This window comes from Gobio gobio, assembly GCF_949357685.1.
Source record: "Gobio gobio genome assembly, chromosome: 15".
NCBI lineage: Eukaryota > Metazoa > Chordata > Actinopteri > Cypriniformes > Gobionidae > Gobio > Gobio gobio.
Window position 1 is genome coordinate 31,142,210 of NC_137108.1, and position 72,089 is coordinate 31,214,298.

Genomic DNA, 72,089 nt, shown 5'->3' on the forward strand with positions numbered 1-72,089 from the left:
TGTGTGTGTGTGTGTGTGTGTGTGTGTGTGTGTGGTGCAGCTGCAAGTCTGTTGTGGCTTGTTGCCATCATGCAAATTGGCATCTGATAAAACAGCATTGACTGAATTTGCTCAAGGGATGTAGAGGAAAGGAGTAAATAGGAGAGAATTAGTTCTTGTTGCAAAACCCACAGTCACACAGCATTTCTCGACCCCCCACCCTACCCCCCAATACCCAAACGAATAAACCAAAATCTTCCTTGAACTTGAAATAGCTACTTCTTTCTTTATCTTTTTTATGTATTTTATGTGTGAATCATCCCAGTGATTAGAGTTGACCTGTGACTGAGAAGTGTATACCGGCACCATATCAATGATAACTGTTTTTGACCATTTTATATATATCTCATATATCACGCATCTCATATATGTATATATAAACTATAATATAATTTTATTTATACTAATATAAATTTTTTATATACAATATACAATACAATATATATTTTTTCTGTGGCAATTTCAAAAGGATTTTTTATCCATACAAACTATTTTTAGTGTTTTAATTTTCTTTTTCTTTTTTTTAACAAAGTAAAATAGATTTTTAATATTGGCTATTTATGTAAGAAAATTTGAATTTCAATATTGGTGCATAGTTTCATTTATTTGCTAAAGGGATGTTTCCATTTTGAGTGCGTAAAAGGTATTTAAAAAAATCTAAATATAAAAGCAAGTAAATTATCCACTGTAAACAACTGTAATGCTCTCAAATCATTTAAGTAAAATTTCTCAATCATATGTCAAGATTTACTAATTTTCCTTGTCATGACCATGTCTATAAGTGGCCTAAGACGTCCACACACACTTCATTTAAGCTTTAGGTGACCCACTCCGTCAGCAGAGCTAGATAGAGCCCCTCCACTGTCACGTCTTCATTCAACACCACCAACTCAATTAAGACTCTATGATGGCTTCACTCCACTTGACCCAAACTGACCTCTGACCTCAAGGTTCACGCCTCCCACAATGTCAAGCATGCGTGTGGATGTGCTTGGCCAAGGGAGGGATTGTGAGGGGGTCGGTAAAGGGCTTTTGTCCCCTCTGTGTCCAGCCACCCTCTCTCCCTAAGGATGCTGTCAGTGCTTTTATTGTGTTCCTTTGAATGTAATGGGCCCTGAGGGAGGGCTTGCAATAGCAAAAATCCCTTAATCACCAAACAAATATGAGTTTAAAGTCAGTTATGTGGGATTTAAGATATCCAGCTATTTCGGACTTATTTATATGCGAGTTATATTTCTGCTCTTCATGATGAAAATCACCATTGACCACCTCCTAAGTTTTGGTATTTCTTTTCTCACGGTTTTGTTGATCATTTTGTTCTTGTTCTGCTCTCCACTTAATGAACCTCTTGAACTTTGCTGCCCTTGGCGGAAGCAGGTGTGAGCTCCACTGTGCTCTTTCCATTCAGATCCAAACACCTTCACAAGCCTATAAGCGAAAAACATGGGAACCTCACATAAGAAAAACATAAGCACCAATTTCTGCTGACAGGAAACTTCCTGACCTCAACGGGCTTTGTTAAAGCCCATAGTGTGAGATTTTATTGTTCTGTAAACCATGCAATCAAAAAAAGTGAACAAATCTAAATGAACTAGTTTAAGGAGTGCATCTCATAACTGTAAAAAAATAAATTAATCTCAATTAGACAAAATTTCTGTTATCTTTGAAGAAATGTCAGATAAATATATGCAAGGTAGCTTCATTGAATTTGTAATCCACTAGCTCTCTCTATTTTTCTCGTTGTGCTGTTTGTGTGAGCACTGATCAGAGGGAGGCCTGTGGTTGAAAGGGACCATGGCCCCTGAACACAGCCTGCCTGTAATCCTGTTAATGTGAGCTAAAGACAGGCACTCTCCCCATACAGACGGGCTTTCAGAGCACAAACACAGGACTTTCCCCTCGGCACACAGTCCCACTGACCCACTTACAGGAGGAAATGGATAGATAAACTCTCAAATGTATTGGTTTCTGATTCAGATGTTTTGCTTAAAGATATCTATTACCACAAAAAACAACCCATTTGTTATAGGTATTTTTTTAAAGGTTCTTTAGATTTTGTGTAACCATAATCCAATGTTCTCAGAACGTTGAATATGAACCTATATAACGTTAGTTAGACCTACCTTAGGTTTAATTTAAAAAGAAAAGAAAATGTTTCCCTGATTAAAAAAGTGCTATTATCCAACTGCAGACTACAAGCACTAAAATTAATCAAAGACTATCACGTGGACTTCAACCTCCAGTAGTTTCATTTTGAATCCTTTGAAGCTCAAACACACACACACACACACACACACACACACACACACACACACACACACACACACACACACACACACACACACACACACACACACACACACACACACACAAACAAATCAAGTATGTAAATAGCATATTACATGCAGTTAGTATTCTTCATTTTGGTGACTATAAAGCGCAATTAAGCACTTCAGCGTTAGCGCCTATTCACATCCCAGCTGCCCACCTGTCTGAGGCCTGGGAAAAGACCTTGGCGCTGGTTCACGCCGCGGCGCCGTCTCTGTAAAAGACGCTCTGCGCGAATGAAAAGGGGCGGGGCGTAGAGCTGCTCCTCGCACAGCCCGCGAGCTCCAGTCTCTCGTAATAACGTGCTATCAAAATAAGACCCCCACTTTCTCTTCTCCGTTTGATCCTAGAAAGTGAAACTGTGCTAATTACGCGACGGAGACCATCTGGACTCTTCGTTAACCCTTTCCGCAGTGATTGTAGGCTAGGCGCCATTAAGTATTCTCGATTTAAACGGCGCTTTCACTAGGAATTAGCGTGATTTGACGTCGTTGTTTATCTTTGGGCTGAATGCAAAATTAATGCCCGCGTGACTTTGGCAAAATTACTTACGTTCTGAAGAAACATTATCGTCTCCCACACCTAAGGGATAAAAAAATATTTACAACATGACTTTTCAACTAAATAAATCTTTGAACAATTTATTTAAATGTCATTCCATACATAATTTGTTGTTCAAACAGGTTATGATGGGTAGAAATAATCCATGTAAAGAAAAAAGTATTTGTCCTGTAACCCCCCCCCCCCCCCCCCTTAAAACAGATAAACATATAACTATATACATTTACATCAATCCAATTGTTTCCCTTTAAATTTGAGCAATTTTCTCATTAAAACATGTTCATTGATGTCCCATATTCACAGTATATCTAATTCTGTGAAACAAATTATCCAGAAAACAAAGGTTATCTGAAATAAAATCTGCTCATAGGAAAAGTTAAAATAACTTTATTACTAATTTATTGCTAAATACAAATTTTATGTTGTAGACATGAAATATTCCAGCAGTTTATGATTCATATATTTCACATACATTTTTAGGGAAATAAAAATTACATCAAATGAATACAAAACATTTTCCATACATCCCTTTGCAGATTGTCCTTGTTTTTGAAAATATATTAAAAAATAAAGAGAGAGCATGAACTGCATTGTACAGTCAGTCAGCTTTCTTAAATAACAAATAGTTCTAAGAACTAATCATGCGCAATATCAGCTTGTCGTCTGTCTCGGTGCTGTGGAGCCATTCGCAGCTCTGCAACACCACCTAGTGGTGTTATAAGGAATCACAGGTATGTTGACTCGGGTATGTACATTCTCATTGTTCCTCAGGTAAACCGGGCTAATCATTTTATATAACAACATTTTATGATAACAATAATGGCACAAAGTTTGTTGTTTAATTTTAAGTCAGTAAAATAAATTGCACCTGCAGAGAACATCACAGGTGGCAGCTGAACAAATGCAAATGGGTGAAAGCAGGTCATTTAGCCTTGGAGTTTTTCCGCTTCGTTTGATGTAGCCACTTCGTTAAGCTCATTGTGACCTTCCTCCTCCCCCGGCACCTGAAACAGACACATTTCATTACAGCACAAAACAAGTTTTGTTTAAGATACTGTCTCTGCATATTAGACATCCATTGTTACACTCAATAGTTTTTATGTGTTCCCAATAATGACAATCCATTACTGCACACAAGGCAGTAATGCCTAATAATTACAGTCAGTCAAGGAAACTTTGAAACACACATCCACAATATAGTATAAAATGTAAAAAGATATAAAAATGATATCAGAAATTCTTCACCTCCCAGTAGAGTCCATCCTCAAAGCAGTGAGTATCCGGAGGAGCACCGTAGATTGGCAGCTTCAAAATGAACCCTGAAGAGTGAACACACATATTGCTATTACTCAACAAGTCACAATATACTGCACACACATCTATGCACAGGGAAGTATGAACAATATACAGCTAAAATTCTGGTTGATTCATTTTCATACATCTAACTGTGATTTAACAATTTAACTGTCTATTTTAATTTCACTTACGGTGTCTACACCAGACGCGAGTGGTGCGACGCAATACAAGCAAATAGAACCCTTCATAATCAGTGATGCTGTCTACACTGGATACTCAAAGCGCACGCGATACTTTTGACTTGAAGAACAAATAGGGGCGTAAGACAGCTGTCGACCTCAAGAAGTGATTTATTTATACATTGAAGTTGGATTCATACAATAAAAATGTTTTTTTTTTTTTTTACAGCTCTGTAAACAAATACTGTGCAGATCAAATTACATTTATTTATTTGAAAGACCCCCGTGGTGAAAATCAAGTTTTTAATGTTGTGTGGTGTTTTTTAAAATATTTTTTAAGACAAAGCATGTGCAAATTCATCAGTCATCATTGCTGAGTAATTTCTCCTTAAAACTCTCAAAAACATGGTTTGAAATCGGCCGTTTCCTATCGTCACAAACGTGTAACCAATACCGTCAACGTGTAGGGCGGGGCTTTTCTCCACTGACTTTATATGATGTTGAAAATATTTATATGGTTTTGTGTAACATTAGCAACACATTATCAGCTGTTTGATAATGTAGTCAAGCAAAAGGTTAATCATATCAATTACCGTTATGTGTCTGATGATACATATGCATTACCGTTCTGATACATTGACTTGTAGACCCTGTATCATTTACGCTTCCTCTTTTTTTTTTTCTTTTGTCAGTTTCTGGTTCAAACATATATGGCTGAATTAAACCAATATTTCATTCCAACCATTTATTTTCACAGGAAAACTTTTAAATGTAATTTTGATTATCAAAGAATATAAATATTGACTGCAGGGGGAAAATATTTTCTATTTCCGTTTATATTCCATGTTTTTAGTATATTTTTTGGGGGGTCTCAGTTCGACCCCGAGTGTGATAATGACAGTCAAGAAGAACATCCTGATCGACCTGAACCACGTTCGCAAGCACAACTTGTGCAAGACGTTTCACAGTGGTCATTTTTATTTTATTTTATACCTCTCCTACATTTCAGATGTGATGTTATAAATGTGTAATTTCTCTACTATTTTTCATCACTGCAAAAGTGTATGTCCATATAACAATGACTGCAAACTGCACGGTTAAGGAAGAAACCAGCAGGCAGACAAGCATGCACTCACCACACTTTACAACTGCACACCCACCTGTAACTAGACCACCAAACAGAGCCATTCCCAGTGTGACAGCCAGGGAGATAGCCTGAAACCCTCCCTTAGATTCAGGGGTCCATTTTCCAGTTTCAACATCAGCGAAAACTCTTTGCAATCTGTGTAAGTTTGGATACAGAGGCAAATAAGTGTCTGTTCTCACAAAGAATGAATTCTGCAATATTGTCGGCCATGACACACATGTATGAAACATAACGCAAAATATTTACCTTATTAAGTAAAATTTAAAATAATATTTCACGTATAAAGAATACAACAATAATGTGATAAAGATAATGTTAATTATCATTAATTGTCATTAAGACAATCACAAATCATTATTTATGCAAATAATTACATTTCACCTACTGACTTACCCATCTCCATATACATCCTTGGATGCCAGAGCAGCGGTGACAGCCCCCACCACAGCTCCCAGAATTCCTGGCATTCCATGCAGGTTATGAATGCCACAAGTGTCCTGAATCTTAAGTTTTGACTCCAAAACCGGCTAAAAGAGCATAATAGAGCAACCGATGGGATAATGTGGTCTGGTGTGGTGTTCACAATTGTGTGTCAGGTAACTGTGTGCTACAAACCGTGAGGTATTTGTATCCCAGGACTGAAATAGTTCCAGCTAGGAATCCCACAATCATAGATCCAAATGCAGTCAGCATCATCTCTCCAGCTGTTCCCACAGCAACACCACCAGCCAGTGCGGCATTCTGAATGTGCACCTGGGAAAGACAGAGGCTTGTGTGAGAGTTTGTAATCTTGCAGTATGTAATGCAGCGTTACTCAAAGTGTGGGGCGCGCCCCACTGGTGGGGAATAGAGACGCGACAGGTGGGGCGCGACAAACGGGAGGAAATGTGGTCATTTTTGAGCCCATCTTTATTACCCTTTTGAGCGGTCCCACATGTGGGATTTTTATTTCGGTGCACCTGAGATGAGATGTGCTGCGCTGGTGGAAACAACATGAGACCATGACACCGCGACTGTCAAGATGACTCGCTCAGTGTTTAGAGTGGCGTGGGGCTGGCGCTATGCAATGCATCGCCACAAATGAGTAAAGCAAGCCAACACGCAAACGGCCGCAAGTGAAACAGAAAATAGGCTAAGTCTTAGATGCTCAAAAACACAATCATCTTCATTAAAACGAATGAGACTAAATGCTCTTCCCAATGTTCAGGTCGCTCTCTCATATTGCGGTCTTTGATCTTGAAATGAGCTGATATAATGCAGCTCATCTGTTGCTTTCGTTGACGTGAACTCCGTTAAATGTGCATATAGCTCAGACCGGGAATTGAAGATCGGATTTATAATAATTTTGTAGATAGGTGTAAGGATAGGACAAACAGCGTGTGTGTGTGTGTTTTTTTTTTTTTTTTCTCGATCAGCCCGTTTTGTTTGTGAGCGCCGTTGCGAGCAGCCTGCCTCAGCTTGTAAAAAAAATGCCTTTTTTAGGCTAAACATTTAAATTAACATTGTGATGCTTGAAATGTTTTATATCTATGGATTTTATTATAAGCAAGAGACAAGTCCAGTTTTGATTTGAGAGGCTAAATTAATCAAACATGTGGTTAACTAACTGTCGGCTGCTGGCCGCTTGGTCGTTACTTAAAATAAAAAAAAGATTTAACAAACAAATAAATGCTTCAAACATTTTTCTAAATTAACTTAATAAAGAAACGAAACGAAATATAACTACTTTGACATTAAAAACAAAACTGAACTATTTTAATGGCTGCAACAATGTGTAGGCCTAATAGGGAGGATAAAAATTAGAAGGAAAAAAAACACGGGCTTCAGTCGGACTCAGGCTGAAAATTTTGATAAGCTGTCGGACACGGGCCGGGCTAGGGCCTCAGTGCTTGATAATAAAAGCACTCGCTCAGTGCTTGATAATAATAATAATAAAAAAACCTACTTTAGCTTTTCTTCTAAAGCAAAATGTAGCCTATTTCCGATTATCACTAAAGCTTTGAAGCAATCCGTGTTGTAAAATGCGCTAAATAAATGAAGGTGGCTTAACATATCATGCATAATGTTTATTTTAGGTTTCAAACATTTAAATACACATAAGTAGGCCTACTAGTAAAACAATACATTTAGAGTTTGTAAAATAGGCCTACACACTGGTGTCACTAGACACAGCAATAACAATCCATTCAAAAATAATTTGCCGACGTTTTATTCATATCAGATACACGTATAGGTAACTAAAAAGTTTACTATATTCTTCTCCCAGTTCACCGGTCACTTACTTGCATGTATTTCGGGAGAAACTGATAAATTCACGCGAATCCGACTGACAGGACTCTCTGAACTGCGACGCAAACAAACATAGGCGCCCATCTCACGTTATAGATCAAAATCAAGATAATTTATGAAGGTTTTTAAATGGCAAAACACACTCACTTGCACATATTTGAGAATTCGATTATTAGATTTTATGACATGGTAAGCAAGTTTGTCAAGTTCGTCTGATATATCGTCTGATATATATATATATATATATATATATATATATATATATATATATATATATATATATATATATATATATATATATATATATATATATAACACATATAACACAACGCATATAGATTTCCCTTACATTAGTTATTTGTAGTTATTCATGATCCCTCAGCCTCTCTAAAATAATGTGATAAAACAAACAAGTTTATTTTTAAACTGCATTATGGTCAAAACAGAACAGAGGAACATAAAAATATATTAAAGTTCTGATAAATAAAATGTATTAAAACTATGAAACACCAACACTCATAATGTGGTTGAGCGGTGTTTCATCCATTTTTATAATTTTGTCAAATATTAATTTATCGGCCATCATAAATACTGATACTGATAGTTTGGAAAAAATTTGTTGGGGTGATTGGGGACAGGTGGGGCTCGGAACCCTTCACTACCTCCAGAGTGGGGAATGGCAGAAAAAGTTTGAGAAACACTGATGTAATGTAATATCAAAGATGACCATGATGCTCACCATGTCCAATTTGCCTTCATTGTTGACGAGGGCGGAGAAAGCGAATGTAGCCAGTGTGCAGGCGGCCAGAGAGTAATAAGTGTTCATGGCGGTTCTGTGCTGGGGGTCCCCGTAGTTTGTAATGGCTGAGTTGAAGCTGGGCCAGAACATCCACAGATAGATGGTACCTGAGCAGAGCCTAAGCTTTAGTGGCTCAAAGAGCCCTGAATGACCACATGCCAGAATTTTGTAGGCATGTAAACTATTCAAGTGACTCACCAATCATGGCAAAGAGGTCAGAGTGGTAGACAGACGAGTTTCTATGTTGGCTCTTGTTCAGGTTTGGTCTGTACAGGACACGGGTCACCATTAAGCCGAAGTATGCACCAAATGTATGAATGGTCATTGATCCTCCGGCGTCATTGGCCTATAGATACCATTGACATTTAAATTGATAATACATAAATTGTAAGAATATAGATATGTATATAGTTTTTGAACTCCTTATGCTTATGAACACTAGGTCTTTCTGTGGATATTTAATTTAAATGTAAAGAATGTCTAAGGTAGAGCTACTAATGATGAACTGGATTTATCCAAAAGCTTAATACTAGTTGCAAATAGAGATTATGACCATACCATTGATTTGTTTTTATTATTTGTTTTTTATTTTGTGTAATCTTTCAGTTCTCAAAATACTGTACTGTAAATCTGTGATGCCTAAATGCATTTGAAGCATTTAAAACTATTTACTTTATAATATATTTTTAAAATCTTATTTAAACAAATCTGAATAGAATTTTAATATTGGCATTTATAAGTTATCAGCCATAAAATGAAAATAATTATCAGCTTATTGTTATCAGCCAAAATTTTAATATCGCTGCATCCCTATAAAACATGTGTCCAGTGTTTGGAAAATGAACGTTATTCATGTGAAAATTCAAATGTAATAACATTTTAAAAAATTGGAAAATTACATTTTAGTGTGCTTTTGTAGAACAGACAGATTGTGTTTCTATACTCACCCCAAGGATAGAGAGCAGGATGAATTCATTGATGGCGAACAATGTCACCTCGAAAATGGCCATAACAAGTAGCTGCACGGGACTGGTCTTCCCCAAAACAGCGCCAAAAGAGATCAGAACAGCACCAGTGCAGAAGTCTGCATTTATCATGCTGCAAAGAAACATATTCACTGTTAGTAATTATAAATATAAATGTGCATGTACTTGTGTTAGGAGCTGAAAAGTTTTGTCAGCTGCTAAACTGCCACATCCACTTGGTGGCGCTGTATTCAGCTGTAATCCAATATGCAGACATGAGGCCACAGCAGCAAATGTGCAATCAAAACATGAAGGATAAAAAACCTGGAAGCTTACAGTTAAAGTTACAGTCCTCCCCCACATACATTTACAGATGGCAAATGTTGAAAATATGCTAAGTGTGTACTTTTCTGACCTTGAGAGTATTTTTAATGTTTTTGTGTATGTGATAATAAATAATGTATGTTTTTAAGTGTTGTGTAAACTCCAGGAAGACTAGCGGTGCTCTTGGGCATAGCTAATGGGGATCCCCCCCAAAAAAAATAAATTAGCTGTTATTTTTCTGTGAATCACCCCTTTACTGAAATTACATGATTAGACTGCAAATCTCTCATCTTTACTGTCAAACCAAATATGTTTATGAGCTGCTGCCGCTGACCTCCAAATATCACACAACTAAAACACAACTAACTGTATGTAACAAACGAACGCATTAAGGCTTTACCTTTCCACACCAACGTGGATCTTGCCATGGTGCATGCCGTGGAAAACGCCCTGCATAATTGTGGCCCACTGTAGGGAAAAGGCTGCGATGAGGAAGTTAAATCCAACGCTACTGAATCCATATCGTTGCAGAAATGTCATCAGGAATCCGAAGCCCACAAAGATCATCACATGAACGTCCTGAAAACCTAAAACACGCAGTCAGTTAGCTGTTTTTCCATTCTTCTCCCTCACATTTTCATAGTTTTACATTTTTAATAGCATTTTCATAGACTGTAATGAATCATTGACATGTTTTTGGGTACTTGGAAGCACCATTCAGGGCCAATTTTACACTATGGGTATGCTGAACTTAACATTAACCCATGTATTCTTCACTGTGTAGAGCCATTCATTCACCCATTTCCCATTTCCCTTCTTTTGACACAATTACACTGTTGCCAAGCAACTGGCCATTGACCTGGGCACCAATGAGGATGGCACGGCCCCTGTAGGCAAACTGTCCCACATATCTCTCACACTCACTCCTTTTTGGCAGCCCATAAATAAGTCTGAGCTCTATGTGTAAGCTGAATTTGCTGCAGGACAAATAAGTCTTTAAATGGATAGTTCACCCAAAAATGATACTTATGTCTTTCCAAACCTGTATGACTTATTTATTTTGTAAAATACAAAGAAGGCATTTTGAAAAATGTCTCAGTGTTTTTTGTCCATACAATAAAAGTGAAAAATAAGATTTTGAAGAAATTCAATTGGGAAAAAAACAACCACTTTGGACCCCATTGACTTTCACTGTGTGAAGATCTTCAAAATCTTATGTTGTGTTCCACAGAGAAAAGAAAGTCATACAGGTTTGGAATCCAAGAAATGTGAAGCAATTTATTGACATTCTCACAAAGCAAACAAATTAAACCATGATCTACAGAGACCTCTCAAATGATTAGAATACATTATAATTGATTGTCTTTAAACACACAATATAAACATGTGATCCCCACTCTTGAATGCAGTTGTTTCTCATGTGACACCTGTTGTTTAGTTATGTGCCTTGCAGTTGAGCAGTGACAAACAGAACCACTCCCATGGCCCCTCTTTTCAACTGACTCAATATATAAAGATGAAGGTTAGTGACCAGTGTCTTTCACAACACAATACAACAAAATCACTGTTCTTTACTCTGGGATTTGTCCCTTTCTTTCTTTATCCTTCCCAATTTATGTAGCATTATGTTAAGCTGATAAGTAAGTCTGTAGGTATGTCATGATTTTTGCAACTCATTGTATATAATTCACATGTAGGTGTCTCCAGGGCTTGTAGAGCAGACACAACATGCAATACAATAAATGTAATTAAGTGGTTCACACAAGTCTGGCGCTGAGGGCAAGTTTAGTGCAAATCGCTCAGATTAAAGGACGAGACTTGGGTTTAGTAAAGCGAGGTGGATGGGAAATAGTCCGACTACAGTTGAAATTTGAGGACAGTTGCACAAAGGCAAGCACAAAACAAATAAAAAAAAATCAATCTTTTGAAGAGATCAAATTCTTAAAGGTAAACATGCTTCACTTAAACCAGTCTGACTGCTCAAACACACCGTTTAGGCCAATGTTTGCCTGCAGTTCACCCAATCAAACACATTCCTGAGGTATCAAGTTAAAAGGCACTGCATCTGTGTTTCTGCTAGCGAGATTTACTGATCTGCATTATATTTTTAATTATTACCTAATTGCATGATCATATCAGATCCACAAATATCTTCTCAACAATGAATTCTGAATATAAAAATCCAGCCCTATTTACTAGTATTCTATATGTCACTTACTGGGATAACGATAGTAGAACTCATTCTCATAATGATTTGTAGACGTTCTGTTTCGATTCCACAGCTTGGCATCAGTGTCATCGTTATACTCCACCAGTGCTCCAAAGAGGATGATGAGGATGACCTCCAAGATGATGCATAACACAGGCAGCCGTAGCCTCATGTTAGTTGAAGAATCAGCCATGGTGCTTCCCTTTTGCCAGTATCCTTTGCTCACTCTCTATCCCCTTCCCTCTTTCTGGAACAGGGCACAGGCTCTGATGGGTCTGGAGGCAGAGTGCAAGAGAACATCAGCTGACACAAGTCTTTTTATTGTTAGTTTGGCCACTTGATGAGCTTGTTAACGCCCACCTGCTCTCTCAAGGATGCTGATTTGTAGCAGTCCTGGGCTCCTCCCTCACCTTTTTTGCTCAAGAGGTGCGCAAGGAGTATGTTTTGGTGGGCCAATTAGAATATTCAAGTCAAATGTCAACAATGCTATCACAACGGAGCGATTTTTAACTGGCATACAGAAAGGTCAAAGAGATGGTCAAAGATTTGTGTGGAAGGATGAATTTTTTTTTTAAATCTGGGTTTTTGTCTGGATATGAGAAGCATGAGGCGAGAAGTGTAAATGGGTCCAGTGTTTTGAGGCCGATAATGATCACAGTTCTGTTAATATTGCTGATGTGGGCTGTAAATAGAAATCTTAAGGTGAGACAGGGCGTGTCTTAGTCATATTTAAACATGGTCGTGTATGTTTTATCCACATTAAAATCAGTTAAACCTAACTATTACAAATACATACTTTTTTCCAAATGTTTTCTTTTTTTCCAGCATTCCACAATACAAACATATATTGACACGGACGAACTCAGAACCTTAAGGATTGATTCTGATAGATGAACAAATTATGACACTGATGCCAATTCCACAATTAGATTCGATTTCAATTGACAAGCTTGCAATTCGATTTGATTCCGATTCGATTTAATGTTGATTATTTTGGATATATATCAGGTACAATACATGGCATGACATTTTCTCAAGGAAAACAAATCTCTTAACTAAAAACTCTGGGAGTCAGTTGTAGCCTACTACAATATTGAAGGTAAAAATGAAATTATTTGTATACAAACACTTAAATTACACTTAAAAAAATATATAAACATTTAAATAGTGGCTGTCATAAAAACTTGCCAGATTTATTCATCCATGCATTAAATATTGAAGAACATTAAAAATTATAATGAATATGTGATATGGGGCAAAATGATATGTTTGGCAAAATGCTCCTCTCTAGTGTTAATTTTTCTAGCTCACTAACGAGTTAATGGACACTGGATATGTTTTTTCTGAGGTAAATGTGACATTACATGACATTGTTTACAAGCTGTTTTACTGACATCTTTCCGTGGTTGAAACACTGATTGAGCGATTACATGTGACGTGATACGGATTTCGGTAAGTTGTACTGTCTCTTTTAACACTTTCAGATGCTCATTCATGTTTATTTTGCGCTGCAACTGGTTTTAATATGGAAGAGAAGATCCGTTCTTGTGCCGCTTCTCTCGAGCTGAGCTGCGCCAGAGCGATCTCACGCCACAGCGCCAAAACGGTATTCATGTTTTTGAATTTCGTAATAAAATGGACATAATTTGAAATCTAAGACTTTGTGTCATAACAATAGTAACAAAGCACAAATATTATTTCGATTTAATGGATAGGAGGCGCGCTACAATGTTCTGTTCATTCATCTGAAAACAGGATGAATAATCGATTCTTGGGATTTAAGAATTGATATCGGTTCGTAAAAATGAGAATCGATTAAAGGTCCCATGACATTAATTTTTTTTAACATTAATATGAGTTCCCCTAGCCTGTCTATGGTCCCCCAGTGGCTAAAAATGGTGATAGGTGTAAACCAAGCCCTGGGTATCCTGCGCTGCCTTTGAGAAAATGAAAGCTCAGATGGACCAATCTGGAATCTTCCCTGTATGTCGTCATACGGGGGAAAGGTTACCTACCCTTTCTCCGCTTTGCCCGCACCAGAGAATTTGGAGAAAATGGATTCAGTTTATTTTTTACATTTAATTCAGTCGCAATGTCAGCATAGGCTTTACAAACAGACTTTTACGATATGGATTCGACAGCACCGCCACAAACAGTGAGTAACAGTGTTCATTAATGCCTGATCTATGATCAGTGATTTCTGATGTGTAGCTTATTATTCAAGTTCACACAGACCTTTCTTTCTAAATCGTTTAATACTGTTTATGCATCAGTGAATCAAGCCAGTGACTAAACGATCAACTTCACATTGTTTCTCTTAGTAGCATGAAACAAATCAGTTATTTAAAGTGTGATTAAACTTTAAATTAAAGTCTAAAGATTAAAGTCGCGAGTGTATCTGCACACTTGTCCAAACTGCCGTTATAATGAATGACGCTGTTATGCTGCACAACAAAGCTCTTACTGTATTCATATTGATGTCGTGTTTGCTGTTAGTTGTGGTGAAAGCACTTTGTGAGAGAAATAGCGCTGCAATGACGAGATCACTGCATTCACGCGATAAACAGACTGTCTGTGTACTCAATGCTCATCACTGCAGCTTTTCATGTGATGGGAAAAGATCTAAAAAATAATGTTATAATCAACACTTTCAGGATTCGTTCATCTCGACAGCTGTAATTAGGGCTGTGTATCACCAACAATGTCACGATACGATACGCATCACGATACTAAAGTCACGATACGATACGTATCACGATACTAAAGTCACGATACGATACGCATCATGAGACTAAAGTCACGATACGATACGTATCACCAACAATGTCACGATACATTATGCATCACGATACTAAAGTCACGATACGATACACATCACGATACTAAAGTCACGATACGATACGCATCACGATACTAAAGTCACGATACTAAAGTCACGATACGATACGTATCACGATACTAAAGTCACGATACGATAGGCATCACGATAGTAAAGTCACGATACGATACGCATCACGATACTAAAGTCATGATACGATACGCATCACGATACTAAAGTCATGATACGATACGTATCACGATACTAAAGTCACGATACGATAGGCATCACGATACTAAAGTCACGATACGATACATTTGGAATTTCTTTTGAGCAGAGTTTAGTAACAGTTAATATCTGTTTATTGAATAACCAGTGTTATAACAGTTGTGAAAAGTGATTTTTTTTTTTTACCATTTTGTTTTTGTTATTCAAAAACAATGAGTTAAATTAATTAAATAAGTAAATAAATCGTCACAAAAAAAAGCTTGGAATGGCTCAATGCAATATTGATTATTTTGGATACATATCAGGTACACACATCTCTCAACTACTGCTGTATACTATGGGAGTCAGTTGTAGCCTACTATAATAGCCTACTGAAGGTCAAAAAAGAAATGATTTGTACAATACTTAAATTACACTCAATTATGTTTTTTTTTAAATAATAAAGTTATAATATTAGCTTTAGAAATTACATAATCATATTTCTACTCCATTTCGTTTTTCAAATTTAAATTTAAATGGTGGCTGTCAAAAACTTGCCAGATTAATTCAAACATGCATGAAATCAGGGGTTAAAGTGGGCCGGCCCGGAGCGTTCCGGAACTGCATTCCGCCGTCTCACGCACAGCGCTGACAAACTCTATTGGCTCTATTGAAGTGATAACGAGCGCCAGGCATCCACTTTATTCATTTGAATTTGATACAAGCGCAACATCATGTGTACAGTAAAGGCGCTGTGGTGAAACTAGCTGAACCAGACCTCTAGCTCCGACCATGTGAACGGAAGTGTTGAGGTAAACTATAGGCTGCCTACACGACTGTATCATGGCCATAGTCAGCTATGAGGTCGCCGTGGTCTAGACCTCGGTATTTTTCAGAGGTGTATATAAAAAATGTTGTAAAATAATTTCATCAGATTAGACATAAGATAATGAATGTGTGTGTACATATTGTGAATTAATTTATTAAAAGCATTTACCTAGCGTTCGTAGCCTTCAGTGAATTAACTTAGAAAATGCTTAATAAAATATAGGCTAAATATCAGTTAACCCTATGTTTACTTTTTCCACCGACACAAACGAAAATGAAAAGACTATCAGCCAGAGCTCAGCTTTTGGAGGGGAAGAGACAGGGCAAAAGAAAAAGTGAAAGAAAAACTTTCGATTCTGCATTTTGACATTGACTCTGCAATAGTTCTCTCCAGGTTGTGAATTATTTCTGTTGTAGTTGTGTCTTCAGCCATTTTGGTGTGTTACATTTGAATCAGTTTTGGACTTCCCATTTTTATGTTTGAATTTACATTGTGAAAAACAAGGTTGTGTTCCATATTGTGGTACTCATTTTTTACTCACGCAATTTTAACATAGTATCGTCATCATATCAGTGTAGATGTAGATGGACCACAATAAAACCATTAAAATATCAAGTAAATAAGTCTTGTGATACTTATCCCAAAAAGTATTGCTATACCACGATACTCAATATGTTGCATAACGGTGAGTCATTTTTCCCTGTTGTTTAAAAATATTATATTAAAAAACATAAAAAATTATAATGAATATGTAATGTGGTGCATATATTTAACAAAATGCTCCTCTCTATAGTAAATTTTTCTAGTACTCAAATGCAAAGCCAATCACAACAGTGGGCGTTTAAACTGAAGTCTCACAGCAGACACGCCCCTTCAAACAGAGCATTCAAGCCAGAGGGCTAAAATCAGGATTCTAAATTATGACATTTTATGATGATAAAATCATACTAACAATAAAAGTACACCTCAGGAAACATTATAAAAATAATAAAAAAATCCACGTCATGGGACCTTTAAAATCGAGAAATCTATTTTTTACCCAGCCCTAATATAAAATATTAATTAAAAAAAAATCACACACTACGGGTCAAAAGTTTGGGTCGATTTTTTTATGTTTCACCCAGGCTGCATTTATTTGGTCAGTAAAAACAGTAATGATGTGAAGAACTATTACAATTTAAAATGTTTCTATTTTAATATATTCTAAAATGTAATTTATTCCTGTGAGGGCAAAGCTGAATTTTCAGCAGCCATTACTCCAGTCTTCAGTGTCACATGATCCTTCAGAAATCAATCTGATATGCAGATTTGGTTCTTATTATTACAATGTTAAAAACCCGTTCTGCTTAACATCTTAATATCTTGCTGACCCCAGACTTTTGAGAGATTGTTTCTATATGTATTAAACATTAATAATGCGAATACTAGTAAAAAAAAAAAAAAAGGCCACACTTAAGATTAAGGTCCAAATCTACTAACCATATTAACGACTTCTGTCTCAATAAACTCCTCTAATTATTGCTTATTATTAGTTAGCTAGTTAATAGGTAGTTGTTAAGTTTAGATATTGGGTAGGATTAAGGGATGTAGAATATGGTCATGCAGAATAAGGCATTATAGGCAATAAACAGCCAATATCCTAGTAATATGCATGCTATTAAGCAACTAGTTAGTTAATAGTGAAAATTGGACCCTAAACTAAAGTGTTACCAAAAATATTTACATTTTCTCAATTCTCTCACCATTAGAAGGTGTAGTAAAAAAGAATATATTGGATCCTGTATACACATACACATGTGTATGTGTGGACAGGAGAAACACTCGAAAATGTCACAAATTAGTGACATTGTTGAATCCATCAAGCTTCCATTGGCTGGTTTCAACTGTCTCTAGATTCACAGGAACCCTGTGATGTTTATACAACACCGTTGATAAAGGCCTACAAAGAAAAGCTACTAATCCTGCTCTCTGACTGACAAGGGCAATTTAAAGAAAAAACACAAAAAATGAGGGTTTAATTATTAAAGTTTTTTTTTAATGAGGATGAGAGGTAATTCTACATACTTTGGAAATAAAATAAACAAACAGAAAACTTGAGTGTTACCTTCTTGTGAAAATTAGTTACAGTACAGAGCAAGAACCAATACCATAACCTTGGGGAAAAACTACAGGTGAGGCAGGTTTGAATCAAATTTTATATTAAAAGACATGACTAAATATTGAATACTTGAGCTTTGTAGGCAATGATTTATTCAGAAGTTTAAAGTTCCGCATGAACTGGAAATTGCAAGTATATTGCTTTAGTCTTGTGACATATTTAAAACGGAAAATTAAATGAGGGAAAAAAGAGGCCGGGGCTTGATTTTAGCGCACATCATCGACATCTCTAGCTCTGAGAAGTTTGAAACTGACGTCATCAGGGAAGGAATTCCAGAAGTGAAGCAATTTTTCTGATTTTGATTAAAGATGAAAGCGACCAAAAAAATGTTTGTGGATTAACCTGGACAGATGAATTGTTTACCACAAGGCTACGCAAATAGGTTAAATTGTGATATTATGCAAACTTAAACAGGCTGACAAAATGTTAAAACAACTTAACGAAAAATGTAGGCACATCTTTCAGGACTTACCATAAAGCACACCCCTTCAAGTGTCAAATTGACTATTCTGGTCAACAACAATGCTTGACCTTTGATCTCTTTTGCTTCATGAGGTTTACAAACATCTGTGCATGTATGTGCAAGTCCTTTTTCAAATCTCAATTCTTTCTTTCAGACTGATGCCTTGTGAGAAATGCTGGTATCTCAACTACTGATGATGCAAGCTCAGAAATAGTGGGTTGGATCGAAAGTATGAAAAGGTGAAGGATAAATGTGTAGGACATAATATTGGGATAAGTGCACACTCTCCTATCTGAAGTACTTTTGAAAGAAAGTCAGTGAGAAAAATATAATAAGACAATGGCAATCAAAAGGAGCAGATTGGCTCTCATCAACAGCAGTTTTAACAAAACAACTGCTCTCCGTGTGAACCAGCACAAAGTACACCAGAGGGAAATTCACAGCGCAGGAACAATCAAGTCAAACCTGCACTCCCACTCAAATCTATCACTGCTTTGGGTGCAAACGACAAAATGGAATTCTTGAGGGTTCCAAACGGTGAACTTAAGTGATAAAAGCCTGTAGCTAAATCTGTACGAGATAACGCCACTTCCAAGAGATTCTCTTGCCATCAACAAAGCTACTGCCCAATGGGGTCGGTTGAAATTCCTTTACATGCAGCTACAGGTTCTGGCACACACATTCATCATCTGATATTGAACAGGGTTGGGGGGGGGGGGGGGGGGGTTCACTGCTTACTATATAAGCAGTGAACCACTAACTGTTTTTCATGGCACGGCATGCCATCATATGTACATACTGTACACTTTTATATTACTGACATGAAGGAATGCCAAGTGTTTTCTTTCTGACTGGGAACTTTAAGAAAACATAATTTTACATTGTTTATCCAATGATGGAAGAGCTGCAGTTACCAATCAGAATAAAAAAAGAAAGCAAACATTATAAATGATTGTGTTGTGTCATTGCAGGACAATTGTGAAGAACGATTTGATTACAAACAAACTACAAAATACTGTTAATAGTCAAATTATTTTGACGCATCTACTGACAGGAAGATCTATAATAAATTTTTTATATTTTTATATCTGAACTCATTACTCCTAGTGTAATAACTGGGAGTAAGTGACCTCATAAAAGTATTTAGAAACATCAACAATTGTCATATATTGACAGTAAACAAACAAGAGGCCTGTGTCCCTCTTTGTGTCAGAGAGCAGCGTGAGGGCGAGGACAGGACTGTTACCCGGGCAAGACAAGTCATTACAACTTTTCTCTTTTAACTCAGTCTTTAACAGATTAAATGAAATGCGGTCTATAATATATGAGATCAAGTTACACATACAAATACAAAATAGTGTTTACATTATATACTGTACATTATACCTCTATTCACACAATATACTAAATGCTACAGTAAATGATGTCAATTACTACCTTACTACCTAATTTTTTCAGATAGCTATCCGGTTCCTCATGTTAACACTGCCAGCCAAGCATTTAACATTCAAACAATCAACATTTAAACTTTGTGATTCTGGTCAGCCATGAAAATATTAAACAGAAAACAAAACAAGGAGAGTTCAGCCAGAGCTTGACATTAAGCCTGTTCACATGCTTGTCCTTCGGACAAGTAAATCTGTCATTCACTTGTCCGAGTAAAAAAATTGCTTGTCCGGATTTTTTTTGTAAATATAATCTATTCTGAAGCAATATTCTCACCAGTGTTCAATCAGCTATTTAAATATGCATATTTGTGATATTTGTACCTTTTTATAAAGGGCATTTTTCCATAATCTTATTAAATATAGGCTAGATTATTTTAAATATTTTTGAATATACAAATAAGAAATGTTGGAAAGATGAAACCAAACCACCAGTAGGTGGCAGCATGTGACCGTTTTAATGAGTGAGTCATTGAGTCGATTCGCTCAAACGGCTGATTCATTCAAGAATTAGGCGGTCGTTTACGAATAGGTAATTGAATCTTTGATTCAACCAATTCATTCAAACGCTGAATCATTCAGTAACACGCTGTTGCTGTGAGATGCGTTACGGTTCTGCTGCGATATTTGTTTGGAACTATATTCGCTGCTGAAATAGAACAAAAACAGTCCATATTACATCTAAAATGTAAGTGACTTAATGTTAATTAATTGTTTATGGAACTGGCGTATCAGTGTCATTTTCAGTCGTGATGGTATTAAGGAAAACAACACTCTTGTTAGTGTGATGTTGCTTAACTGTATCATATGTTATAAATATAAAAACTACACAATTTGAACCGTGTATGTTAACTGAGTTTCTTTGTATGAGTGGCGCTCATTTGTTTTCGTCCTCGAGAGGCTGCGCGAGCCTCAACAGTACAACCTTGTTAACATAGTTTTTTACGTTTTTATATTATTATCCATATCCACTATCGATCGCCACTTACACTAACTGAATGCAGAATCATTCTTGCACTTTGGTGATTCCCTAGTTATTTTTTGTTTTTGACGTTGTACTCAGGATACTTATCCGTCGGGCAAGTAAAATTCTTTTTCACTTGCCCCTTCAAAAAATCCACTTGTCCCGGACAAGCGGACAAGCGTTAATGTCGAGCCCTGGTTCAGCAATCTGCATAAGGATTTTCATGTTTTACATTTTTGCTGCAAATTTTTATGGACATTAGAGTTTCAGACTGGCATTATTTAGATGTTAATTTAGATTTACAATAGCTATGTTTCCATCCAAAGTTGCGAATATAATTTATGTGCAAAAATGCAATATCGCATAAAACTTTTGCGAATAAAGCACCGTTTCCATCCAGTGAGTCGAAGAGAACATAATCGTCACTTCCTGATAAACTGCTGCTAAAAAAACAGTAAGAAACATAGGAGAAGCCACCATATATACCGGTAATCATTTTCGTATATAATAAATTATTTGCGTCTCAGAGAAACTCGTGCGTCTCAATAAACGTGTTGTCATGCTTTCAGAGGCAGATGTGCTGTTTGGGAACGCAGTCGTGTAAGACAGTTCTAGGAGGGAAATATACCGAGCATCTTTGACAACAGACTTCTGAATGACCAAAACAGCATTTTAGATGCTTTGCAAACAAGATTTTTCCGCTGGTTAGTACAGTTATGCTGTTACATCGCGAAAGTCACATGATTTTCTTTATGCGCATCAAGGAATTTATTCGGTAAATGCGTTTTCATCGTAGTTTATGCGCATGTTTTCGTATCGAATAGAACATTTATCCGACTCAAATGAGCGCATACGTTTTTTATGCACATTTTTAGAATGTATGCGCATCTTGGCGTTTCCATTCAGCATTTTTTGATGCGATATCCCAAAATGCGCATAAAAATAGGTGGATGGAAACATATCTACTGTTTTATAATTCCCTGTTCACACCAAGGATGATAACTATAATAACTATAAAGGTTTAATACCCTAATCATTGTAATTGTATGAGAATAGCAAGGTGCACACCATAAATATTACAATAACGACACAAAAATAATTCCAGCTGATGAATGATAAAAACATTGACATTCAATCAGAATACACCTGACTTTAAAGTCGGCATGCAAGGAAGCTGCTATAGTGTTTTGTTCCCTATTGTGACATATATCCAAGTCCGTTTCTCAATATGCGTGTACTTGTGAAATGTCAACAGTCGCTGCCCAAGTACTGTTCCAATTCAAAGTTCACATCTAGCCAAGTACAGTTCAAATCCCTGGATGTGTCCTTGATCTGGCGCCCCTTTTATCGAGAATGCATCGAGAGGGGACTTGTGTGGACTTCAGACAGACTGGTATCCCAGAATGCATCTCGCACCAACCAGCCAGCATCAATAGTATCAACAGTTGATGAGAAACCCTGCGTAATTTAAAAATACTACTGTTGTTAATGTGTCCCAAAATGTTTTTCAGGTGAGAATGTAGTTGTTTAAAGCTCAAATCTGTGGTTTATTTATAAAGAGAGCGCCTATTTAAACATTTTGTCTGGCGTTTTCGGAGTTGTGAGATCCAGTCGATCGGCTCAGCGCTCATGTACCCTGCAGAGAGCAGCCTTTCCTCGGCTAGTCCTTCTGACCTTTGCCGCTGGCTCTGATGTCTCTGTAGTGGTTAAACATGAGATATAATTTGTCTTGTGTAGATCTAACGGGTGATCTTTGGTCTTATTAATCTATAATTTGTTCCCTGTCGAAACGTTTTGCCTGAGGGCAAAGTGAAGTTTCATGGCTTTATTTTTTAGGCTATTGTAGCCTACTAGCACTGACTTTGTTTGACTGAATTGTTTGCTTTATTTATTGTATAGCTTCTTATACCTTTTAAACTTTTATAATGGCTATTATTGATCACACATAAACTGACATTTAACAAAAAGAGACAGGGTTGTGTTTTATGTCATATTTTAATTGTATTATTGCTGTGATCTCATGCGAGTGACAGGTTGTCCCGCTCTTATGCCAGTCATCTGAGAAGAGTTGTTGCAAGACTAGGGAAGGGGAAGTAATTTTTTTAATTAAAGATTACGAGGGCACTTAAATTTAAAAATAATAATAATGATGTGCATGAATAAATCATCATTTATAATAAATACTGCAATATTCCACTAACCAATAAGAATTGTCTATTTGAATTTCATGGTGATTAAAGAGCTTGAGCATTTTAAGCTGCAGATGACATAACAGCTGGTAAAAAACATGTATGTCAAACCAATTTTCTCTTTGGAGAAAATTAATAGAAAAAATTATTCCGGAATCGGCAGCTGAAAAAGTGAGCAATCACTGTTGTGAAAGAGCCTCCTGAGATTTGAATTGCGTCTGAAAGCTCCCATCCCATGCGCCTCTAGAGGAAGACCACTATCTGTCCCACAGGACACACAACCAACACCCCAACCTATAGCGCTACAGCAATTAGCAATGAAAGAAAATAGAATAATTCATAGCAAACCTCAAGTTAATTATACAAATGTGTACAAAATATGCTTAAAATAAATATAAAAACGAACTAATTAACAATAATATACTAATTACATTGGGTTAACGTAATAGTGAGATTTTCAACTTTTAACTCGGCCTTCATAAACCAGAATGCTAAACCATCTATGAAATGTACGATACACGGTTTATGTATAATTTACACACGGTTATAAATTGGTATTTATTATATATCAGTGGTTTTACACATTACTTGCCTGAGCGGAAAGGTGGAAGACGTTAGCTTTCTCCAGGAAGGTTCGTGGGTGTCAGTGGGGGAGGGGCGCGCGCGATTAGCGCTTTACCCGCGAAAGAGTAATCTAATGATCTGAGGGAAGTAAAGATAGCCTGTACTAGAAAGCCACATTATGCCGTTTTAAAAGCTACTCAGAAACAAACAAAATAGTATGAGTAAAATGAGTATCTTTATCATTTTTTTTCCCAAATATCTAAGCAATTTCTAAAGTAAAAAAAATCATGTTTTTCACCAGCATATAATTATTTGTTTTTATTTCTCATTCTCTGATGGCCACTTCTTGCTTAGAAGTGCTTAAAGGTGCAGTGAGTCTTTTTTTTTCCTTCTCCATGAATTCCCAATTCTTGTTTTTTTTTTTTAAATGGAACATTGAAGTATTTATTATAAATATTAATTACTATTATTATTATTATTATTATTATTATTAATAAATCATCAGCCCGTAGCTTTGTTCAAAATCGTGTACTGTCTGTACTACATTTGAATTTTAACTCACACTGTTAAAAAGGTATGTTGTATGAATGCATGTATGAATGTACCACAACTTACCACATCCTCCATGTTGTAATTATCTTGTGACCAATCACCGTCAGTTGCGTCCCTTCACCTTCACATTTATAAATCCTCTCCTGTGGCCTCATGGAATAGTAAAGTGTCCATCTAATGCACACTTCAGAATCTCGCTGGAAGTAGTATGTCATCTAGGACTTTTTTTTCTTTTCTGGAATACTATGTATTGGGACTACTCTGTTGGCGTAGTGTTTTTCGCATACAATATGGGAGGTATTCGATTTTGGATGCAGTGCTTGTAATCTTTAATCAAGTGGTGACATATTTTTCGGTGCAAGGGCGATAGAGCGGGACAACCTGCACTCAGGTTGGTTTAATGGCTGAAATAAGGTCAATAAAGTTTAAAGTTTTATTCAATGACATATAATACATCAGTTTTTTAAAGCTTTTACTTGTCTTGGAAAAGATGGTTGCTAACAAGTGGCAAATGGGACAGAGGTTGTCTGGGACACTAAACATCATCACGCTGAACAAGTAAACTCAACGACTAGCATCGACTATAGCATCTCTAGCAAATGACAACAATCCAACAAACCAATTCCTGAAGGAAAAAATCAAGTCCATCAAGACCATTTTTTCTTATTAGAGGAGCCATTTTACTTGGATATGTCATAAGAAAAGACTATCGTAATTCCCATTTCATGCCGACTATTAAAGAAAATGTTTAAAATCATGTGCATTCACATGAGGTGAATAGCTGAATTAATTTCAATATCCTAATAAAAGTTTTATTTTACTAGCGAGTCACCTCATAGCAAGAAAAAAATTAATCTAGTCTGATATGCATTTCTACAATGACATTGTAACTGAAAAGGTTTGCATGATCTGTGATCAGTTGTGTGTCCCATGCAAGATACTGAACATCCATGTCATTCCAAACCACTGTGAAACGTAAAAACATGATGATCACAAGTTCTTAAAATCTTGATGAGCACACACACCTCTTTACTGACTGTACCATCATTTTACTCACAAATGTAAGTAAATCATTTCAGTTCTTTTCTCCAAATGGGACTTTTCCACTCTCGCAATGAGAAATATTCAAACATTGCATAAGACCCCCTTCCCCTTCCCTGGCCCAAAAATACAAATTCTTGCCAAAACCGCCACAAGCATGCCATGTATGCAGTATGCTGTGAAGTGTGTGTGTGTCATTTGATCTTTTCACTTCATCTTTGTGAGATATAGATGGGGGGTGTTATCTAAGGAACATATAGGTATAGAAACCGCTTCATGAGACGCCAGCCAAGATCCCACAAGATAAGAACATGACAAGACCTGCCTGTTATAACAGATACATAGCTTCTAGTTTAAATAAACAGGATATATACAGCAAAAAATGGAGAAAGAGAGATCACTTATTATAGTACTTTAAATTATAGAGAATCTAAGACTTTTTCCTCTGTTCTCTTTTTCACAGTTGCTCAATCCTGGTCATGTGCATTCTGCAGGCCATCTGAAGGAAAATCACTCCAGGGAGCTATAAGTGAGCGTTTAAGTGAATGCATGAGTGAGATTCCATTCATGTGTGAGCGAGAGAGAAAGAGATGTCTATCTAGATGTGACTGTCACATGAAAATGCACGCCCAAAAATGTATCCGCAAAAATGTCAGCCATCAGCAATTTTACAGACAGAGGTTTGACATCAGGGACAGAGAAGATAAAAAAAAAGAATACACCATAATAACTATAATTGCAACACTGGAATCATAATTCAAATGTACGAAATTACGCTACTTACTTTCATTTGTTTGCAGAATCATTAGATGTATATGTGAGCCAAAGCAAAGCAGGTGCCGTTTTAATGCTGCAGAGAACCTTCAAACCGTGATATACAGTATATAGTCACAGTGCTGCATACACCCATAAAAACTTCCAAAAGGTAGTTTTTGCAGCAGTGCCATGAAGAACCAGTTTTGGGAAAAACCTTTTTCCACTATAAAGCTTCTTTTTTTATGTTCCATGGATGTTTCTCATGGAACCAGATGTCAATAAACAACCTTCATTTTAAAGAGTCTATTAAAACTTTCATGAAATGTCTACAAAACAAAGAAAATAAATAAAATAAAATAATAAATTGATGAAAATAAATCATCAAAATAAACTAAAAAAATTACTAGTCAAACTACTCAAAACCATGCAACCAATTTCTAAACAGATAATGAATGATCATAACTTGTATGAATACTTTTTTCATGAAATGTTTTTTTTTTTTTAACTTAAAGGGTAACTTCAGTGATTTAGCATTAAGCTTTGTATCAGTAGAAACCCGGTAGTACAGTATATTCAAATTATGGTACTTTCCCCCCTCATATACCCCTGAGACGAGATAATTATGCATTTTATTTCTGGAAAAAACTCGTAGGGCAGCGAAGCAAGTGCATTCTGGGAGTTGATGTCTTTCATCCACATGAGACAAAAACACATTTTCTGTCTTTTCTCAGTCTAGAAGGCACCAAATTCAAAAATAATTTCACATTTCTACTACATAAATGACAGTTTAAATACACATTCATCTTCCCAGCACTAAAGTGTGCCCCTTTAAAACCACAAAATGTGATTTTTCACCAATAGATGTTGCTTATTCAAAACAAAGGCGTAGCTTGATGACGCCTTGATTTCACGGAGCTTTTAATATGCCGCAGACGACCGCTTTCGCTTCTTCCGGTCATGCGTATGTAGGGTAACGCAGCACTGTTTATCATATTAGATACATTATTTGAGTGTGTTGAAAGTTATGTTATAATGCTACTCTGTGCGTTCACTTGGTAGCTACTATGATACATTTGTTGCACACTGCAGTAAGCTAGATCAATATCAGGCATGGTAAAACATGGTACTCGCTGTAAATCAAGAAAACGAGATTTAAACAATAAGACTACTAACTTTGTTGAGCTATGTAACAATGATTCATTTTCTGTCGATTAATGTATCCAAACAGTTGCTCACCTGTCTAATAAAACACATTATCTATTAAAGCGTCTTTGGTGTTTCCAAGGTTTCTACAAAATAAAACTGGAAATTGAGGTTAACGTGGGTATGATGTCATTGATAGGCGACGCACAGACATGGTTCATGTCCCGCTTCAAATTGCTTATTTTTCTGGATTTAAACATTCTTGGTAAGTACACAAGTCAACAAAATATATAACGCTGTTCTAGTGGTTTTTGGATATTTTAATACAAAAATCTTACATATTGTGCCTTTAATTCCAATTTAAATGTTTTAATTGAATTATTACTACAAACAGTGGGTTCAGAGCTAAATCAGTGATGCAGAACGTTTCGTGCTGTAAAACCGGAGCACACTTTGCATGTGAGTGAATCACACAGTCATTCCCCAGAACTTTATCTGATCAGAAGTTAGTGCCAATCTACTATAAGAATCTCAAGCTAGCGGCAGACAATGAACATATGACCAAACAGAGAATGAAATGGCTATTCATAGAGGAATGTGCGAAGATGTAGCCAGTCCTATCATTCAGCCCATCAGCGGGGACAGCAGACTCTATTGCAAAGAATAGAATTCCTACTGATAAAAGGCGTGTAAAACTGCCCAGAGATGTTCCTGTCAGGAGTTGTCAACGGCTGTAGCTCAAACAAAGTGCTCCACAATCGTGTTTCAACCATTCAAGTTTACACAACTACATGTACACAAAACACACACACATACTCTTTGAAAAAGGAACAAAACTTTTTCGCTCATACAACATAAGGTGATACATGATGGAAATCCAGTTCTCTTGAATTTTCACATTGATTTGGACACCTAAAATGCTCTTCTATCACCTTAATGATAATCAGTGTTTGACTTTAGTCTGACTCCAGATAAAGTGAGCCTGTCTGAAACTGCACTGTGTCACATGTACACAGTCACGCTTCAGGTTAAAGCTTGATTAACCTGCTACTGTCCATACACAGAGAGAGAGAAGTGTTTGGTTATGACAGACCCACATACTGATCTGCCAGGGTATTGATGATAATGGTATGAAACCGCTAAACACCAAAAATGACACACCTAGTCTACATTCTGCTGGTTACACTCATATATAAAATTGATTGGACATGAGCTGTCTAAACATATCATCTTTAATTTGTCTAAACTCCAATAATGTCATTATTATGAAACACAAAAAGCACCCACATTAGAAATTCACATTATATACTATATCACACTACTGTTCAAAAATTGAAGGGGCAGTAAAAATTGTTTTAATATCTACTATATATGCTAATTAAAGCTGCATTTATTTTAATACAAAATACGGTAAAAACCGTATCAGTGTGGAATATTATTACAGTATAAATGAAATGTTTTCCATTTTAATATATTTTACAAATGTAATGTTAAAATGTAATTTATTTCTGTGATGGAAAAGCTTAATAATCAGATGCCATTACTCTTCGGTGTTGCATGATCTTTCAGAAATCATTGTAATATGCTGATTTGGTGATGATAAACATTAAAAAAAGTTGTGCAAACTGACAGGATTCTTTGCTTGAAAGTTCAAAAGAACAGCATTAACTTAAAAATAGAATGTGATTGTAACTATTTAAAAGTCTTATGTCACTTTTGATCAGTTTAATGCATCCTTGCTCAATAAAAGCATTAATCTGTTTACAAAAAAAATCTTACCAACCCCAAACTTTTGAACAGTAGCGTACATGGAAACAATTATTTTGAGGAATCAGATTTCCACAAACACACGGTCATTTAATGCTGCTAGAACTTGTTTGATGGTTCAAAAGATAAAGGAGCCAAAGCAAAACAATGTATGAAGATGGCAGTGGGGGTGCTGAGTCACAAAACATCAAGCCTGGGCTTGACATCAGAGTTAGGCAAGACGGTTATCCTCTGGGGCGAGTCTATCATTTGTCAAACACTGTCTCTTGTAACTGAGAGCACATGCATCATTGGAACTACACAACCTTGACTAAAACCCTACTTTCCCATGGGCTGGGTTAACATGAGGTTAAAGAGTAAACCTGGGTGTGCATGGGTGTGTAAAGTGCATCCGGAAAGTATTCACAGCACTTCACTTTTTCCACATTTTGTTACAGCCTTATTCCAAAATTGATTAAATTCATTATTTTCCTCAAAATTCTATTAAAAAATACCCCATAATGACAACGTAAAAACATTTTTTGTTTGAAATCTTTGCAAATGTATAAAAAAAACACACAAAAAAACACGTATATAAGTATTCACAGCCTTTGCTCAAATACTTTGTTGAAGCACCTTTGGCCCCAATTACAACCTCAAGTCTTTTTGAGCATGATGGGCACACCTATTCAAGCTTGGCACACCAATCGGGTTCAAGTCTGGTCTCTGGCTGGCCACTCAAGGACATTCAAAGAGTTGTCCCGTAGCCACTCCTTTGATATCTTGGCTGTGTGCTTAGGGTCGTTGTCCTATTGGAAGATTAACCTTCGCCTCAGTCTGAGGTCCAGAGCGCTCTGGAGCAGGTTTTCATCAAGAATGTCTATGTACACTCTGTGCATTCATCTTTCCCTCAATCCTGACTAGTCTCCCAATACCTGCCGCTGAAAAACATCCCCACAGCATGATGCTGCCACCACCATGCTTCACTGTAGGGATGGTATTGGCCAGGTGATGAGCGGTGCCTGGTTTCCTCCAGACATGACACTTGCCATTCAGGCCAAATAGTTCAATCTTTGTTTCATCAGACCATACACTCTAAAAAAAAGGTTCTATATGGCACCAAAAATGGTTCTTGGCTCGTAATCATAGGGGAACCTTTTTTTAGTGCTATATAGCAACAATTTTGGTGCTTCAGTGGGTCTTCAGCGGTTCTTCACTGGTTCTTTGACTAAGGTACTATAGCACCTCTGAAGAACCGCTGAAGAACCACTGAAGCACCAAAATTGGTGCTATATAGCACTAAAAATGGTTCCCCTATGATTATGAGCCAAGAACCATTTTTGGTGCCATTTAGAACCTTTTTTTTTTTTTTAGAGTGTAGACTTTTTTTCCCTCATGGTCTGAGAGTCCTTTAGGTGCCATTTGGCAAACCACAAGCGGGCTGTCATGTGCCTTTTACTGAGGGGTGGCTTCTGTCTGGCCACTCTACCATACAGGCCTGATTGGTGGAGTGCTGCAGGGATGGTTGTTCTTCTGGAAGGTTCTCCTCTCTCCACAGAGAAACGCTGGAGCTCTGTCCCCCCTGAACCCCTTGGTCCCTGACTAAGGCGGGCGGCCAGCTCTAGGAAGAGTCCTGGTGGTTCCAAACTTCTTCTATTAACAGATGATGGAAGCCACTGTGTTCATTGGGACCTTCAATGCTGCAGAAAGGTTTCTGTACCCATACAGTCCTGTCTCAGAAGTCTACAGACAATTCCTTGGACGTCAAGGCTTGATATGTGCTCTGACATGCACGGTTAACTGTGGAACCTTATATAGACAGGTGTGTGCCTTTCCAAATCATATCCAATCAACTGAATTTACCTTAGGTGGACTCCAATCAAGTTGTAGAAACATCTCAAGGATGAACAGTGGAAACAGGATGTACGTGAGCTCAATTTTGAGTGTCATAGCAAAGGCTGTGAATATAATGTTCATGTGATTTTAACACATTTGCAAAGATTTCAAACAAACTTCTTTCACGTTGTCATTATGGGGTATTGTTTGTAGAATTTTGAGGAAAATAATTAATTTAACCCATTTTGGAATAATGCCATTACATAACAAAATGTGAAAAAAGTGAAGCGCTGTACTTTCCAGATGCACTGCATGTGCTTGTACGGTTTGGGGGTGGGAGAGGGTCGTAGTTGATCAACTATTTATTAAGGTCTATATTTGCCTGCATGCATGCTGGAATTCCTAAAAAAAAATCAATTAGTCAATAAATAACAATAAAACATTTAAGTTGTCTTTTCTTCCATACTGGTATGTGTTTATTTGAGTAAAATGGCAAAATGTAGGGATGTATTTGATTTTGTCCATAAGGGATTGATTGGATTGTTGTGGTTTGCCATAGCTGTGATTTGAGTAACAGGTTGCCCTGGCCTTGTGCCAGTAAACACATCATCAGAGAAGAGAAGAGATTCAGCTGCAAGAGAGACAGGAAGTTATTTTATGTAAGATTACGAGGGCACATTATTATTTTTATTTTTTTTGAAAATGTGTGCATGAATAAATTCCATTAAACACTGTTTGATTTCATGGTGGCTTTAAGAGTGTTTGAAATTAGAATTTACATAGAAGACTGGGAGTGAGTGAACGAGATGAAAATAATCAGAGTAAGACAAAGGTCACCTAGACATGCCTTTGGGAACACAAACAGTGGAGGATGACAAAAAGAGCCATTGATGGGGCAGCACAATGCAAAGTACACTGACAAATGCTTGAATTCCATTATAGCGCTTCTCTCAACTGCTTGTTTCCTTTTCGTGTTTGCATGCTCACTGCTGCCTGTGGGTCAGTGCTGGGGGAGTTTAGTGACAAAGCTGTCATTGTGCTCCCAGGTTAGAGAGAGAGAGACAGAGAGAAAGAAAGCACAAACTATGGCCCATTTCACTTCCTCTTTCTGTTCTGGCCAAACTGCTCAGCTTAGTTTATATGGCTAAAACTGATTGGTCATACCAATGCAAACAATTATGACAGCACAACCTAATACTCTATTCAGATTAAAATAACTATGTAGTGTCTAGTCAGTAACAGGGTTATTATAATGAACTAAAAATAAAAAATATACAAAAACTATACTCAAGTTATTAAAATAACTAAAACTGTGAAAAAAGCGGTCTGATCAAACAAACGAGCTACTGTAGCTCAAATTGCTCAAGAAGTTAATGCTGGTTCTGATAGAAAGGTGTCAGAATACACAGTGCATTGCAGTTTGTTGCGTATGGGACTGCATAGCCGCAGACCAGTCAGGGTGCCCATGCTGACCCTTGTCCAACACCGAAAGCACCAACAGTGGGTACGTGAGCATAAAAACTGGACCACGGAGCAATGGAAGAAGGTGGCCTGGTCTGATGAATCACATTTTCTTTTACATCACGTGGATGGCCGGGTGGGTCTGCGTCACTTACCTGGGGAACACATGGCACCAGGATGCACTATGGGAAGAAGGCAAGCCGGCGGAGTCAGTGGGATGCTTTGGGCAATGTTCTGCTGGGAAACCAATTGGGTCCTGCCATCCATGTGGCTGTTACTTTGACACTACCACCTACCTAAGCATTGTTGCAAACCATGTCTCCCCTTTCATGGAAACGGTATTCCCTGGTGGCTGTGGCCTCTTTCAGCAGGATAATGCGTCCTGCCACAAAGCAAAAATGGTTCAGGAATGGTTTGAGGAGCACGAGTTCGAGGTGTTGACTTGGCCTCCAAATTCCCTCAATCCAATTGAGCATCTGTGGGATGTGCTGAACAAACAAGTCAGATCCATGGAGGCCCCACCTCACAACTTACAGGACTTAAAGGATCTGCTGCTAACATCTTGGTGCTAGATACCACAGCACACTTTCAGGGGTCTAGTGGAGTCCATACCTCAACCGGTCAGGGCTGGATGTACATGTATATAAATGATGCACATAATATAAAACAATCTAAATAAAATAAAATATTAAAACTTTAGCCATTTATAAAAATAAAAAAAAAACCTTTCCAAAAAATATTTTACCAAAAAAATGATTTGTTGACAAAAAAAGTATTGTTCAGTTTCTGGTTATCAAACATTAGTGGATCATGTTCATTCTTGATGTAATAAAGTACACCTGTGGTTATCCTGACACACAATGGCTATTTTCTATCTAATGCAATGAAACTTAGACATTTTTGAGTCTAAATGTCACACCCATTGACTGTTTCCTGGGAGACATCGTTAAATGAGCATCTTAATTCTTCGGCATCCTCAACAAAAACAAACATTGTGTGGGTTGGAAACGTATATTTTTTCACCTCAACACCTTTTATGACTACCACAAAAATGTGCAGTTCCCTCCATCATCTGAGGTTTTCTGGTTTCAGGCATTCCTGGTCTGTCTTTCAGAGAAGAGTCGCTGAAAGGAACAATGAGCGCCCTTGTGATACTCATTAACATCTGGAGCAGAGGAGAGAAAAAGCCTGCGTACACATCCAACACTTGTCAGATGACCCTGATCTGTGTGTTTCTCCACTGCAGAGCATCTGTGACTCCATAAGAAAAGAAGATTAATGTCATGGACTTTCCTGGGTGTCCTTTTTAAATTGAGGAAGAAGCCTAAAGACTAAGGTGAGACTTTTCTTTTCCGCTTTCTCTCATTCAAATATCAATAAAACTATAACCATCATTATGTTGTTTAGGGGAAATGGTGGAATCCACAATGAACTCTATCGCTCTGCTAGTGATTTCACCCTGTTTGTTCTTTTGTACCTCGGCAAAATACCACCATCATAATCAAGGTATTGCAGTTGATATTAGAGAAGTTGTGATTACAATATAAACATGATTTCAAAGTCATTTCAAAAATGTTTCTGTACACATTTTTAACATACTATGAAATTACACAATGTTTTCACAATGTTTTTTTCTAGACAAGGGTAAAGAGCTAAAATACCTTTTGGAACCTCTGGTATATGCTGAGGTCACTGCTCGTCGTGGACACACAGGCATTTTGCCCTGTGTGATGAGGTTAAAACCACTGCATTATAGAGTAAAGTGGACTAAAATCGACCCTCCTAGTCAAGGAGTGGAAAACGTAGTGCTTATAACAAATGGACATGCAGATAGGCAGTATGGCTCACTGGGGCCTCGAGCGTCTCTCCTGCGTGCACATGACCTGGATGTTTCCCTCCGTTTGACCGATCTGGAGCTGGAAGATGACGGCAGCTACCGCTGTGAACTGATCAACGGAATTGAGGATGAAAGTGTTATTATTACTCTGAGGATTGAAGGTAAGACAGAGCGACAATCAGTATTAATCTTGACTTTTATAACAACAGTAAATAATAATAATAATAATTATAATAACAACAAAAGTAATAAAAAGAAAAAACAACAGCAAGACTACAACTACTATTTATGATTAATAGTAGTAGTAGGAGTAGTAGCCTTGTTGTTGTTATTCCTAACTATTGTTATTATTATTATTAGGATAATAATAAATCCCAAAACAATATATTGTTTTAGATAACTTAAGATTCTTGAATCCTAAATATTTTTTTTTTTTACATAATATAATTAATATATTTTATTATATTCATTATGATATCATTATTAATTTACCATGTATTTCAGGGGTTGTATTTCCTTATCAGAGTCACCATGGTCGGTATAGATTTACTTTCTTTGAAGCTAAAGAGGCTTGTGCTGAACAGGATGCAACACTTGCCACCTACAAGCAGCTTTACCGGGGTAATAATAATAATAATACTGTTTGGTTGCCAACATTCTTCAAAATATATTAATTTGTGTTAAACAGAAGAAAGATACACATACCACACATACCAATTCTCACTATTATCTAGTTGCTTATTAGCATGCTTATTATTAGGATATTGGCTGTTTATTAGTACTTATAAAGCACACAATGCCTTATTCGGCATGACTGTATTCTACATCCCTTAATCCTACCCAATACCTAAACTTAACAACTAACTTACTATTAATAAGCAGTAATTAGGAGTTTATTGAGGCAAAATTCATAGTTAGTTAGTTAATAGTGAGAATTGGACCCTAAACTAAAGTGTATTTTCATTTCTGGGTGAACTATCCCTTTAAGTTGACTGCTGGTATGTGTTTGGTGCTTATACCTGTATCCATGTATGATCCTACTTTTCAGCCTGGACTGAAGGGTTGGATTGGTGCAATGCTGGATGGCTGAGCGATGGAACTGTAAATTACCCAGTCCTGCACCCACGGCCGGCTTGTGGAGGGGATCTTCTATCAGGCATCCGAAGTTATGGGCCTCGTCACAAAACACGAGACCACTATGATGCTTTCTGCTTCACCTCTACCACTAAGGGTCAGTGAATGGGGAGTCTGCTGTGATTGGAATTAGAATGGGATTCAGAAGATGTCAAAACAAATTCACATATTTGACATATTATGAAAACTATTATGTTAGGACAGAGGTTTTCCCACGTACCGTAAATTAAAATCTTTATACACTACACAAGTTATTATGCAAGGATGTAATTAATTGATCAAACGTGACCGTAAACACATTTATGTTAACTAAATGCTTTTGTTTTCAACTAACTGTTTGGTTTCATCAAAGAATCCTGAAAAGAATGCATCATGGTTTCCATACAAAAAAATTAAGCAACACAACAAGATGTCTTTAAAATTATTACTGACCCCAAACCTTTGAACAGTAGTTTAAAACCCCAAAAGTTTTAACATCCGTGTGTCTTTGTGATGCTTTCCTATATACAGGTAAATTGAATCAGCTTGAAGACAGGGCGATTTCTAGGAGAGATCTTCCCCACTAAACTATCCGTTTAAAACAAAAGGCTATTAAAAACAGTTGACATTTGTTCCCCAAATAGACAAGAAAAGAGACACACCCGGTCAGATATGTTGTTTTTGGATTTTGGACAGACAAACAGTCTGCCATATTCTGTAAAAAGAAATTTTAACTTTCACTATGCCCACATGAAATTGTTGAATATGGCACTGGAGAGTTGAATGTCAATTACAGATATACAGGAATTGCACCAAGAAAACCAGGACAAAAATGCAATAGAAAAATGCAATAATGTTTAAAAAGATATCTCACTTTTTTTTTGCTTTCCCAGGCTCTGTTTTCTTCATTCCAGGGCAGTTGAATTTTGTTGAGGCTGAACATGCCTGCAGACGGGAGGGTGGCAGTCTAGCGAGGACTGGTCAGATGTACTCATCTTGGAAGTTTCAGCAGCTGGACCGCTGTGATGGAGGCTGGCTGCAGGATGGTAGTGTACGATTCCCCATCATCAACCCGAGGGAGCGTTGTGGAGGGATTGCAGAACCAGGGGTTCGGAGCTTTGGGTATCCCAGTGAAATTTTGCATCTTTATGGGGCTTATTGCTACAGGTAACTGCTGTCTGGTAAATTTCAACAGGTTGTCTGCACTTGAATGGCACACTAGCCTAAAGGTGAAGTCCCTAAAGAGGTTCAGAATGTATCCTTCATTTGTACAGAATGAAGCAGTGTAGAGCTGCAGGAAAGGAAATTTATGAGCTATACACTTAGCATTCTGGGTTACAGCTAGCACTGGTTTATTAACAGTTCATTTAATAAGCTTGTTTTAAAGCAGAACATATTAGATCCTTCTGGGGAAACGGCTCTTTCAAATTAAGAGTGGAATGGCTGAAAGTCTTTACAGAAAGCTATCCTGCTTGAATAGCTGCTAGCTTGAAATGCTAACTCTTTAGCTCTGACTAAAGCTGTGCTATGCAGTATATATCAACTGCAACAGGCATTAAATATATGTGACCCTGGACCACAAAACCAGTCATAAAGGTCAATTTTTGAAATTGAAATTGAGATGTAGGGGAGAGCGGGCACAACCTAACACATGGTTAGTTGTGACGCACATGGTTTAAAAATGTCCACACATGCTAGGATGACGAAACTTGGTGTATATACAAAAAGTTGTGCCAAAATTCAAAAGTCTTTGGAAGAAATCGCTGAACATTTGTTTAACCATAGCAAAAGTAAACTTCTTACTTAGAAAACTATTTAAAATTAGACAAATCTGATATTATTTTAATCTTATATCTGTTATTTAACAGTTGAGATAGTTCTTTAATGCTGATCTAACCATCAGAAGACACAAGTTTGTTAAATCCCAGTTGCTTCAGTTGGGGCATGTTGTCACACTGCGTTACAATGAGCCCCTATTAGAACAATTCGATTATATTCTATACTTTTATGAATTATATTGAGAAACCATGAGAAAAAAGTGAATAAAGACTGAGAGTCAATGTTCAGAAATTATTCAATATTATTATGTTTTGAACTATGCTGTATAGCTGTGTTTTGCGGTGTGTTTGATGTCGAACTCAAAAATTTCTTTATTTTTAATTATTTTAAAATGCCATTATTTTATATGAAAAAGTTAATAATTGTATTTTATTGACAAAATATTTTAGTTTGTCTTGGATATTTTTTTGATTATATCAGATAACGTTTTAAACTGTCATATGGTCATGTTACATCGTGCCCCTCACATGTTATAATGTACTCCACCTATGGGGCATATTGTCACATTTCACTTCCATTCTTCCGGGGCAAATCAAGAAACAAGTATACACTGTATTGAAACAAAAACCACATAATTGTACTTTACACAAACTGAGAAAGTCAAAAAGTGTTAGTTTATGCCCGCTCTCTTTTTTATACCTATATTTACAGTAGGAAATTTACAAAATATCTTCATGGAACATGATCTTTACTCAATATCATAAAAGATAAAAGAAAAATCTATAATTTTGACCCATACAATGTATTGTTGGCTATTGCCACAAATATACCCATGTGACTTATGACTGGTTTTGTGGTCCAGGGTCACATATAGCACCTAAATGTACCTCATGTTTGGATATTTATTTATTTTAACAGTGAATGAACAAAATAGTAAGAGTGCAAGATCCTAATATAATTACCAACAAAAATGTGAAATCTGTGTTTACTAGATTAGCTTTTTTTTGGTAACAGCCCTAATGTGTCATTTATAAATCACATACACATGCACAGTAATCTCAACTCTCAAATAGTTTGATTAATTCTAAATCAATAAGCAAGAAAATTCATAAACATTATTTATTGTAATAACTTTTTATTGTGATTGCTCTGATAGCTTGTAATGTAATTCATTCAGTTTCTAGAGTGAAGAAATATGCCCTGGTTTCAGGCCATCAAAAACTAAAATGTTAGTGATGCATCTCTGAAACAAATACCGATAGTAGTACTGAAAATGGCCATCCTCCAGAGTACAATACAGACCTGAAAAACTGAGCACCAAGTCGCAGAATGACCAAACGTCTTCCCATAATTTGACTCAACATGGGTCTTGAAATCACAAACATTTGTGGATTGAATATCTACCCTGCTTTATAAAGCTTTGCTGACCCAATGACTTTTTTATGCATTTAATTTACTTAATATTCTAAAACCAACAACACGAATAAGAAAATTCCTGTTTATTAAGGAATTCCTGTTTATTAAGTTGGGTCACTATTAGTTGAGTCTTGGTTGGCAGACAATTCTAAGCGAGGAAAAACACAGGACACTGTGAATGCTTAAGAATGGATAAGTAATGCTACAGGGCAACAACATAAAACAAAGTGATTCAGACCAGCTGATGTTAGACAGCATTTGTTCATACGTTTATCTTATAATTTATAAAAAAAGAAAAGAAATGGTTGCCTGGTCCAACAATAACAAGCTTTGTTTGGATGTTGCTTTTTATCAAGTGTGCTTTTATCTTAGAATTACAAAATGTAATTCAGTGTCATGGTCTACACAGAGAAAAATGGAGAAGAAAAAAGCGGAGAAAAAAAACAAAAACAAACGTTAATGACTCTTAAGTCCTATTTAAGTATCCGGTTATATGTTTGCCGTACTTAAACTGTTATCCGAATTAACCATTTAAAAAGAAAAGTTAAGTGGGAAAGATTTCTTTATATAACATCGAACTTTGTAGAGTTGATTGGTGGATGCCTTAAAGGAGGATAAAAGAAGGGATGAAAGAATAAGGAGAATTAAAGAAATAATGAAATGCTATGCTTGTTTCAAAAGTTCCATTTTATATCCATATATTCAGGTGTTGTTGTTTTTGTTGTTGTTGTGTCTTCTATGATAATTTCCTTGTTCTGACCTGTGGGCCATGTTACCAGTTCTCCATTTGAGTACGCTGGTCCCACTGCGAGCAAAATATATTAAATAAACACGGCACGAAAAGCTGCTTGGATTCAATGGCTCAATCATTTAGTTTTTCAACATCAGTGATGCTTAAGCACTTAGGCATGTAGAATATAATACAATACAATAAATATATTAAAAAAATTCACCTGGTGTACAAGTGATCTTAGGTTCCTCCCACTGTCCGTTGCTCTGACATGTGATGACAGGATTCTGTCTCTGGACGAAGCCTGGCTCACAGTAGTAGCGCACCTGTGAATTCGCCCTGTACTTTAGTTGACGACGTCCAAACATCTTAGCGTGCAGCACGAAAGGGGGTTGACCACAGAACGCTGCTAAAGAGAAACAAACAATGATGAACTTTTGCCCTTTCTGGTCAAGCGCCCTTGCAGAAGGTGATGTACTCACCAATGCCCTTCTTGCAAGTGTAGGAAAGCTGGTAGTTGCAAGGGATATCACTCCAACGGCCATCATCGTACCAAACCATGACAACACAATCCTCCCCTGACAGGAAGTAGCTGTCTGGTTGTCCACGATACCAGTTCTCATACAGCTGACAGAGAGAGGAAAAACAGGGGGGTGGGGGAAAAATAAATAAAATTAAATATTGGAACTTGCATATGTGGCCTGGAAAACCCTGCTCTAGGGTATTTAATATGCAACTCGTAAGATACACTTAATGTTTAGTCATGTTTTTTTTGTTTTTTTTACAGAAAGCCAAAGTAGTCTCACCAGAGGGTTGCCATCGGACCAACGGAAATCTCCCTCGATGGTCTTATCATTGAGACCTGTCCACTGATACTCCCTGTATTTATCTAAGGGAACAGAAGAGCAAAGAAATGCCAAATAACCAGCATACGTCAGTAAGACACAACATAGACTCCATTTTCAGTTTAACACCCGGATGCATTATATATGGCAGAAATGTACGGGCTCCTTTAACACAACCCTCATTCACTGACATGAATAAGGTGACACGCTCAAAGCGTTGAAAACCTTCAACGTTTTGATGATTGTATAGAAAAGCAGAACAAAATGCTGGGCCCCTCAATGTTGTGTCAACAAACTTGGTCCTTTATGAATTCCTTTATGTACTGTAAGCTAAACGCGCTTCAGTAGCTTGACACACCTCTTTTTGACTCTTCATTTAAGCAATATCACTCGAGCAAGAATGTTGCTTTCCTGATTCAGTCGTACATTCGAGGAAAACATTATATAACAGTTCAATAAACAAGAAGTTAGTATTGAGTAGGCTAACTAACATGTTAGAGACAACATTTGCTTTGTCCATTTTTGCTCTTCACCAATGAAAATAGCTCCAAACGAAGCCAAAGCAGAGCACGTGTTATTCAGTGCAAGTCTCAGAATAAACACACTGTAATGTTTAGTCCCCTGAATTAAAAAAAATCAGTGACTCACTCATTATAGAGACTTTGTACGATCTATTGCTGAATGAATCCGTTTTTTTTTAATTGGTAGAATGAATGAGGATTCAATCACTTTTGCGCTATATACTGGCAGAAAGAGTTACTGAAAAATCAACACAGGACCGACAGCCTCTACAACCTGAAAAGGACACCTGGTTAAACACATTCCTTCATGGTTCAAATCAGGTTCCATCAAGTTAAAATTTTGAACATCATATGATAAGAAGTCAAACTGATAGGATCAACAGGAAGGGGCCACCTCTACCAACAGCTGTTCAGACGTACCATTGATAAACTCCTGTTCCTCAGGTGACATAACAGAGACCAGGTGACCTCCGCACATGCGACAGTGTTGCTCTGCTACCTCCCATTTCTGCCGTTTGGTGAAATGTTTGTAACAAAACCCTTGGAACTTTTCCCAGCCAGGTTCACAGTGCTCTAGATCTTTGATGGGAGAGTGAGGACAACATTAAGTGCATTAATGGGATAGTTCACCCAAAAATTTTAATTCTGTTATTAATTACTCACCCTCATGTCGTGCAAAACCCGCAAGACCTTCGTTCATCTTCGGTACAAAAATGTAGATATTTTTGATGAAATCTGAGCTTTCTGACCCCTCCATACACAGCTATTCAATTAACACTTTCAAGGCCCAGAAAGGTAGGAAAGACATTGATAAAATAGTCCATGTGACTTGTTGCATGCAAAAACAATTTTTTTTTGTTTATTCAACAATTTATTCACGTCCATTTCAGTCTCCTAACGCTGTTGACGTAGTAAATGTAAATACAGTCCAGTCCGAGTTATGTCAGAGCTACGCCATAATGTTGGCTGATGCGGTTCACGTGAGCACCACAACGCATGTGTGTGATGCTGACGCAGGAGCTGGCTAACATAAACTGCGTAGAAGACTGACACAGACGAGAAGAAATTGTTAAATATCAAGTTGATGTATGTTACAAGCTGGGCCTTAAAAGTGTTAAATACATTGCTGTCTATGGAGGGGTCAAATAGCTCTCGGATTTCATCAAAGATATCCTAATTTGTGTTCCGAAGATGAACGAAGGTCTTACGAGTTTGGAACAACATGCGTGAAGTGATTAATGAGAGAAATGTCTAATCCAAAGCAGTTGTTAAAAACAGATATATTGAATTTTTTATTATAATATATTTGTTTTAATATTTATTGACTTTATTCTTGTCAAAATATCACAAAAGAAAAAAAAAGTTAGCTCTGGTATAAACAATTACTCCACTTTTTACAATGTAAAAGTATAACGAGGCATGAAGGTAACTCACCTGTTTCACAAAAATCTCCTCCATAGGTGGGTAGACAGAGACACCTACGACCTGCTCCACTGTCCACACAAGTCCCTCCATTTTTACAAGGGTTCTCCAAACATGCATCTATAAGGCCATTCACATGTTTTTATAGCCGACTAATAATATATTGTGCATAAGTGAAGGATGTAAAATCAAGTATGATTATAACCACAAGGTGGTGCTACTATGGCAGTAAAAGACATACTGAGAGTATGGCACACATCTTGGGAGACCATAACTCAAAGAATATGCTTAAAATGGATTCCTCATTGGTTCTTTTAATCTCCATCTATCTAAAAAATGCAAAAGCAACACCGGATCCATTGCCTTTTCTTTCTTATCGTTCTGTTATCAGTTTCTAGTCATCATGGCCCCACAAAAAAAACTCCTTCATGCACCACTGAAACAATTTGTTGTGATGGGGGTTACACACTTCTGATAAATTCCCTCTATCTGTCTGCACTGTAGTCTTTGATAGATGTGCTAATCAGTTGTTACAGATTAGTGCATGTCAGTTATCAAGTTTCCAGGTATTTTAAAGAGACCTACTTTATCTGGCAATGTTTGGAGGAGAAACAGCGCCCCCTTTGGAGATGTTCAAGTGGTGCTATAACTCCCAAATAATTTATTTGCCAAAATAGTTATTGAAATCGTTAATTGAAATAAAGCTGAAATAAAATAAAATATAAATATCAGATGAAAAAAAATCAATGCAAATTAGAAATGTTGTACTATTACTAAAACTGAAAATGATAAAAAAAAAAAAAAAAGTACTTGCATTTTTTATTTATAAAAATGGCAAAAGCACATAACAAAATGACAAACACTTAAACTAAATAATAATAAAAGTGAATTCAAAATATAAATAAATACTATAATAATATATAAATAACATTAAAGTAACATTCACATAAAAGATTAGTTCATTTTAAAATGAAAATTACTCCATGATTTACTCACCCTCAAGCCATCATAGGTGTAGGCAATATGACTTTCTTTTTTCTGATTCACAATTGGAGTTATATTAATAAATATCCTGACGCTTCTAAGCATTATAATGGTAGCCACGAGTTTGAAGCTCAAAAAAATCCATCCATCCATCATAACATACTCCACACGACTCTGAGGGATTAATAAAGGCCTTCTGAAGCAAATCGATGGGTTTTTGTAAGAAATGAATCCATATTTAAAACTTTATAAAGTAAAATATCTAGCTTCCACCAGACCGTCTTCCGTATTGAAATTACAAAGAAAGTGTAACACATCTTGCAGTTCAAAACGCTTATGCTACGTCCGGCACTATACGTCACGTCAGTCACGATTTTTTCCTAAGAAGTTGAATACATAAGGCGGTCTGGCAGAAGCTAGATAGTTTACTTTATAAAGTTTTATATATGGATATTTTTCTTACACAAATGCATCGCTTCGCTTCAGAAGGCCTTTATTAACCCCCCGGAGCCGTGTGGAGTACGTTTATACATCAGGATATTTATTAATATAACTCCAATTGTGTTCATAAGAAAGAAGAAAGTCATATACACAGAATGTCTTGAGGGAGAGTAATTCATATAGAACAATTTTCATTTTAAGGTGAACTAATCCTTTAAGGGGCTTAGTTAAATGTTTTATTTATTATTAAATAACACTAAAATACTTTTAGGCATGTTTTTTTCTCTTCAAATGCCCACATTAGGAAAGTTTTTTTGTTTCCCCCCCCATGTTAAATTAACTGAGAACTATAGAAGATATTCTTTCCCACATACAGTAGTACAAGTAGGTGTGTTTACCTGAAATGTAGCCTGTCTTAACTAACACGCTCTGTGTAGATCTGGCAGATAGAGTGGCAGACTCAGGTGTGGTTTTGACATGATTCTCATCTTCCGTATTGTCTGTGTTTGCTTTAGTCATGAGTTCATCATCATCATTGTCAGCTGTTGTAGTGGATGGTTTTTGGGTTTGCTCCATCAGCTCATCAATGGGTGCATTGGTGGAGTCATATTCATTTATGGCTTTGATGTCATCTGTGGTAAGTGCAGCTTCCCCACTGAATTCAACATCTGTTCTGAACTCTCCTGGGTTTGTGGAAGAGGCCACAGACTGCCAGATAGGACTTTGGGTCCCAAGAGGAAGAAATGTAACCTTCAGACTTGTCGTGGGTCCCACAGTGCTGTCCCGATTATCTTCATTATCACTATTGGTTTCATTATGCTCCAGCATATCTGTAAGGTTAGAAGGAGTGATGGTGGCTACTTTTGAGTATGGATGCATAGTAACTGAAGAGAAGTTTCCTGGAGCTTCTCCTTCTCCGGAGGTCTCATCCTCATCACTACCTTCAATGCTGAAAGTTGAATTAGTAGAATTATTAAGCTCAGTGGATGTGGTGATTAGGTGATGAAGTGCTCCTCCGAGCCCTTCCTGCTCCACCTTCTCCAGTTCTTCTTCCACAATCCCAAGGCCAGATGGAGTAGTGCTTTCAGGGAGGACTCTTTCCATTTCCTGTGGAAAACTGATTTCTACTTGAGCAGGCCCATGTGTGGTTGATGTGCCCAACAGATGAGGCATAGGGGTGGTCAATAGTGTGACTGGCAGGTCATCATCATGATCGCCAGAACCTTCAGATGATTCGGTTTCCTTCAGTGTTGTGCTCACGGTCGAATAATCACTGACGTCATCAACTGCACCAAGAGACACAGGAACAGTCTCAGCTGAGGTCTCCTCAGCATTGGGATGGTTTTCATGTATGGGTATAAAAGCTGACAGTGAACAAAATCAAAGAATTTTAAATGTAATTTATAACCATGATCAGGACATGGAAATCAATCTATCAATCTATATAGCAGGACTGGACACCCCTGCCTATAAACTTTCAGAGTTCAAGGCTTTTCCCAAAAACTTTCCATATGAAAAATCTTTTTAACTTTTTAAAATTAAACAATTTAAAGGCAATCTCAATTCAGTTCTGAATGGCAAAAATATTATTTGCTGATACACTGTATGAATATAGTTTCTTTTTACTTACTTGGGCTAATGTTGTTCAGATGTGTAAATGAGAAGCTCTCTGTCATAGTCTCAGTTGTCGATGGTCCATATGTCTCTGATATATGTGGGGTGACCAGATGTTCTGCTTTTTCTGTGGATAACAAGGTCAAATCCTCACCGGAACCCTCCAACCAACCTTCAGTGCTGGATGTTCTTACTGAGGTGGACTGGGTTGTGTGTGTAAAACGACCTTGTTCTTCATCTGACTCTGGAGCTTCTGTGACATTTCCTGCATTTTTCTCCACTGTAGCACCTTCAGGAAGGTATGTTGAGGGACTCGACTGGACTGGGGTATTGTACGTTGTGGTGTCATTGCTTGAGTCATATTCCAGTGTAGTGCCCTCAGTAGTCGTAGAGATCTCACTAGTCACGTTATCTTCATCCTCATTCTCTAGGCTGGTGTCAGGCATGGGTTGGAAATGTTTGGACCCACCTATCTCCTTCGGTTGAGAGGATGGTGCCCCTGTTGTCACAGGCTGAGCCTCTGTGGGTGGGATGAATTCGATGGGCTCACCTGTCTCTAAGTTGGTATCTGGCATTGGTTGATAGTGTCTATGATTGCTGCTCTTAACACCATCAATTGCTGAAGCTTTTATATGTGGTTCTTCTTCATACATGAAAGTATTGTGCTTTGGATCGATGAAAATCTCTGGAACAGACTCAACTTTTTGCAAGGTGACCTCAGTGGACTCAAGATATCTGTCTGTGCTGGCTGGGGTGGTAAGGTCTCCTCTGGTGCTAGCAGTGACATTTTCCTGAGAGCTTGAGGTGTGGTTGTGTTCCTCAGGTTCTGAAGTAGTCTGTGTGCTGTAGATGGAGAAGGACTCAACAGCCCCCAGAGCTTCATTTTCGGACCATTGAGTGACCTGATCCATGCTGTACTCCTCTTGGGGATCTGCTAAAGTCACAATTTGCTGCTCTGTGTCCTCTGGCTCTGTTGCCATATAATTTATAGGTGGGACTGTCTGAGAGTTGCTGTTAGCTGCAGAGGAAGAGTACAATAGATACATTTATCCAAGCGTTGTGATTGTATGGGATTGATAGTTTAGGTAAGTGGTTTTCCAACTTTTTGATGCCAAGAACCCCTAAACATAAATAATATTATTGGCAGATATATATATATATATATATATATATATATATATATATATATATATATATATATATATATATATATATATATATATATATATATATATATATATATATATATATATATATATAAAAATAAAATCTATAATACAATATTTTATCTTTAATTAAATAATCTTTAAAAATTTTAAATAGTTCGCTTTTACATGGTTATTGTACTAGTAAATTGTTAAAATATTACCGGGAAAACATTCACTTTATATTACTTTTAATTATTTTTACAAAAATATATTTGTGGTTGTGTTTTTACTTTAGAAAAATTGTTACAAAAATACTTCAAAAAAGTACAATGTAATTATAAGAAATTAATCTGATGATTTCTGACCAGTCTTTAGAAAGCAATAAAAAAGTTGAACATATTTAAGGTTATCTTAAGTCTACAGGCCTAAAAAGGCATTTTTTCCCCCTCAAAATTTTGCAGACTCTCTAGCACCCCCTGGGGGTCCCAGATTTAAACCCATCTGTCAATACCTCTAAAGCAGTAGGCATCATGGTGAGTGTGTGGTTCTGGGAATCCTGTTTGATTGCTAAAACGATAGACTGTCTTGACACCAGGATCAGAGCCCCCACACCGTTCACGAGGGGTCACAATGGGGTAGCGAACGCTTCCATCAGCAAGCCAGCCAGGACTGCAGTGATTCAGACCATCATTCCATGCGGCATACAGCTGGCCAGTGGTGGCTAGCTGAGCTCCCTGCTGCTCACAGTATGTCTTAGCTTCTGACAAGCTGAAGCGCTGTGGGGTTGACCCATAAAAAACCTCCCCTAAAAACAGTTACATCAATGAATGCACAACCAATTTTTGCTTTCACAAGTCATCGTAAACAGAGTATATTCTTTGAATATGGACTGCTTGCCAATATCAAAAGCTAATTTGGAGCACAGTTAGCATAGGTTTTAAAAGTAAATATTATCAATGTTTTGGGAGTGGTTTACCATGAATGTTCTCCACATAGCAATACACATCAAAGAGTTCATCATTATCCATCAAGCCATAGTTTCGAACGCCTGGTAATCCATCCATGTCTCCAAAACAGCCTTCACGTGGCATTTGGATTGGGTATCTAAGAAAACATTGCATAAAAACATTTTAATGGACCTCAAAGGCACAATATGTAATTTTCACTGCTAGAGACGTAGCTTGATGACTCCTTGATTTTGCAGAATCATAGGAATTGTTGTCTTCACCTCTACAACCGGTGGGACTCATATTCATGGGTGAGCTAATGTATTAAAGATTTAGTAACGTTACTGTAGTATGAAACAGGGTGGGGCGTGAAAGCCGTTGGAGCGATTGCTATTGAGAGACAAGCGTGACACACAGCTCGAGACCAGTGGAGCTTTTATTATGCCGCAGACGACCGCTTCCGCTTCTTCCGGTTATGCATATGTGGGGTAACACAGTGCTGTTTTATCATATTAGATACATTTGAGTGTGTTGAAAGTCATGTTATAATGCTACGCTGTCTGTTCACTCTGCGGCTACTATGAGACCTTTGTTGCACACTGCAGTAAGCTAGATCAATATCAGGCATGGTAAAACATAGTACTCGTGGTAAATCAAGAAAACGAGATTTAAACAATAAGACTAAATGTGTTTATAGCTATATAACAATGATTCGTTTTCTGTCGATGAATGTATCCAAACAGTTGCTCACCTGTCTAATAAAACACATAATCTATTAAAGCGTCTTTGGTGTTTCCAAGGATTCTACAAAATAAAACTGCTTTCAAATCAAATGGAAATCAAGGGTAACACGGGTATGATGTCACAGTTTGTGTCCTGGTTAAAACTGCTTATTTCTCTGGATTTAAACATTCTTGGAAATATTTAGGATAATGTAAGTACACAAGTCAACAAAATATAATATATTATAACACTGTTCTAGTGGTTTTTGGATATTTTAATCCAAATATTTTACATATTGTGCCTATAAAGATACATGCATTTAAGTTATTAGTCAAAACCATCTAAGCTTAATCTTGTTGTTACCTAACATAATTTTACTATTTTATATTAAACACTGTGGCAGAACAATGTTGCACTGGTTAGTGTCTGTCCACTTTTTCACCATCCTTGGTTCCAGAACTTTTTTTCCGAATTCATCTTCTTTTTAAAAAGTCAAAATTATCTTATAAAGTTGAAATTATGACAAAAATTCAAAGTTATTATGACATTAACTCATTGTGAGATGGTCATAATTATGATAGAAAAGAGAAATTGACAAAAAAAATCTGAAAGTCTTCATGTAAGTCATGAGCCAAAAGAATCGGCTGTGCGGTGAAAAACGACATTAAAAACTTTGAATTGAAGAAAAAAAATTCACAGTGATTCATGGGAGTGGACTGACCTAAATAATTATTTTGCCGCAATTTGCTTGTCATGAATCATTGATTGGTAGAGATATCTTAGCAGAATTATGGGTAATATATTGTTTTTTTTATCAGGACTTCTGCTGTTAAACATGGTAATTTAAAAAAACAAGTTGAAATATTGAAGGTTGATTGTTTTAACAAAAGCATATACCATTGATTAACAACCTCTTTGCTCGCCGTAGGTCTGTCCTAAAAGGTTTTTTATGTTATTTTTCACAATCAATTCCCCTATAAAGAAAATGAATGAGATTGACTTTTGTTGCACACTCTTTGTCCAGAAATCTATTCCAAATATTAAATGCCATTTTGATGAGATTGAGATTGTTACTTTAAGTGCGAATAGACAAACTGCTAGTCCCTGGAAACTTTTTTAACGCATTACGTAGTGCAAGCATACACCTCACAGGATGGCATAGGTGGTTATTTGATGTGTTTGTCAATTACCTGACAGAGCGATCTGAAAGCCAGCCAGCATCACACTGCTCATAGCCGCTGTGATACGCAGCCAGCAGCTGCTCTGGAGAAGCAATCTGAGCTCCAATGTCCTCACATGCATCTTTGGCCTCATCAAAAGTGAAGGCATAGCGACTTGAGGTGTGGCGGTAGAGGAAAACAACACCTAAGAACACATAGCATATTAGTGCTCTCATATATCAAGGCTTTTGAACTGTTATAAAGTATTAGTAGCCATTTTCTAGAGTGGAACATTTCTGTCTTATTAAAACATTGCATTTGAAGAACCGTATTTTATTATAAGCTGTAGCAAAATTCCAGAGCACAAGTGTTTTCAACATTATTAAGAAATGTTTTTTAAGCATCAAATCACTCTTCACATTTCAAATTTTATTTTTATATATAAAATTATAATTCATTCTTATTTTTAAATAAAATGTTCTTAATTATATACATTTATTTAACATATAAGGAAGGAATTTATATCACAAACTTATGAACTACTTGGGTTCAAAACACTACTCATTATCATTGTGAGACTATGGCAAAATCTAAAGTATTGTCACAGACGGAGACTTTAAAATAATAATCACCTTTTACTTTGACTTGGGCCTGGTCGTGAGCATCCTCCAAGCCGTGCTGGACTTCACAGCGGTAGAAGCCTGTATCATTATGTATCAGCCCATCCAGTCTGAGGGTAAGATCAGCTGAAGAGGCAGCATAATTCAGCAGGGAAGCCCTGTCTTTATACAACTCACTCACCTTTACCCGCTCACCACGGGCCACTAGGATCTCTGTCTCTCTGTTTGATGAAAGAAAGCTCCATTTGACTCGTGGCTGGGTCAGTACGGCATGCCGACCCAAAGACGGGATACGGGAGAGACTCACCAGGCAGGGCAGAGTCAGGGAGCCTCCCAAAATGGCAGACACTGGGCTATCAGGAATGACCACTTGTAAGAATGTGGTCTCATCTGAGGAAAAGACATGAATTGCGATACTAAAGAATTGACAGTTTAATACTGAACTGAATTGAATATTCAATATTTAAAGCTTAGGTCCACTTTATATTAAGTGTCTTTAACTACTAACAATCACATTTATCATTACTTATCAAGTATACATGTTTTTACATTGTACTTATATTTTTAAAAATACCTGCATGTAATTACAGCTGTAATTCATCTCAGTAATTCATCTTTATTTAAAACCTTTAAACCTAACCAGATCACAAAACCTGTTACTTTAACCATAGCCCACCTCAATAGCAGCAAAAGAGTTTTGCAATACAACATGAATACAATGCACGTACCTTTTCTGATGTAAGCCCATATAGTAGTTAAAGACACCTAATATAAAGTGTGACCTAAAGCTTATAATTAAATTAGGCATTACGTAAACATAAAATGACACACTCTGTAACTGGCAGTGTCAATGTTTGACTCTAAGAGCTGTCTGTGACCTTTACTGTTATTTATCATTAATCATATCCTGTGTCTTGAACAGTAGAGGTGAGACAAACCTGCTGCAGGACTGAGGACGGCGGAAGATGACAAGACAAAGAGGCAGATGGTACGCAGCAGTATATGCAGGAACATCGCTGATCTGAGACCGAACAGTGAGAGAGAGAGAGAAAGAGAGAGAGACAGTACATAGAAACAACGTCAAAGAACGGCATTATAAAAGTCAAATGGGAACTGTGACATACCACAACATAAGATCTTTGTGTTGAAATTAAAGCAGCAAACATTTATTTCCAGCACAGCAATTTAGCTCATTTATGTCATTGAATTTAACTGCATTCTGTTCCAGTGTAAGTTCATGGATATTCATAGGGGAAAATGACACGCTGTCTTGTGTGAAACTGAGAAAATGAGAAAGAGGGAAAGTTCTTTGTGCCTCTGCTGTTGCCAGATTGTGTGAATTCACATTCTAAATTTGTTCTGTATTCTTAAGCCTTTTGAAATCAGACTGCTACATTTTTAATAGCTATTTTAATAGCATTAAGTGACTAAATTAAATGATTTTAATTTTGTTCAATTAAGGAAATAAAAAGGACAAGGGGACCCTTGCCTAGACTCTCAGCAAACCCAGGGACAAGGACAACCAATAATAATATTATAAGCAGTTGTAAGCACAATAATATTACTTAAATATGCTTTGTGGTACAAAAAATAGCCACATGATTAAAGTTCAAAATTGGCCTTTTCAGAAACAATAGTTAATAAACATAAATAGATATTTCATAGTGTTATCCACATAAAGAGGTTAACATGCTTTTAAACATTTTCTAAAAATATGATTTTTCCTATAAGAATATAATTGGGTTATAAAGTTAAACCAATTAACAAATACTTAACATGTTATAACCCTTACCCCTTTGTAGCCCTCTGGTTGAAAAGGCCTACGTAGAACATAACAGAAAGGCTTGCCTACAGTTCTAATTTTCACCGCAGACCCACAGCATAGTCTTTAGAGGGTGTGTTTATTCTTTACACAAGGAGACTTTGCAAACTTATAATTTGTGTTGAATAACATTTTATTTGTTTTATTTGGCTTTATGTGTGGCTTTGCATTTTCACAAGCCTTTCTAAATCAGAGGTTAGTCGAAAGCTTGCTGTACAGAGGATTTGGCAACCCTGTGCTATGTCCAGCTGGCATGATTCAGATCTTTGGAGTCTTTGGGAGCTCTTGTATGTGCTCAGAATTCTGACAAGTCAACGAACAGACTAACTATCCTTTTCTAGACATGAGCATCTCTTTACCCGTACATTCATCTCAGCTAATGTCATCTTTATGCACCTGTCTCTGTGCAGACCTTAAACTACACACAGAGCACAATATAGACTGTGTTTAGCTAAAACGGCCCAGTGAAAGGGAATGTTTTTAGCAGCTAGATGGTTTCTAAGTGAGACAGGCCGAAATAAATAAATAAAAGACCACCTGCTAGATCTACAGAAATACTGTTTGTAAAGACCGAATGAATTGAATAGTCATGCCTCAACGAGTGAGCCAGAAAAGCAAGTAGACATAACAGTGGTCCAGTGATTCTAACAAATTGTAAATATCTCAGTGACTTTTTAAAACCCATTTGCAAATATCCGAGTAAGTTTTAGCAACATTACATAAGCAATATTTTTCATGTAGGACTCCAGGCACCGTTTAAATGAAGTGGAAGGTAATGAGTTGATTACATCAGTTTTACATGATAACATATCATTGACCAAGTTATTTTAACAACAGGATGTTTACGGTGATGTCTGTGCAAAATAAGGGGTCATTTAAGTATCTAATTGTTACTCTTCTCTGTTTACATGGAATCTTTTACAACCAACCAGATGTGAAATTACAGACTGCATCCCTAAAGAAAGACCCTCATCTCTGATTTGTAATGTTACCTAATAGAGCGCAGGCTGATGTAGAGGAAATTTAATGCAATGTGAGTTTTAATCAATGAGACAGACATGGAAGTGCAATGGAATAGGAGTCCTCTGGGTTTGGACATGTCAACAGCAAAATAAAAAAAATAAAAAAAATATATATATATAAAATAAAGTTAAAAAGTATATAACAAACATTTCAGCTGTGCTGTCATTCTGTATCACAAAATAAAAGGATGCAGGAGAAGTTCAACACTTACTTCAGCAATAAAAGTTAAAGAAAAATAAACATCAATAAAAGTCATTTTTGCTTATTAGTATGGTTGAATTGGATCATCGAAGGTCAGCAGCAAAGACATTGGTTCATAAAGTGAGATTAAATACAAGTATATTGGTGTGCTAAAAAAGTAACTCAGATATTTTGTTGTAAAATTAAAAGCAAAGTGTTACTTGTTAATTGAAAAAAAGTAATCTGATACGCAACATATATATACACTATATTGCCAAAAGTATTGGGACTTCTTCTACAAATATTTGTGAAAGTCGCTCTCAGGAGCTCAGTGAATTCAAGCGTGGTACCATGATAGGTTGCCACCTGAGCAATAAGTCCATACGTGAAATTTCCTCACAACTAAATATTCCACGGTCAACTGTTAGTGGTATTATAACAAAGTGGAAGCAATTGGGAACAACAATTGGGTTTTCATGGCCGAGCAGCTGGATCCAAGTCTTACATCAAGTGCAATGCAAAGTGTTGGATGCTGTGGTGTAAAGCACGCCACCACTGGACTCTAGAGCAGTGGAGACGTGTTCTCTGGAGTGACGAATCACGCTTCTCTGTGTGGCAATCAGATGGACAAGTCTGGGTTTGGCGGTTGCCAGGAGAACGGTTCTTGCCTGACTGCATTGTACCAAGTGTAAAGTTTGGTGGAGGGGGGATTATGGTGTGGGGTTGTTTTTCAGGGGTTGGTCTTGGCCACTTAGTTCCAGTGAAAGTAACTCTTAAAGCATACCAATACATTTTGGATAAATTCATGCTCCCAAGTTTGTGGGAACAGTTTGGGGATGGCCCCTTCCTGTTCCAACATGACTGCGCACTAATGCACAAAGCAAGGTCCATAAAGACATGGATGAGCAAGTTTGATGTGGAGGATCTTGACTGGCCTGCACAGAGTCCTGACCTCAACCCGATAGAACACCTTTGGGATGAATTAGAGTAGAGACTGCAAGCCAGGCCTTCTCGTCCAACATCAGTGCCTGAGCTTCTAGAAGAATGGTCAAAAACACAACCAGAAGAGTTGAAGCTGTTATAGCTGCAAAAAAACTTTTGCCAATATATATATATATATATGTTCTTTTTTTATTTGTAAGAATCCACATTTTAACATCAAAAATAAACGTCTTCTCGAAAAAGCAACAATTCCACAGCACACTTCCTTGATGTAACCTTTTTCTCCTGTTTTCAATTTAAAAAGGAAGTTCACCAAAGATATGGCCCATTAAGCTCCCTGATCCAGAGGTCCAACAGAAGTGGTTTACTGTAAGTACAAGACAGGAACTACAAAGCCCAGAAAAAGCCGAATTCAGGGCACAAAAGCCTCAGACGCACCAGAGCAGGAAGTTCTGATGTTATGGTGCTTTTTCTTTTTTAGAGATGTAGAGTAATGGGTACATGGAAACGGTTCGCCTGAGAGGGAAAGAGAGAGAGAGATGGATGGAAACTGGCATGAACTGGCTGACCCGTAGTTGGATACACGAAAGCATGCTACTGCCATAGAGAAGGAGTGTGTTTGCACATTCACTGGACCTCCTCTAAAAGTACACTTGGACTTTAATCTTAAAGAATAAGGAGAGAAGCACATCATTTTTGTGGCAGTTTTCAGAAAGAAAACACCAAGAACTTTAACACTGAGAAGACTGAACAAAGCTGCATTGCTGTTTAACTGCAAGTATTTGATCTGCGTCTCTGCTTAACTTGTATCCTGTTGTTCTTTGAGGACATAAGGACGCAGCTACATTTCCATAAGCCAAACAAATCCAGATTGTTGTAAGGGCAAACATGGAGGACAGGGTCCAGCAACCTCAAGAGTGCTTAGGCAGGCATCTCCACGGACGCCTGCTGTCTGGAATACAGAATGACTTCATTTGAAGGGAAATGGCAAAGGAGGCAGTCTATTTCACTTACAGTGATTGTGCAGAGCGTAGAAGCTCACAATTCTCTGCTGATGACTTGGTTTTAGTCTTGGAGTTTGCCATATTATGCCCATGCATGCTGGATCTTTTGGATAAACTCTCAGACAAGGGATGGAAAGCAGACAAACTTTCCCACACACATCGTTCTGTGTGGAATGCTGCTCTCGTTTGCAATTGCCACATTTTTTCCTTTACTTTTCCATGTGTTGTATGTCAGCTTGGTCATGGGCACTATACCCTTGCTCTTTCTTCTCTCTCAGTGACACACCCACCCTCAAACTCAAGGCCTTTCTAACCTCGCATGACTCTCTGTGACTTCGTCCATCACCCGGGGCAACCAGAACTGTCCCCTGAAACACAGACCCACCGGAACTCACGCAGAGAGAGACAGAAAGGGTAATTCTCCCAGGCTGCAGAAGTCTGAGGTGTTATTAGCCAAGCAGGCAGTGGTAGATCTGGCTAGCCAAGCATACAGCCATTCTCTGAGCTCTGTAAGAATCTGCAGAGGACAGATCTGAATAGTGGACTGAGCCTCACGACTGAACCAGAAAAAAAATTAAATAAAGAACACAAAACGTATTCACCTTATGCAGCAACGTGGAAGTAAGCCATTTTCTGTGATTGTGTGCACTTCCGATTCATTAGCCACTATAGTAAATAACTGGAAGAATAGCAAAATGCAGTAAATGTTTAAATAATTTGAGCTACAAACCAGTGTGTTATGAATATAATAAAAATTAAAATAATATAACAATTAACAGTTTGCAATATCAAACAGCATAATGGGCAGTTTTGGTACAGCTAAAATAACTGGAAGCGGATGAGACCGGAAGCCTCAAACAATGGCCGCACCCAAACTTATGTTTAGAATAAGATAAATATTTATATTTTTAATAAGTTACGACTGAAACGTACATATACTTTATAGAAAGGTTAAACTCGTTAATTATCAATAATGTATTATCAACAAACATGAATTTTCAATGAACAGTATACACTACCATGTAAAAGTATGGGGTTGGTAAGATTTTTCTCAACCAAGGCTGCATTTATTAATCAAAAATACCGTAACAGAGTAATATTGTAAATTGTTATTACAATTCAAAATAACTTCATGTGATGACAAAGCTGAATTTTCAGCAGCTATTACTCCAGTGTCACTTAATTTTTCATAAATCATTCTAAAATACTGATTTGGTGCTCAAGAAACATTTCTTATTATTATCATCAATATTCTGCATAATATTTTTGTGGAAACTGATGCATTTTATGTTAGGATTCTTTGATTAAAAGATCAGCCTTTATTTGAAATAGAAATCCTTTGAAACATTTATAACATGTCTTTAGAGTCACTTTTGAATTTTTGAATGCTTCCTTGGATTCATTCTTAAAAAAAAGAGAGAAAGAAGAATCATACTGACCCTAAACTTTTGAACAGTACTGTATATATTGCCATTAACCTAAATTAATAAATGCTATAAAAGTGTATTTTAATAAACTATAATTAATATAACATTATATAATATAATAATTAAATTGATACTTATACTTAAATAAATAGAAGTTTAAATGGACAAACTGAACCTTATTGCTAGGAGTTACTACATAACATATAAAGACAGGTTTTATTGTTCTACCAGCTGCAAAAGGTAATTTTTGCTTTACATTAAGACATATGCATGGTTAAAATCATTTACATAATCTACTTAGATCTGAACGCAGTAACATAATTATTAAACAAAAATATTAAAAGGGGAAATGTGGCACATTAATCAAAAGTATGCATCATCAAATCTATTTTTCTGAGACTCTCCAACAATCCTACCCTGCCTTACTTTCTTAGTTGTTTATCACGAGTGACCCTTTACTTTTCACATTGGGGTGATCAGGACTGGACATGAGTGCTGTACAGTTAAATTAGGTCAGATGTGTCCTGCAGGGATCCGGCGAATATTTTGGCTATGGTGATTGAAAGAGAGGACACCTAAATAATTTGAGAGGAAATGACAAAGAAATGTATTTTATTCCACAATAGATACTAAATATAAGTGTAGAAATGTATATATTTAAAGAAAAGCAGCAGTGGATAAAATTATGTCTAGATGCCTCACAAACAGTTTAACTTAATCTGTCAGTTTGTATGAAGGATCTTTATCTTATAACTGCTTGCAAAACACTCACACATCAACTGACTTCGGCTCTGTTGAACCTATTTGAGTGATGGGTTTAGAAACAAGCTGAGCCACTGTGAAGATGAATGGCATAAATAAATGGAATAAAGTGCTGTAATTTTACAGCTGAAAACACAATGCAGACCATAACGCTCAATGTCTCAATAGAATAAAGTTGACTCGCGTAAGCACTGGAATAACTGCAAATGTAGACCAAACAGGTATTCGTGAATTATGTCTCTTATGCTACATTTGGCACCTGGATTTCTGCTTAGTTTGTTCCACAAAGCAAAATCATCCAGCAGGTGTGCTGCAGATATCTCTTCCCCACTTGCACAATCACTTCTAATATTTGTGTCTACAAAGCCTTTAGATACAATATTAAGATCTACTAGTTAAAGAGTCACTAAAATCAGCACACTGTTAAAATGTCATATAACAAGACAACTCAACTTTAAATCCAATAATATATAGTGCTGGATTACTTGCAAATTGTCGTTCACTACTGATTCCAAATTACATAAAAAATGTAGTTAGTAATGTAATCCATTACATTACACATTTTAGGTAATACAATTCATTTGACTACCTTTTGATTACTTTTGAAATAACTTGTTTGTAACATTGAATAGGATAATATTGTACCATTTTGATATAAAATACAAAGAGAAAGAAAATATATTCCATTACAACATGTGCATTAAACATTACGTTACTGGGTTCATGAAGGAACTGCTGGGGGTTGAGTTTAATGAAAAGTGAATAATTCAATAAATAATTAAGATTAAAGAAAAATGTAATAAATACAAATAATACAAATTATAATAAAAATGCGTTTGAAACACAAAAGCCTTCCAAAGAGCAATACATGGTTGATTACTGAGAGATAATTAAAATAATAATTAATGTGTTCGTCAGGAGTGGATTGGATATGCAATGTTGAGAAAACACTCCTATAAAGTGAAATTATTTCTGTAAATCCAGTGGTCTTTGTGGGTCTCAGTTTTCCATGTAATGATAACCACCTGACTATTGGCTGGACTGTGTGCAATTTCACAAAACTAGACGAACTTTGTAACTGTATAAGCAATATGCTTTTTCAGAAAGGAAAATTTAAATCATGAAAAAGAATTAGGGAGAATCTATAGGCCTACATTATGAATGATTTACTGCCATTGTGTAATGTTTGGAATCTGATTACGTAATCCAGATTACATGTATACATGCATGATATATTTGGCATTTACATGTTTCTTAATAGTTATCACTATGTCCCAACATAACATTAATATAATCTGATACACAATAACTAGATTTTGATTAGGTCTCTTACATTAGCAGTTCTTTTCAGCAGTAAAAAGAACTTAATCTGTAAATTAGTATCTGCAGAGTTAAATAACTGACTATTTTTGTGTGGTAATTGTATATTTAGGCAGTGGAGGCAAATACATTTACTGTATCTCAACTGCAGACAGTTATATGCAAATAAGACACACATTCACTCAGAAATGTCAAGAGCAGGTGTCGTCTCTTTGAAGGATCAGTCTGTGAAGAACACTTATGCACCTCCAAACACTGACAAGCTATCAAACACATTCTAAAATTAATTCTCACTACAAGCACTCCAGGAATAGATACACTCGGATCCAAATGAAAAGGGCTTTACAGCATGAAAGTGCCTTTTTAGACACACACACACACACACACACACACACACACACACACACACACACACACACACACACACACACACACACACACACACACACACACACACACACACACACACACACACACACACACACACACACACACACACACACACACACAGCTGTACTGCACGGTGCTTTAAAATCCAGATGCAAATAAACTGATCTGAAGAACCTATAATGTAACCTCAATAACTTTTAGTCTCAAAGACCCATATGCAGCCAAAAAATATTTCTAATTCTAGAGAAAAGGTTCTTATAAAGAACAATGTAAGTATTTAAGAAAGTATTCTAAGACACATTTTATCAATTAACAACTATTAAATGAAGTTATATTATAACAATAATCTGAATGGATACTGCTCTGCATTATAGTCGGTACCAGACTAATGTCCATTTCACATGGGCTGATGCAACATGCATATTCAGCAAAGTAACCTCCAACAGCATCTCTTGCTGTGTGCTCAAACTTGAAAATATGCAGAAAATGTTCTGCATAAGCAGAATTCCCTTACTAATCCTAAAAATTATCCTCAAAAGTCAAAATCCAACAGCCATGAAATCAGTTAAGATAAGTTGCAACTGCTTTTACAGAATAATTATAGTCAATTTTAAAAAAAAACTTACCTTATTCCTAAGGATTCCTCTTGAAAAGCCCCAGTTTAGATGGAGGATTGTATAGTCTCATAGAGTGCAGGCTGGAGATTATGGATGCTGTGAGCTCGTTCAGAGGAGGAGAAGAAAGAGAGAGAGGATGACAGAGAGAGGAGGAATAAAGGCGCAGGAAGGATCTCCGATCAACCCACTTTCTTTAACCAACAGGGTTTATTTTCCCTGGGAAGGGACGGAGAAAAAAGTTAAAATGTCCTACATTAGAGAGAGAGAGAGAGAGAGAGAGAGAGAGAGAGAGAGAGAGAGAGAGAGAGAGAGAGAGAGAGAGAGAGAGAGAGAGAGAGAGAGAGAGTCTTACTAACTTACTAATATCACATCTTAAATGTCCAATCAACAAAGAAAAACATTACGCGCAGTAGCTACCGTTTCAAAATGACCAGTGGCCGAGAACTGATTTGATTCGACAACTCGTGTCCTTCATAAAGCTCTTCTCCTAGAGAAAATGAGAAGAGATGCAGGTTTTGTGTGTGCCATTGTTAAACGAACAAAAAAGAAAACGATGCTGTTGGATTGTGTTAAACTCCAGGGGGTCGGTCAAAGCATTAAAAGATTAAAACCTGTCGAGGTGACGACAACCTCAATTTCTCAATGGTTAAAAAAACACATCAAATTGCCACATGGGCCAGTTTTTTCAATACTGTAAAATGGTAGGCCTGTCATGAACGAATCATAAACATGACTATGCGAGATAACACACGCGTTCATGCCATGTCGTAATTACCGTAAATTAGAGATGTCAACACGTGACGCCAAAATAAATCTGCAGTGGTCACATGGTACAAGTTCTACGACCCCGTGAATGCTTTTTACAAGTCAGAATATACAGTAATTAAAGGGAAAAAACCTTAAAGGGATAGTTCATCCAAAAATTTAAATTATCCCATTATTTCCTCACCCTCAAGCCATCCTAGGTGTAGCCTATATGAGTAACATTCTTTTTTCAGACGAATACATTCAGAGTTAGGCTATATACAAAATATCCTGGCTAATCCAAGCATTATAACTGCAGCCCAAAAATTGAATGCCAAAAAAGTGCATCCATCCATAATAAAAGTAATCCACACTGCTCCAGGGGGTTAATAAAGGCCTTCTGAAGTGAATCGGGTTTGTGTAAGAAAAATATCCATATTTAAAATTTTATAAAGTATATAAAATATCTAGCTTCCAAAGCTAGATATTTGACTTTATAACATTTATGACATTGTTAAATATGGATGTTTTTCATACAAAAACCCATCGTTTTGCTTCAGAAGGCCTTTATTAAAGGGGTACTTCAGCGCTGGGAAGATTAATGTGCATTTAAACTGGCTCATTTAAATTTGGTGCCTTCTAGACTGAGAAAAGATGTGGATGAAAGACAACTACTCCCAGAATGCACTTGCTTCGCTGCCCAACGAGGCCACTCCCAAAGCCACGGCCACTGGTTGCCCATTATGACACCGCCCCCACTGCGTTTTGATTTTCATAGTAGCTAATAAAATCATTTCGTTCAGTTAGAGAACAGACACTACAATTAAAAACTGAACGTGTCCTTTCAATAAAGTGTGAGTGAGCCGAACGAAAGTCACAGCGCAAACGCAGCAGGAGTCAGATTTCATTTACGAGAGCAGAGCTGAGGTAAGCGCGGCCGTCATTCACGGCGCGTGTACAGTCTGGCGCGTTTTTAGATCATGCCTACGGAAGCTTAACTTTCATAGGAATTCATTGAAAAGTTGAAATACTCACTTTGCTCCATACTGCTACGTTATGAATTCCAGAGCCGAGCGGCCGTGCGCATTTACATTCTGTGAGTGAGATCCCACCCTTATGGGCGGGTTGATAACATGCGGAACAAGCTCCTGCTACTGGCTGTAGTCTCTAGCCTCTGGCCAAAAAATCCTCAGATGACGCAAAATGACGATATTTGCATCATCGGATGATTTTTTTCAGAAATAAAAGGCATAATTCTCCCGTCTCAGGGGGATATGAGGGGGAAAAGTACGATAATTTGAATATACTACCGGATTTCTACTGAAACAAAGCTTGATGCTAAATCGCTGAAGTAACCCTTTAACAACCCGGAGCCGTGTGGATTACTTTTATAATGGATGGATACACTTCTATGGGCTTAACATTTTTTAAATAATGCTTGGAAGAGCCAGGACACTTTTAAATATAACTCTGATTGTATTCGTCTGAAAGAAGAATGTCATATACACCGGATGACTTGAGGGTGAGTAAATCATGGGGTAATTTTCATTTTTGGGTGAACTATCTCTTTAAGATTGAGTGGTGTTAGTTTAAAATAAACATTTTGATAGGCTAATAAACAACCTTGCGGGTCTGTGGCACAATTTCATAATTCATGAATCATAATTAGAATTCAGTCATGAATTAATAAAATGTATCTCTTTTTATCTAAAAACTTCAGCTTTAATTTTAGGGTTGTCTTAATGTTTGTTCCAGAGATATTCAACATAGAATGAAAGCTATGCCAACTAGTAGCCTACTCTCCTAATGAGGAGAGAAATGTAGGCTAATCATTTTGTTACATGGATAAACATTTGAGGAAACATTCACTCTCAATGAATTTACCTATTGTTTAAAAAGGAAGTATTCCTATTTAAAGGAAGGATCAACTTTGTATTGAGCAAGAGTCCAAGGGTGAGTGCCACAATGAATGCTTAGGTTCACCCATTTGCTAGGCCACAACAACACAGTAAATGAGAATTGAATGGTTATGCAAGCATCCAGTTTTACACGTCCTGTATGAATAATCACATCTTAGTATGCACATACACCTTCCGTGACTCGCTGTGCTGACTCTCTCCAAGCAAAGGGAAATTTGTGTCAAGATTGGTGAGCTCTAATAACCAGATCCCTCAGTAATGGTGAGACAACTGCTTATTCAGAGAAATTACCAGTTTGAAATGGTTTAGAGGCATGAGTCACTGCTGATTCAAATCTGTAAGTTTGAATCTGATCCATTAGTGAGTCATGTCTGTGAAGGTAACCGCATTTGCACACAGCAGACCAGAGTCTAGCCTCCGGTTAAAATGGTAGCAAACTTTCAGAGATGAGAGGTTGGTCGATAAGTGGTTTCTGCACAGAGAGAAGAGGGTGAATGTGGCTTTGAATATCACATATTCTTTAATACTTTCATATAAAAGAGGAATTTAACATAACACAGCTGGCTGTCTCAGAAATCATTACTTTGTGCAGAAGATAAAAAGTCAGGTAATATCACTCTGAACATACTGGAAATTACCTTGCAAAAAAGAAGAAAAAAGACAAGTTTACATAAAACTACAGAACATTATTTATTGGCTTTTGCATTATGGTAATCCTTTAGTAATGAGCAATGGTACCTATTTCTGTACCACAAGATTACCTCTGCCTGCCAACCATTGAGGATTTAAAAATTTGATCCGTTTTACAGACATTACTACCATCCACATCCAAGCCACAAGTAGGAAAGTATGAAGTCACTGATTGCTGTCTCTCTACAGCACACCACATTAACTTCGATTTCATCAGTAACACTTTACAATAAAGTTCACATTGTTAACATTAGTTAATGCAATATGTATAATAAACCAGCAATAAACATTTTAAATATTTAATATTACTAAATATATAAATTAATATATTGATTATTGTTAATACATATTTGTTTGTGATATATTTAAACATATACAGCTCTGTAAAAAATTAAGAGACCACTTAACATTGAGAAATCAATGTTAAGTGGTCTCTCACATTTTTCCAGAGCTGTATATATATATCATTTAAACACCTTAAACTTCAAATGTTTAAAAATGTTTTATTGGTACATTTAGAAATTAACTTTAGCCAAGTTTAATAAATTATGAAAATGTATTATTTATATAGATATTGCAATAACTAATATTAATGTATATAACCTTTTCATTAAAAGACAATTTAGAGATAAATTATATACATACTTATCCTGAAAAAGTATGTTTCCAAATAAGTATTAAGCAGCACAACTGCTTTCGATATTGATGAGAAATCTTTCATGAGCGCCAAATCATCAAATTAGAATAATTTCTGAAGGAACATGTAATGGCTGCTGAAAATTTAGCTTTGCCCTCACATCACATAAAAATATAAAACACTTGTTTTATATAGACACACACACATTTATACATAGTTATTTTATAAATTGGTGGGGTTAATTATTGATCTAAAATACCCTTTTGCCACATAGGTCACTATGCAGTGGACAGCTATTTAAAAAGCCATGTTCTTGCATATGCATGGGTTTTGATGGCATATTTGCACATCAACAACTACAGTGGACAATAATGCATCATCCTATACACTGCCACCAAGTGGCAAGCCATTGTATGTGGATTTGTTTTTCTTTTCTTCTTCAAACAAAGCCAGTCAGAAATGCCAATTTGCTCCAGAATATCCATCCATTCCTTCTAAGAGACTATTGCAGGTATAAAACAAAACAAAAACAGTTTTAACATCTAAGGAGTCATATCATTGTTAAATGTCCCAAGTATTTACTTTATATTGTAGGAAGGAGGTTCTGATGAATCACCTGTCCACAAAATTGGACACCATGCATCACTAACTATAGTTCTATTACTGTGACTGTTGTTCTACTTAATCTGCAGTAATTTATTATGGCTGTAAATAACTGTTTGTGTGTTATTAGAATGTAATTTGTAGTTACATCAAAAAAGTAATCTGATTACATAATGCATGTTGCCCCCAGCACTGCTTAATTCAGATGAGATTGAAAATACCTGATCCCTAGATTATCCACAATCTGAAAACATCAATAGATCAATGTAGATTTCATTTCTCAGAGAGGAGAGTGTCCATTTTGAACATCATCAGAATGATCAGCTATAGCCTAATAAGGGTATAAGGGTATAATAAGGGTAAATCGACATACTCTGGTAAACTGGAGGGAGCGTGAGCGTTTTCTATATAGTCTGATCTAGGATTCCTCAGAGTTGTACCTTCACTGGTTGTAGAGATCTTTGATGGAACCACATCCTCATGTTCTGATACACACATTCAATTTGTATGAAATTATTCTCTTCTGCTGGTCAAACCGGAACAAACTCAATTGCGTTGGCAATAATTAAAGCTGGATTATATCTTTTGTATATATTTGATAATTTTCACACATTTTTTTTAAATTGCTTTGTTAAATAGGGGAGAGTGGGGCACGCTTTTTTACTTTATCAGTTTGTGTAAATCCACTTGTGGTTCAGAGTATTTATTTTTTCCCACATTAATTTCACACGTCTAGTACAATTATGTGGTTGTTTCAATACAGTGTATACATTTTTCTTGATTAACCCCGAAAGAATGGAAGTGAAATGTGACAACATGCCCCATAGGAGGAGTCCATTATAACATGTGAGGGGCACGTTGTAACATGACCATATGACAGCTTAAAATGTTATCTGATATAATTTAAAAAATATCCAAGACAAACTATAATATTTTGTCAATAAAATACATTAAGTTTTTCAAATAAAATAATGGCATTTTTAATCATTAAAAATAAACGAAACATCTCTAAATACAGCATAGTTCGAAAAATAATAATTCAGCATTTCTGAACATTGACTCGGTCTTTATGCACCTTTTTCTCATGGTTTCTCAATAGAATTCATAAAAGTATAGAATAGAATAGTATAGGGGCTCATTGTAACGCAGTGTTATAACCGACCCCACCTGCTCAACTGGGATTTAAACCCGGCTCGTGTCTTCTGCTGGTTAGATCGGCATTAAATAATTATCTCAACTGTTAAATAACACATAAGATTAAATTAATATCAGATTTGTCCTATTTGATTAGATGTACTTTTGCTATGGTTAAATAAATGTTCAGTGATATCTTCCAAAGATTTTAAATTTTGACGCAATTTTTTCTCTAAATAATGTTGATATGGCAACTCGTAAATGCACAAGTTTCGTCATCCTAGCATGTGTGGAAAGTGTTAAACCATGCGTTACAACTAACCCTGCGTTAGGTTGTGGCCCGCTCTCCCCTACACACAGAATTACTGCGTTATTACTGTATTAGGTTTAATACTGTATATCTTTAGTCAAAAACATCTGAAAATCTCTTTGAAAAATGTGTAAAGTTCAAATCTTGTTTTTCATGCTCTAAGAGCAATAAAAACACAAGGAAAAAAATCCTGATTTGAAGTTGTCAATTCATGCATGAAAGGGTTCAAATCTGTTGGCAATTTGGTTTATTTTGAAAATGCTGCTTCAAACTAATTTAAATGTTGATAAGGTAGGTAATGTTACAGAGATTAACAAGAAGAAGAAAAAAATGGCACTATAATGTCAAAACCACCCCTCCTTTACACAAGACACTTTGGTCTGTAGTTGAGGCAAATCTCAAGGATTATATAACAGTAGTCACCAGCGAACCCTTAGGACTTAAAGGTAAAGGGTTTTATAGCAAAGCGGACCTATGCTCTACCATATATCACTTTTGCATAATTTAATTAAAAAAGATGCAATAAGTGAGGTTAGTGTACCTAATGTAAGTATTGGACTGTGTTCTACAGCATGTTAGAACATTTCTGGTTGTGCAAAAGAGAATCCCATATAAGGCTGAAAATCACAAGCTTGTTCAGTCGCTGGGAAACTGGTGGGCAAGGAAGATCTGACTGCTTCCCAAACATCACCAAAGTGGTGCGACCAGATTCTTAAACACAGACTGACTGATGATTGAGTGGGTTTGGATGGAAAAGAGCTTTGACTGTAATCTCTAGGATGGCAGTTGAGGCCCTGTACATTCGGACAGTTAAATACAGGAGGAGCAGTAATTCATGTGGTGGTGTTGAATTCACAGTAGAAGAAGAAGAATGCTGACTCGTCCTGTTCGTTAGACATCAGAAAGACAGACAGGCGGAGAGAGGAACTGTGAGAACAGTTTTTCTTTTTATTTACTGTAATGATTCTAAACAGAACACAAACATGTATGTTTACAGTTAGCATATGGTCCAACATCTTTTGCAATTTAACACTTTCTTCAAAACATCTGAACCAATCAAGTTAACTTTTTATACAGAAACTGTAGAGCCTCCCTAGTGGTATTTAAGCATTGCTGAGAAATTTAGCTGATATAAAAGGTGAAGTTAAAAACGCATCTTTTAAAAAAAATCAAATCATTCTTGATTCAGAGCTAGATCCACTGCTTTAGCTGAAAGGCTGAGGTCTGAGAGTTTTTGCTCCCACATATTCTCCACTACTTTGTACAGTTCCATGGTGGCTTTGGCATCTTCTACTGATGAGTGGCCTCTCTTCCCTCTCTGAAAATATAAGAGGAGTTTTTCAGTGGAAAAAAACCTGAAAACCTGTTCTTATTTTCATGTATAAAAAATAGACTGTGCTGCTTTTGAACAGACTCCAGATTTACCCTGTCTAAAATGTCTGACAACTGAACTCCTCTAAGAACTCTGTGTCACAGGTGAAAATGACATCCAGTACAACGTTCTGTGCCGAGTTAACCCACCTGTATGTCCTTGTTGAGGATAGCTTTACTGAGCCGCTTCAGAGACACCATTTCATGCTCAGGCAGTCCAGCTTTCTGGTTTAGCAGTGGAATCCGCGCTGTGTCTCGTGTTTGGCAAGCAGGGTGGAAATATTTTAAGGCCTTGAAGTCATTTTGGATGGCATGGCCCACAACCATTTTCCCTGTTAATATCTTCACAATCTGTGTGCAAAACATATCAGACTGTTACTGGTTTGGGTTTTTTTAAGCACACTGAATAAATGAGACGTAATGCAATTAGTTAAGCACTCAAATCAAAGACAAAAATATGTTTACCAAATCTCCCAGGTCGCCATCAGAAGTACCTCTGAAGTGACCTGGGAGATTTGGTCCCATATGTAAAGCATTCTGTGAAAAATGTGGGTGTTATTTTTGACTCCGCCCTTAAAGTTGATAAACAGATAAATGCTGTGGTTAAATCTATTTTTTTCCAATTAAGATTATTGTCCAAGGCTAAGTGCTTCCTAACATTTTCAGAGTTTGAGAAAGTGAACCAATGCATTCATTTCATCTAGACTTGACTGTTGTAACTCTTTATATTGGAACGAGTCAATCCAACACTAGTCGTCTTCAGAGGGTTCAAAATGCAGCAGCCAGACTTTTGACTGGTACCCGAAAATGTAATCAAATTTTATTCATTGCACTGGCTGCCAGTTTTATTATAGAATTGATTTTAAAATTCTGCTTTTTGTTTTTAAAGCTCTGAACGGATTAGCTCCAAAATATCTTTTGAAATTAAATAACTCTGCTAGATCATTAGGGTCATCTCAACAAAGATTGCTGATGGTTCCGAGATCTAGACTTAAGTTGAGGGGTGACCGTGTTTTCTATTGTTGTCCCAAAATTGTGGAATAGTCTTCCTCTATCTACACAGAGTCTGATTTAAAGCCAAGTTAAAAACCTAACTTTTGCCTAAGTTTAGTTTAGTTCTAAGGTTTTTTCTGATTGGTGTTTTTGATGGGAACTCCCTTCATTGTTTTGAGTGGGGTTTTTTTCTTTTCTTATCTGTCCCTTTTTTAAATTATTTATCTTTTGTCTCTTTTTTCTGTATACACAATGGTCAATTACTATTGCTTTTATTGTGCTATATTAATAAAATTGTATTTGATCTGAAGCATTTCAATTAGGCATTAGCTGATATGACAATTAAGGCCGAAACTGATAAGCTGATAATTTTCACATTATGACTAATTACTAATAGATGAATATTTTGACTAAATAAATAAAAATAGATTAAAAAAAAAAACACTAAAATCTAAAATGCTAGGTGATTTTGTGCATCACAACATTATAATATACAGTATGGATATTGATTTTAAGATTGGCTAAATATTGGATTAACAATGTTTAATGCATCAGATGATGGCAAAGGTGATGTAAATGTAAAAATAGTGGAAATGTTCATGACAACAAAATATATAACACCAATAATCAAATAAAAAAATATAGGATATTGGCTGATAACTGCTTTGGTACTAAAAATATATTGTTGTGCATGCATCATTTAAAATCTTACTGATCCACTAGGAATATAATATGTCCACAAACAAATTATAACATTCTGTGATCTTAAATGCAAATAAAGTATTTATAGGAATATATAAGACTTTATATAAAGCTTTTATAACATAATGGGTGGGCTGCAATGTTCATGTAGCTCAAGAATGGAGCTAAAAAGCTGATTTGCTTGATAAAAGTGTCTACTATATAAATAAATACACTGTAACATGGTCATTTAAGTACAGATGTTCATTTATACCTCTTTTTGAGCCTGATGGAAGGGTAAGGCATTGAATAAATCCTGCCTCCTGACTCCACTCCAGCGAGTGCGGAAATCGGTCACAGGATTGATGGGTTTGATATATTTATCAAAAATAACATCACCGTCGTAGGAAACAATACTGCAGCGGGCGAGTTCACTGCAACACCCCTTCGGTCCTGTTCCCACCATCTCACAGTCCAATGCCACGTATTTTAATGGTCCGAGGGTACGGGGAGCCGCTTGGTGTGTCGGGTCCCTCCGAGATGTGATGTCAGTGGAACATGTATTTGCAGAACTAGAAGGCTCATTTATCTTATTCGGCAGACAAGAGGTAAATTTAGGGAAAATAGCATCTGGATTTGATCCATCTCCCCCGTTGAGCTGTGCACTTTGTGACTCTTTTTTCTTTTTCTGCTGGATCCATTTGTTTTGTTTCTTTTGCTTTTTATTTTGTTTCTCTTTTAACAAACCCTTGTGCTCCAGGTAATGTCTCCTTCCAAGGAAACGTTCATGTTTGGAACTTCCTCTGGATTTACCCGATTTGCCTCCAGGACCAGGCTCACAAACCAGGTTCAACATAAGCCCTGACATCCTTATACACCCTCAAAGGTTGATTATAACAGGTGCCTTCTTGAAGTTGTCACTCTTAAAAAGAGAGAAAATAACAAAGACTGTTAAGACAAGAACTAACAATGTTGTAATGGGGTCACGTCAGAGTTCGAACAGATACTGTAAAATGAAATTCCAGGACTTTCAAGGACTTTTAAAGCATTACTTTTTTGGTTTTCAAGGACTACAATCAGAGATCTCACTTATCAAACAATATATCTTTCAAATTCTAAAAAAGGTACATAAATAAAAAAATGAACTAAAACAAAATAGTACAAAATAAAGTGCAGCACATGCAAGACTGTGGTAGCCATCGAAATGATACTATGACAAAGATTCCTTATTCAAACTGATTTTTTCCTCATGAATATATAATTGACCTGAAGAATGAAAGCTACATAATACACTCAGATATATTTATATGAGCAATATAAGTCATATAGCCATTTGAAATGGCTCTATATTTATATCAGATAGGCTGCATTAATTTTGCGTGAAAATATTATTTTATCAATAAAATTAAACACTAATTTTACATACATTGTCTTTTAATAATTCAAGCACTTTTCAGGTACCTTTTCATAAATATGGCTGTTTTCAAGGTTTTTCCAGGACTTAAATTTCAAAAAGTCAAATTGAAGTATTTCATGCACCTTGTACGAATCCTGATTGTAGAAAAGTTCAGTAGGAAAAAAAAAACTGTATTAAAAAAATGTTCATTCATAAATAAAAAAAAATATATATAACTAACTAAATAGAATATATAATAATACATTTTTTTAAAATAAATAATAACAGAAAAGTACTATAGCACAGTGCTAAATATTTTCCAAATATTTGACACATATTTATAATATTGCATTTTCAAATTATAAATAGGGTCATTATACATTAAAAACATATAGCTGCCTTTTAAATTTTAGGATTGGGGTCTCTCAGACGATGATATTTGGGTCCGTGGTATCAAAAATTGTTATAAACAACGTTTTTTTTTTTAAAGTAACCAGCATCTCTTCAAAAAAAATGGGATAAACATTACACAACAAAGGGGGAGCTATGACAATTTTACTAACCAGGCAGACGTGACATTTTCACTTTTGTTCTAATAATTCTAGTCCGAGTAACTAATCAATGGATTAATTCAACTGTACATTCACGGTTCACGAGTTTCGTAAGTTGAGGGCAAAAACAGATTCGTAAATGTCTGTTAAATAAAATCTTAAAAATATCTCGAGTTTTCTTAGAGCACATGTCCATGATCGAGTTTAAGTTAAGTATCACACTGTGTACACCGAAATAAATTGCGGGACTTTATTACGGATAGACATAACACTTCAAAATTGCCGGATACATACCATTATTTCCCCTCCAAAAAGAAGATCTTTGATATTTTTCCTATTCCTGTGTTCAAGCCAAGCACACAATATGCGTGAATGCATATGTACTTCCGGGTCGGAGGGCTGCTATGGGAAGTTCGACTCTTACAAACAATTCGTTTCAAAGAACCGGATCAAACCTGATTCTGAAGTGATGAAGCACTATTACAGACATGCTCTAAGTTCCAAAAAAAGGGGGGAAAGCCATGTGTAGGCACGTATTACTGTTTATTACTTTTCCCTGTCTTTATTTATTAAGGTTGTTAAGTTTATAGTAATTTCACGTGACCCAGTTCAATTTATTGCAGCCATTATTTATAAGTAAGCCTAAATATAACTCCCATTTACATTTTATGGTTTTTGCTAAATCCATTTATAAAAGAACGAATAAACAACATTTTCGCAATCACGTACGATTAAACTCTGATTCGCGAATGAATTGTTCGGACCTGTTTTGTGAATCAGTTCAACCGATTCATTGATTTGTTCACGAATCGGACATCACTGGTAGGAGGCGCTCTTCGCGAACATGTGTGGTTGTTACATGTAAACAGAAAAGCCGTATCGTATTACATTACAATGAAGTTCCTCGCTTAAATGACTAGACGTAGTATTGAAGGGCACCCAATTTAATCTGCATGGTGTTAGGGTTATGTTGTAAAAATGTTTGTGGCGACTTTCTCAGAGCAGGAGCAGAGAGAACTAGCCGAGAAGCTGACATCGCTCCTGTCAACCTACAGACGCATATCAGACTCCTACATAATAGTAATGAATCAACAATTTATTGTACTATTTCAGTGTTTGTGCTTTATGTTTTGACGTTTGTCCAGATTCCATATGTGAGTGTAACAGTAAACGAATAATCCCGCGCATTTAAGTGTTTTCTGTCATTTGAGCTGAGCATGCGTGAGCAGACATGAAATATGCATGTGAAAGTGTATCGGTGTTTCTCTGTCCACGCAGGAGTTCTTCAGTGAGAGTTTGTGGGATACTCTGCCTGTGAGCTGGCAGGAAGCCCTCGGTGATCTTACACCCCCACAGATCGCTGATCTGCTGCTGGATAAAGAGATTAAGGACAGGCGGTAAAATGAGTTTATTCTGTGTATCACTCTATAGTTGTTAACAACACCTTGACTTAAATTAAAATAACGTTACAAAATCAGTTCATTGCTTTGCAATCTATCAAAAGCTTTTTCCTTTAGAAAAAGCTGAGATAAAGTGATAAACTGATATATACAACAACTATTAAATATTTGAACAAACTTATTATCATGACTATTTACACCTTAAAATAGCAAGTCATCAAAATAATTTCAGTGTTCCCAAAAAGCACAAAATGCCTCTAGCAACACCAAGGTCATGCATGAAGTGATAAAATGTACCTTGAATGCAATGAAAAGTCACTCTGGATGAAAGCTTCTGCCAAAACTGGTTTTGTGTTTGGACCCATATTTTACATGGGCATCAATGGTGAACACAATACCAAAATTGTTTATTTGTTATTTAGTGTCATTGAGGCTATTCTTTTTTATTAATTATCGTTTTTTTAATTTTATATTTTCTGTTTTCAATGTTTGTCATTTTTTAACGTGCATAGTTTTTATTCATTTTTATTTTAGTTTAAGTTATAATTATTTTAGTACATCTGGT

At 36.6% G+C, this 72,089-nt stretch overlaps 5 protein-coding genes across 13 annotated transcripts in view; 2 read left to right on the forward strand and 3 right to left on the reverse strand.

The window, feature by feature from the left end:
* Positions 1 to 2,984: 2,984 nt before the first annotated feature.
* On the reverse strand, positions 2,985 to 26,270 carry rhbg (Rh family B glycoprotein). Of its 5 annotated transcripts, none has more exons than XM_079838010.1 (11): positions 26,151 to 26,270; positions 12,146 to 12,411; positions 10,328 to 10,514; positions 9,586 to 9,736; positions 8,837 to 8,984; positions 8,579 to 8,745; positions 6,166 to 6,303; positions 5,944 to 6,077; positions 5,564 to 5,685; positions 4,174 to 4,247; positions 2,985 to 3,932 (listed from the first exon to the last, which is right to left on the reverse strand). In XM_079838010.1, the coding sequence occupies exons 2-11, from the start codon at positions 12,327 to 12,329 to the stop codon at positions 3,855 to 3,857; spliced, it is 1,383 nt and encodes a 460-aa protein (XP_079694136.1). In that variant the 5' UTR covers positions 12,330 to 12,411; positions 26,151 to 26,270; the 3' UTR covers positions 2,985 to 3,854. The 5 variants fall into 5 exon arrangements, with proteins under 5 accessions (XP_079694136.1, XP_079694135.1, XP_079694134.1 ...); XM_079838009.1 differs by lacking the exon at positions 26,151 to 26,270 and adding an exon at positions 24,389 to 24,664; XM_079838008.1 differs by lacking the exon at positions 26,151 to 26,270 and adding an exon at positions 23,802 to 23,938.
* A 7,243-nt stretch (positions 26,271 to 33,513) lies between these two features.
* Positions 33,514 to 36,429, forward strand: hapln2 (hyaluronan and proteoglycan link protein 2; the record flags this gene model as incomplete). The annotated part of the gene is made up of 6 exons (XM_079836588.1): positions 33,514 to 33,644; positions 33,716 to 33,814; positions 33,947 to 34,306; positions 34,650 to 34,766; positions 35,194 to 35,376; positions 36,152 to 36,429. Exons 2-6 carry the CDS (start codon positions 33,721 to 33,723, stop codon positions 36,427 to 36,429), a joined length of 1,032 nt encoding a protein of 343 aa, XP_079692714.1. The 5' UTR covers positions 33,514 to 33,644; positions 33,716 to 33,720.
* A 1,715-nt stretch (positions 36,430 to 38,144) lies between these two features.
* Positions 38,145 to 59,195, reverse strand: bcan (brevican; the record flags this gene model as incomplete). Of its 2 annotated transcripts, XM_079836587.1 has the most annotated exons (14): positions 38,162 to 39,258; positions 39,407 to 39,589; positions 39,666 to 39,810; positions 39,990 to 40,072; positions 40,970 to 41,128; positions 41,984 to 42,091; positions 43,795 to 44,760; positions 45,027 to 46,028; positions 46,670 to 46,963; positions 47,135 to 47,262; positions 49,019 to 49,193; positions 49,621 to 49,998; positions 50,547 to 50,629; positions 59,105 to 59,195. In XM_079836587.1, the coding sequence occupies 13 exons, from the start codon at positions 50,620 to 50,622 to the stop codon at positions 39,128 to 39,130; spliced, it is 3,828 nt and encodes a 1,275-aa protein (XP_079692713.1). In that variant the 3' UTR covers positions 38,162 to 39,127. The 2 variants fall into 2 exon arrangements, with proteins under 2 accessions (XP_079692712.1, XP_079692713.1); XM_079836586.1 differs by lacking the exon at positions 59,105 to 59,195 and having other exon boundaries at positions 38,145 to 39,258; positions 39,407 to 39,592; positions 50,547 to 50,622.
* A 5,124-nt stretch (positions 59,196 to 64,319) lies between these two features.
* isg20l2 (interferon stimulated exonuclease gene 20-like 2) lies at positions 64,320 to 70,533 on the reverse strand. 3 transcript variants are annotated; one of them, XM_079836258.1, is made up of 4 exons: positions 70,419 to 70,533; positions 68,452 to 69,099; positions 66,654 to 66,854; positions 64,320 to 66,016 (listed from the first exon to the last, which is right to left on the reverse strand). In XM_079836258.1, the coding sequence occupies exons 2-4, from the start codon at positions 69,043 to 69,045 to the stop codon at positions 65,966 to 65,968; spliced, it is 846 nt and encodes a 281-aa protein (XP_079692384.1). In that variant the 5' UTR covers positions 69,046 to 69,099; positions 70,419 to 70,533; the 3' UTR covers positions 64,320 to 65,965. The 3 variants fall into 3 exon arrangements, with proteins under 3 accessions (XP_079692384.1, XP_079692385.1, XP_079692383.1); XM_079836259.1 differs by lacking the exon at positions 64,320 to 66,016 and adding an exon at positions 66,061 to 66,098; XM_079836257.1 differs by lacking the exon at positions 64,320 to 66,016 and adding an exon at positions 66,061 to 66,450.
* A 388-nt stretch (positions 70,534 to 70,921) lies between these two features.
* The window catches only part of mettl25b (methyltransferase like 25B), a 5,024-nt gene continuing 3,856 nt past the window's right edge, over positions 70,922 to 72,089 (forward strand). For both annotated transcript variants that reach the window (XM_079836489.1, XM_079836490.1), the window contains exons 1-2: positions 70,922 to 71,204; positions 71,403 to 71,521. In XM_079836489.1, coding sequence (XP_079692615.1) covers positions 71,103 to 71,204; positions 71,403 to 71,521 — 221 coding nt within the window. In that variant the 5' untranslated portion in view covers positions 70,922 to 71,102. The remainder of the gene's footprint in view (positions 71,205 to 71,402; positions 71,522 to 72,089) is intronic.

Bases quoted from the DNA above. Each gene is read 5' to 3' on its own strand.
- rhbg (XM_079838010.1), bottom strand. From the start codon at position 12,329: ATGGCTGATTCTTCAACTAACATGAGGCTACGGCTGCCTGTGTTATGC. The intron at 10,515-12,145 runs GTAAGTGACATA...TGCGTGTTTTAG, and splicing joins GTTCTACTATCGTTATCCCA to GTTTTCAGGACGTTCATGTG. The intron at 9,737-10,327 runs GTAAAGCCTTAA...GTTTCTTTGCAG, and splicing joins ATCCACGTTGGTGTGGAAAG to CATGATAAATGCAGACTTCT.
- isg20l2 (XM_079836257.1), bottom strand. From the start codon at position 69,045: ATGTCAGGGCTTATGTTGAACCTGGTTTGTGAGCCTGGTCCTGGAGGC. The intron at 66,855-68,451 runs GTATAAATGAAC...TTTTGCACACAG, and splicing joins TCCATCAGGCTCAAAAAGAG to ATTGTGAAGATATTAACAGG. The intron at 66,451-66,653 runs GTGGGTTAACTC...TTATATTTTCAG, and splicing joins TCCTCAACAAGGACATACAG to AGAGGGAAGAGAGGCCACTC.